The sequence below is a fragment of the Ruditapes philippinarum genome, unplaced genomic scaffold (genome assembly GCF_026571515.1).
Source record: "Ruditapes philippinarum isolate M1 unplaced genomic scaffold, ASM2657151v2 ctg9636_1_1_1_1, whole genome shotgun sequence".
In the NCBI taxonomy this organism is placed as follows: domain Eukaryota; kingdom Metazoa; phylum Mollusca; class Bivalvia; order Venerida; family Veneridae; genus Ruditapes; species Ruditapes philippinarum.
The window spans coordinates 1-72,089 of record NW_026853839.1 but is presented as its reverse complement, the minus strand read 5'-3'; the positions used below and the strand labels follow the sequence as shown (position 1 = coordinate 72,089).

The 72,089-nt window shown below is 32.0% G+C and overlaps 5 protein-coding genes and 1 non-coding gene across 6 annotated transcripts in view; 4 read left to right on the top strand and 2 right to left on the bottom strand.

Moving 5' to 3' along the window:
• LOC132738145 (uncharacterized) overlaps nucleotides 1-8,185 on the bottom strand; it is a 12,800-nt gene extending 4,615 nt beyond the window's left edge. The window contains exons 1-2 of the mRNA XM_060725601.1: nucleotides 7,995-8,185; nucleotides 1,138-1,227 (exon numbers count right to left, since the gene is read on the bottom strand). Of these exons, the coding sequence (XP_060581584.1) occupies nucleotides 1,138-1,227; nucleotides 7,995-8,027 (123 nt within the window). The 5' untranslated portion in view covers nucleotides 8,028-8,185. The remainder of the gene's footprint in view (nucleotides 1-1,137; nucleotides 1,228-7,994) is intronic.
• A 6,126-nt stretch (nucleotides 8,186-14,311) lies between these two features.
• LOC132738147 (polypeptide N-acetylgalactosaminyltransferase 8-like) lies at nucleotides 14,312-15,142 on the top strand. The gene has a single exon (XM_060725604.1). The coding sequence runs from the start codon at nucleotides 14,312-14,314 to the stop codon at nucleotides 15,140-15,142; it is 831 nt and encodes a 276-aa protein (XP_060581587.1).
• A 16,559-nt stretch (nucleotides 15,143-31,701) lies between these two features.
• On the top strand, nucleotides 31,702-33,363 carry LOC132738146 (polypeptide N-acetylgalactosaminyltransferase 5-like). Its single transcript, XM_060725602.1, has one exon. It carries the CDS (start codon nucleotides 31,702-31,704, stop codon nucleotides 33,361-33,363), a length of 1,662 nt encoding a protein of 553 aa, XP_060581585.1.
• An 11,017-nt stretch (nucleotides 33,364-44,380) lies between these two features.
• Nucleotides 44,381-59,155, bottom strand: LOC132738149 (collagen alpha-6(VI) chain-like). The gene is made up of 8 exons (XM_060725606.1): nucleotides 58,186-59,155; nucleotides 55,118-55,558; nucleotides 53,836-54,578; nucleotides 53,600-53,623; nucleotides 51,655-52,015; nucleotides 46,537-46,848; nucleotides 45,631-46,071; nucleotides 44,381-45,215 (listed from the first exon to the last, which is right to left on the bottom strand). The coding sequence occupies exons 1-8, from the start codon at nucleotides 58,526-58,528 to the stop codon at nucleotides 44,455-44,457; spliced, it is 3,426 nt and encodes a 1,141-aa protein (XP_060581589.1). The 5' UTR covers nucleotides 58,529-59,155; the 3' UTR covers nucleotides 44,381-44,454.
• Trnac-gca (transfer RNA cysteine (anticodon GCA)) lies at nucleotides 59,058-59,129 on the top strand. The gene has a single exon. It is a non-coding gene; the product is annotated as a tRNA-Cys (tRNA).
• Nucleotides 59,156-60,680: 1,525 nt separating the features above from the next.
• Nucleotides 60,681-70,990, top strand: LOC132738148 (uncharacterized). The gene is made up of 7 exons (XM_060725605.1): nucleotides 60,681-60,723; nucleotides 64,821-65,291; nucleotides 65,948-66,030; nucleotides 66,742-66,895; nucleotides 67,772-67,918; nucleotides 68,396-69,630; nucleotides 70,685-70,990. Exons 1-7 carry the CDS (start codon nucleotides 60,717-60,719, stop codon nucleotides 70,973-70,975), a joined length of 2,388 nt encoding a protein of 795 aa, XP_060581588.1. The 5' UTR covers nucleotides 60,681-60,716; the 3' UTR covers nucleotides 70,976-70,990.
• The last annotated feature ends 1,099 nt before the right edge of the window (nucleotides 70,991-72,089 follow it).

Sequence of the window (72,089 nt, the reverse complement as noted above, 5' to 3'; positions counted from 1 at the left end):
CGGATGGACAGATGGACTTAAACCTTAGCCACGATACATCGCCTTGATGTGATTCACATTTGTGCATAGTTGTTTTAAAATTCTACATTGCATGACAGTGTAACAGTCTTGACAAGAATGTGTATCTTCAAACTCTTCTCCAGAGAATGAGTACCTTCAAACTAGATGTGTTACCTTGACTTTGAATGTAGGAACAGAGGTATTGTACATGAGGTATTTTTCTTTGGGGTCCTCCTGGGCTCCTTACCGATGGCGCTTGTTGCTGGGTCGGGTGGGGGCTGCGTTCATTGAGCGCCGCCTTTCCTTGTCGATCTTGTTCATCATATTTTTTAAACTCGACATGTCGTCTTGATGTGGTTGACATTTATGCCTAGTTATTCTAAAATCATTCAATGCATGACAGAGTAACAGTCCGGACACGAATGTGTGTACCTATAAACTCTTAATGTGATAAAGTAAAACTTCAAAATGTAAATGGGACCTTGACATTTGAGATAGGGACGTGATTCTTGGACGCGACACATTGTCTTGATGTGGTGGCGCTTGTTGCTGGGTCATATGGGGGTTGCGTTCATTGAACGCCGCCTTTCCTTGTTGATCTTGTTTTTCATATTTCATAATTTATGCCAAGTTATCCTAAAATCCTTTGATACATGACAAAGTTATAGCCGGACACAATTGTGTACCTATAATCTCTAATTGTGATAATGTGAAATTCAAAATGGTAGTGTGCCCTTGTTAATGAAGGGACGCAACGTTTGGACGCGACACGTCGTCCTGATGTTGTAGACATTTATGCCTAGTTATTTAAAAACCCTTCGATGCATGACAAATGTGTGTACCTATTACTATTACCTAATTGTGATAATGTGAAACTTCAAAATGTAAACATGACCTTCCTTCAATGTATGACAAAGTTACAGCCCGGAAACGAATGAAGTGAAAACGCACGGACGGATAGAAAGACAGACGGACGGACTGTGCGATTTTAATATGCCGCCCTCGGGGCTTAAAAAGCAAACAACAAATTACCCAAAAAGCTCCGTATTCATTTTAATTTTCGTTTGCCTCGAGTTTGGAGAATGAGCAAACCAAGAAACATTACATTTTAGCCAAAATACGTTACAAAATACGAACTGTTTGATATCCGATTCTTTCTAATCCCAGTTTACATCTTTGTTTACAGCTTGAATACACTTGTACGATTGAAAAACACAAAATCAAACTCTGAAAACAAATACATCAAAGTATAAAAAGGCATTCAATTTAAATTTAACATAGCTAGATTCTTTGACAAGAAACTATCTGGAAATGTATTTTTTTTTCGCAAAAATAAAATAATGTGTTAGTGTGATAGACCAGTATTTATTTTTTTGAATAAATAAAGATTGTTAGCGAACTATTGCTCAGGTATTACTATGCATATAAGTAGCACCAAATTTGTTGATGTAAAAGCTGTAAATTTTGTTTACAAAATACATTTGATATGAAAGGATAACACATTCATATTTTAAACCAATAGTGTATTGCAGTTGTTTGGTCACGCAACGATAAAGACAACGAAAGATGTTTAGTTAAGACTTAATATTTTTCCTGTATGAAATCAGATTTTAATTTCGAATTCAATATGTCACAATATTATTAATCGAGCCAGGCCAGTTGCAGGTGGTTATTCTCTGCTATATAACGATTTGTATCATCAGAACATTTATCTCTCTAACTAACAACATGCATTTTGTATTATTTCTAATAGTTGTTTGTATCATACATGATATTTGATACTTGAAATTGTAGATGGAAATTCAATTGCAAGCTAGTTTTGAACTTTCGTAAAGCTTTAATACTGTTTTTTTTTTATAAAAAATAAAATCAATTTCAGCTTGCTTTTAATTTCCAGCCATCCCTGAGGAAGACCTATAACTGTTTGAAGGACAAATATCGTTCTTCCGTCAAACTCAGTGCCGGGTCTGACATCGATATTACAAACGAAAATAGTACAAGCATAGCAGTCAAAGATTACTCTGTAAGCGATGATCAAATGTTGTTTTTGAAAGCGATTATTGAGCTAGACGTGTTAAACCAAGAGCAAGCTTTGAAATCAATATTTAATGCAAATATCTTGCCGACTTGAAATACAGAGTGAAATCAAGCATTGAGATCAGAGCTGGCTCTGAGATTGGTCAATATTTGATTGTTTTAACTGACACATTCAGAGTTAGCATCGAATCTGAGAGCCAACTCTTGAATCTATATTAAAATCATTAGAAGAAAGACAACATCCGACTAGCAATAAACTCCGAACTGGCCCTGAGATCGACTTTATTTTTTTTCTAATATTGCAAATATCATTCAAGCAGAGCCATCTCTGAGATCGGTATTAACAACTTATTTATCATACAAATATTTAGCTGGACTCAAAGGCAAAGCAAGTCCTGAGATCATAATTCCATTGAAAAATAAATATCGAGCTTGCATTCAACTCAAGAAGAGCTATTATCGAATTCAGAGCAAGTTCTTAGGAATATATATAAAAGTTAGGCTTGCTTTAAGAATGATTCGAAACTCTAAACACATTGAATATTGTACTATCACCGACTTTAGCACCGACTTCAGACTCAAATGTGATATCGCGTTAAATGTTGAAAACTATTGTCAGAGGTTGATGAATTCAATGTTAGCGCTATGCAATGATTGGTCTTTACAGAATCATAAATGACAACATCACAGCTGAATCTGAATTCAATGCTCGAACGATATTCGCCATTCTATTTTGAATTCAGAGCTGGTCTGAATTTTGGATCAACTCTATATGTCAGATCAGAATCTTAATAACATGCTAACACAATATTCATTTTTTAAACTACCTCAGAATATTTCAGATATTGCTCTGAATTCGATGACTAGTGATATTCTCGTATTCTATTAAGTACCGATCTCATGGCTGGTTCTGAATCCTGGTGCAAGGACGATATTTGTCTGTTTTAAAAGTTTAATTTCTTATTCTAAGTCAGAGCTGGCTCTAAATATCTGCGGAGCCGCAATTTTGATGGTTCATGATATAATTTAAGTTAAACAGGCCGTTAACACGTGTGAAATAAGCTTAATTTGGAACACATATTTTCTATTTTATGTGAAATAATTTGATGATTTTTATTACATATTTCATATAGTCAGTGTTTTGTAAAGGTAACAAAAATATAAACATGTAGGTTCATACACATTCAAATACTTTAAAACACCATTTATTTGCGTATCTTAGGTCTAGAACAATTTAATAGTCAATGAAAACGCATACGCAAACTTTAAATCGGAAAATCGCTTTTTCTTTAGTACTTGGTGCATTAGCTTCGTAATCACAAGTAAAATTAAATAATGTTTACCTAAGTGACATTAATCAGATCTTGGCAATGTGATTTATTATTATGTTAGACCTTCATTTCTTGAGGTATTAGAAAAATATCATTGAGTTGGGTCAATGATATTGAAATCAAACTTATTGCCATATAGATCGAGTATTACTGAAACCGGTGTTAGGGTGGCGTGGAGAAAGCTGAATGTCTTCATTTCCGTTTTGTACAAACCGAGTCTGCAATTTTCATGTAATTAAGTTGTGATAAATGCTTCCGAGGAATCACCTATCTCAAGATTTTACATCTTGGTCGTTAATATTCCTTTAATTTAATAGAAATAAATAGTCATTGCAGATACGTTTGGGTTTATTTTTTAACCTTTCCGCTCTATGTATTTTAAAATTATTGCAGACAATAATCAGCCGAATAATCCATGTCTGTACTGACCGCTTTGGAAGACTCAATTTCTACTGGAAGGTTTAACGGGCAGGTTCGTCTGCAATCTTTAAGTTTTTGGAGGAGTGGTGCATTTCTTTTAACATAATTATTTCATTTTATTAGATGTAATTTTATGAAAGTGAAATGTTATTTGAGTTGATAAAAGTCGACTGTGCAATGCCATACTTTAAATAATAAACTTTTATGAACCGAGGAAAATGGTATGTTCGTTGGTGCGTTAGGGAGGATAAAAGATGCATTAGTTGAATGATTGTAATAAAAATAGTTTACATTTTAAATTTGATAATATTACTTTTTTACATACTGCTAAATCGTGGCAACATTTTGATATTACCACGCCTTAAGAGCTCCATTAAATTGTAAAATATAACTTTAATCGAGGTCGTGAAATATCATTATCATCGGGTCGTTAAATGTCATTTTAATCGGGTCTTCGTTTAAATTCAATGACTTGCAAAACTCCGATTACATAAAATAATGCTTTGCATCATAATGGCGAAACCAAACTTAAGTCATTCGATATATTCGCAACATTGTTTGTTTGTATATTATCGATAATTCGATGTCTTACGACGATGCTTTATTTCGTGATGATACATTTATGTTTAGTGGACTTTCCAACCTGAACTGAATTTATTTTGCAGGCCTAATTAGTCCTTGTATTGCAAGAAGAACATTTTGTAAAAGCTGAATATCTCTCTCGCGTCAATTCTCTAACTGAAATACTCATTTATATAACTACTAGATATTAGAGTTTATATACAAATATTAAAAATGTTTTACACAACATGCTAGTTGATATTATTTTTTTTCTTAAGAGCAAATATTTTATACTGATAAATAGTTCTTTCATATAAGCAAACAATATACATGTTTAATGTTAGGCAAAATATCAGTACTGGAACAAAAAATACATTTATTCAACACGATACTCTATTGAAACAAATCTGTAGCACAGCATATCGTCCCTTTGTCATTTATTTCATAAATTTAATTTAAACATCATCTTACTTGTTCACTCATATTCACCGTGTCATTTCAATAAGAACACTGTATTGCGTAAAGTTTATGGTCCGTTGAAAAGATTAACATTTTTTCTAATACCCTTATACACTGTCGGGTACGTGAAACTGTGCAGATTTTCCTTGATAAGGTGCTTTCATCAAATATGGAGGAAGGTAAACAACAAGAAGGTACGTGTCATTTTATTTTCTATGTACATGTATTAGACAAATCCGTTTTAAATATTAAAAGAAGAATATTTGCATGTAATGTAAAATAAATTCACTATAAGATCAGTTAGTTCACAATGTATATTAAATATGATATATAATTATGAATTTTTACTAAAAACTTTTGTAAATAAAAGTACATGACATTTGAACCGAGAGAAGTGGTAAATTTTTTAGTCAATCTCCGAAAAAGAGGCACTTATATTGAAGTGAATACTCTTGTTTATTACAGTAAATGTATAAAATCATCTGTGCAATTTCAACATTTGTTCCGTCATTTTGTTTTGTCGAAATTTGTCTACTTTCTGTTTCGTCTGGACAACGGTGTAGACGCTAAGCAACGGCACGGACTTTCCGTAACCGTTGCTAGGTTTTATTTACAAAAGTTTTTTGTAAAACAATCATATATATCAAATGTTACATACATTGTGAACTTATTAATCTTATATATAGTGAGTTTATTATGTTACAATTCCTGTTTTACAATATAAGACGGATTTGTCTGAATACATAGAAATAAAATGACACGTACCTTTTGTTGTTTACCTTCCTCCATATTGGATGGAAGCATCGTATCACGGAAAATCTGCACCGCTTCACGCTCCCGACAGTGTATAAGGGTATTAGAAAAAAAAATGTTAATCTTTTCAACGGACCCATAAACTTTACGCAATACAGTGTTCTTATTGAAATGGCACGGTGAATATGAGTGAATACGAGTGTTATACGAGTACATACATAATGCATACATTTAATTATATATTTGTGGTACCCTCAAACTTATCTGGACAGAGTTTATGTTAAAATCTACCAAAATGTCAAACGTTTTCCTTTGCTTAAATATTATCGCACGTTTGGTCTGGTTAAATATAGTTTTCCAAATATTTGTTTTAGATTTCCTACTTGTAATGCAAAAACAGACCGGACTGTTAAATGCATTTTTGTACGTTGCATTCTAGGAAAACGTATGTTTGCACGTCTTATGGCGTGAGCTGTGACGTCAATAAACCAAATGACATAGGAAAATTACGTGTACACTTAATGAAGCTCAACATACTTCATCAATTTGCCTTTTAAGTTGTATGTTAGAATCGAAATAGATATTGATTGATATCTTGACATTTCTTGCATATCAGACATGATTATCTACCGTTTACACCGGTGCTAGAAAACCCTGTCTTACACCCCCATGTAAGACAAGTCGCCTGCTTTAAATGACGTCATTGCCGCGCGCCTTTTATAAATGATTTGCGCTCTTAGGATGACGTCATTTTACGGTAACCGTTATGAATGAAGTTCGATACGCACGATAAGAAAAAAGCGTAATGAGAATATCAATTTTTTATAATTCCTGTTTTGAAATTGATTGACATTTAATATGCAAGAAAAAAAATCAAACACCAGCTGTCAGTTCATACGAAAATATATAGCTCTCGGGTAACTGTTTTGCGGAAACTCGGAAGAGCCTCGTTACCGCCGTAAACAGTTACCCTCGAGCTAGATATTCCGGTCTGTACCGGCAGCCGGTGTAAGATTATTATATTACTTCCATTATAAAGTATCTAAGCAGCTGTAATTTGAGAGTCCTCTTAATTGCTATTGTTCTATAGAAAAACACAAACATGTAAACATATAAGATAGTCAAGCTTCTTTTCTCTCCTTTTTAAAAAAATAAAATGTGATTATTTTCATAAGGTATCTTAGCAGAGCAGCAATTAATTGACGACACATATTGAATACACATAGTTCAGAAATACTTGATGGGTTGGTTTAGAAAATACTTTGAAAGCAAATTCTGCCATGGAAATTACATTTTCTTTAATAAAGAACTACTTCGTAAAGGTAGATTGGTTTTTGTTAAAATTGCAAGTCACGGATTCATAGATTGGTTTTTGTTAAAATTGCAAGTCACGGATTCATCAAGAACTTCACTTTATTAGATATTGTTTGGGAGTGTTTTAGCATATAATTGTGCGTATCATATTAAATCGGTTGTTTGTTTTGTTGCATTGAGCAGATTGTAGTATAGGATTTAAAAAAAAGTCAGAAGTGCAATCAAGGCCGTATAAAAAGAAAGAAGCAATTGATTTACCGGAAAGAACCTACGAAAAAGACAATTTCAGCACGATATTACTATAATATAAAATTTGTTAAAAGTGCCTTGTGTACTTAAATAATTATTGAGATAAAGTTATTAAGAGTTCAATTTATCGTTAAATATGTTTGCATTTCATTTCCATATCACCAATCGGAACGTCCGAAAAGTTGCGTTTGCTCTTTCACAAAATCCGAATGCATTCCATAAAGGGCGTAGCCTTTCGGCGCGGACGCAATGAAAGTGTATGAGCGCAACAGTACGCTCGAACTTGCCTGTACAATTTTCAATTCACGTTATAATTCGTTTATCCCTAAGCGGTTTAAGGGACCGTTTAGGGAATATTGGAGCATCCTTTTATTGTTTTTAAACATCTTAATGGACCATAATGCCTCAAATTCCATATATATTAATGAAAATCTTTAGTAATGTTAAACATTTGTTAATTATGGATTTGGAGCATGTTAGATTTTTACGGCTGAAGAAAGAAGCGTTGAATGTACAGTCATGTGTCGTAACTGTTTCAAAATGTACCGAAGTACTATTTTGACATCCATACAAAATGCTTACTCACTCTGATTATACAAATTGCCAATAAAGCATATAAGCAAAGATAGATCATCTTTATTGCAAATAATAACAACAACAACAATAATAATAATAATAATTATAGTTTTTTTAAAAAAAACTGTAACAAGATACTAAAAAATTAAAGTTTTTGTAAAATAAAAATGATTGCATTTCTTAGGCATTATTTTAAACGAGTCTGAAATATGTCCATCATACTATACATTATTATTATTATTATTATTATTATTATATATTTCTTCAACGGCTTGAAAAGCTAAATCATTTTACCTGTATAAATAGACATCTGTAAGATATTGACATCGTGCAATCCAAAAGTTTTGTTCCAAAACAATACAAAGTATACAATTATTAACCAAGATTAGCCTGGTGTGTTTATTTTGAAATCAGTCTGAAATATATCCAAAACAGTGTTTATAGTTAGTATTTCAATGGTGCAATGAAAAGCGAAAAATATTAAAATTTTTGAATCTACGAAAACTTTGACATATATTTATACATTTCAGTGATCATATAAATTATAAAGTTAGTTTTAAAACGTTTCACTTGGGTGATTTTAAACATGCTCCATTTATATAGCTATACTACCTATCATAATACTGCAAGTTTGTAACGCTTGCATCGAATAATTTTGACAATTATATATATATATAACTATATCCACGACTGCCTTCAATTTATGAAGTATTTTAATGTTGTTTTGCTGTATCATAAATGCGATATAGATTATTGACAGGTTACGTGGCCGTATATAAACGGTTGTTAGGAATGTAACCCTCGCCCAGCGGCGGCTCAGGTCATATAATTATGCAAATGACAGTTTATATAGAACCGTATATATGTATAAAATCTTCATAACTAATATTTTGAACAAATGTAACGATATATGATCCTGGCCTTTCGGCAAGGGTTTCAAACTACCGTTGACAACGGTCAGAGATCCTGCAAAATGTCTTTATAACGGAATTACAAATAAGTGTACCAATAGCGATCGTTGATGAGAATGAAGTACAAATAATGATTAAAAGATAAAAAAATTCTAGGATAAATCAACAATCACAAAGTGTAAACTAAATTACAATTTATAATAACTTATTATAACGCTCATACTAATGGCATGACATTGTGTTACAACCGTGATAAATAGTCAAAGTTTCCAAAACTTGCCCACTATGTAGAATGAGAATTATAATCTAATTTTTAAATATCACAAATTTCGAACACGTGACAGCATATCTCACAAATTTAAATAATCTCTCTGACACGAACAATCATATATGATTCAATGTCATAACCAAAAGTCGAGCACAAAATACATATTTAGCACAGAAACGAATTAAATGAAAAATTAAGGCCGATGAAGTGTTATTATCTGAAATAATTTATTATGATTTACGGGATTCCATGGAGGCATTAGAAATGCTGTGCAAATAAAATAATATTCTTCAATGCTATATCTTACGAAGCATTTTTATTAAGTAATCAACAGTAACATTATATTGTTTCTATAGTCTTATGGTAGAATCTCGAAAAAGTTGTAACATGGAATGTTTGTTATTTAACACAGTCAATGTATAATATTTTCAAGCACAGCAAAAGTAAATGTTTTTAAATTTAAATTATTCTCTTATAGAAAGACAGTGCATCTTTTAAAGTCATTTAAGAAATTTTATTAAAGCATTTTAAAGGGCAGCGTTGCAGATGACCATAAACGCATTAACCAAAACACAACAAATATCCTTGCTCCAGAAAATAGATTTGTGTCAGTCACAACATGGCGCTCTGAAATAGTTCCGTCATCACCTTATTAGTTTTTTTTATATCAAAAACAATGTTATAACTCTTTATGATAAAGTACCACCATTCTTTGTCATTGCATTTCAAGACTGCCTCTTTTTTATCTAGACAAACACCAAACTATTAATCTTATACTATAAATAATAAGTTCTGCAAGAACGCATGCATCTTAAAATATGTGGTTTACCGAGGCTTAATACAAATGATATTAAATTTGCAGTTACCATATACGTTTCCGTAACCATAAGTCAACACTCCCACGTCTTGTTTAAGATATCTATGACGAATATTGTAAACAAATTATCTTTTATATAAAATTACTCAAGGAAACAGACTATGATGTTACTTTCAATAAAGGATGGGCAATACATTCAATCAGAAATGTCTGTGAGTTATGTGTTACTTTGAATATGATGTTTGTATCATATGATTACTAAATATTAAAACCATAACAACAATTACATGTCTCAAGATGTCAAGATGCCTTTTATACTTTTAAGTATGTGGGTTTCTGATATAATAAAAGATTATATTTTTGTAATTGAACAGTAAAATCTACCAAGATATAATAAGACAATTTTTGGAAAATACCTCCTGTTGGAATCTCATAATTATGTGCAATTATAGATAATTATAAAAGTCATATTATTTAAAATATATTGCCACATGAAAATAATGATAATTATTACTTAAGAAAATTGCAATTGATAAAACAACTATACACTTATTCTTTGATAACAATATGGACTCGTTATTGAATTTAAAAGAAGATCAAGAAATTCAGTAAGAAGTCCATATTGTTGAACATTTGGGAACACAAAACATTATGAGTAACGGTTTTGCCATAGGTAAAGCACTGCAAGGTTTTACCCGTGGCGAAAAGGTGAGAGAAAAACTAAAAGAGTAACGAACAGGCAGAGACAACTGACGCTATCAGCCATTAACTATCAAATATTTATATTTATTACAAAATATGTTTCGTCCTATTTATTGACAAACGCTGTTTTATTATATTTTTTTACGTCTTTACTGCATATTTATAACGCTTAACGAATAAAGCTGGAGTAAAAAAGTTTAACCTAAGATTGAGATGAAAACTTAATAATTTATTAAGCAACAAAAATTATTAATGATTTCTGCTTCAAAAATATGTCTGAATTTGTTTTCACTACTGTATTCACTTCCATATTTCTGGTAGAGATCTTTTAAAAATATGTTTACATAATTTTATTTAAGACGAATTTAGTAAAATAAGTATACACCTTGAGCAAAGCAATTTTATTCTTTTTTACATGCTTTAAGGTATTAGTGAAATGAAGAATTATGTACATAATATTTTCGACATCTCGCCTTAAACACTACACTTTCTAGGGTCAAAAATATTGCTTTTTTTCTTTAACGTTAAGAATTTAAGAAGAGTTTATCAATTTCTATGTACAGCTTAACAATGTTGTTGACATGGACTTCGAATTTAACCATACGTCTTAATTGTTTGTGCTTTTAAACAGACAGTGTTAGGATGATAAAGATATGTTTTACAGACAAACGGGATTATAAAGTTTCACACATTACAAATGATGCATCATTTTAGTTAGTTGATTAAGAAAAATATCAAGATTAAAGAAAATTTCGACAAATTCAAGACTATTCAGATAGGCACCCTGAAATTAATAAGAAGAAAAGAAAGAATTAATACTCGTAGCTCGTGAAACAAATTGTTAACTGTTAGATTCGATATTTGATGTTGACTTGTATATCTTAATGACTTTATTTGGCGGCCACAAGATAATATCTCGTTTCGATGAAAATAAAAAGTGCAACGTCACCTCTGCGCTACCATAGTGTCTTTGCAAGTAGTATAAAGCCAGCAAACGTGCACAATCTTCGGCTTTGACAAGACTCTTCACTGTTGACTGTCCTCAAATTTATAAAAGACAGTCTTATAACCGCCATATAAACACATCTGCGGATGTTTCAAAATTCAAAATTGTACCAGTTCATGTCAAATGTTGAATTCTGCTTAAGCCGGTGTTATGGGGCGTGGACGGTAGTTTGCACTTGACAGTACCGTCCATGAACAGGCTTAATCAAACCGAACCTGCAACATTTTCAATTCTGCAGTGTTTGCCTTCTTTAGGGATTTTCATTTTCTCTATTTTATGATAAAGACGTTGTGCAGGTCCATTTAACAAATTCAGTGTAAACTATGATATTAAACAAGATCAACAAGGAAAGGCGGCGTTCAATGAACGCAACCCTCATATGACCCAGCAACAAGAACCAGTGGCAAGGAGCCCAGGCGGACCCCAAACAAAAACAGGACAGGGCAAAGACAGAGCACGGACAGGTTAATCACTTAATGTAAAACAGATGTGTAAAACTGTTTGGACGCAGACATTTTGTCTCGGATAATACAACAAACGAATCTGGTGCCATTTATCTAGATTACTTTTAAACGAAATGTCCGATTTCTAGGATAGTATTGGATTCCTCTAGATATATATCACTGTGATTTATCTATAATACAAATTTAATAATTTTAGAATTGACATAAAAACGGCTTTCATAATAAACCCAAACACATAAGCTAATTAACAAACAATAGAACTTGGAGGAACCACATTTATTTAAAACGTTTTTCATGAAATTTCATTCTTTCGTAAATAAAAAGGTATTAGTGATTATAAACTAAAATAACAAATCTTAAAATTCAAGCTTAATCCAATTGGCAAAATTGATATTTTTGTACCTGATTAAGGCTGACTGAGCTTTGCCACCAGTATAGATTGCCCAGTTTACACATCTTTGCAGTTTACACAAGAATTGGTAATGTTCTACATTATTTCGATGACCTTAAATATATAGGTAGTTACTTATTATGGAATATATGATAAACGTAAAAATGATGAACATAAAATAATTCTTAACATAGGGAGTAACACGTTTTAGCACTGCTTTCGTGTTTTCACTCTTTAATACATTTACTTGTAAATTCAATCACAAATACAATGGTTACAAACAGAACTTCAAGCTACATAAAAATTATGAGATTAAACATCTAGATAACATAGACAAAAAAGGTTACAGAGTTAACGTAGATTTAAATATATATTCTGGTAATTCATTTAATCTGTTATCACTCAAGTTGGTTTGTTTGATAACCAATCTGCAAAACGCAAAGTCGTGTATTTTATAGAAATAAACAATAAACTTGGATAAGTTGAAACGACAAATTTATCTCGGTAAGAGTATATAGACGACAAGTGTCTTATTTTGTTTGCAATTATTCCAGATCATGGTTATGTAGAGACAACATAGTTAACTGCGGTAGGAGGTGAAAAACAAGTGTCTTATTTTGACTGCAATAGTTCCACTTTGTGTTTTACATGGACAACCAGTCCACTATTTTCATTCCGTATTAGTTTTTGGATCAATCTATTTTTGTTCCGTGTAAGTTTTGATTAAGCTGTTATATTCCGTTTTAGTTTTGATTAAGCTATTTAAGTTCGTATCAATCGGCAGAAAATACTTGTTTCGAAGTCATTTTTTTTCTTTTACTAGCTCTGGTTGAAATATTTACCATACAGACATTTTAAGGGAAGATTAGCATTGTTAACAATTCTCTATGATTTTGTAAAATATTTGCCCGATAGTGCAACCGCGTGACAACTCGGCAACTATTGTGTGATAAAGAATAAGGAAAGCTAATCTCGGAAAAAGACTTTTATGTATTCTATTCCATTTATTTTTGTCATTCGAAAGATATTATGTTATATGAATCGTTTATGTATGCAATATGAATTTCAAAGGCCTTCCTCTGTTTGAAACTATGTTGAATTAAGATCATAAGTTTTAAAAATGGAAAATGATTTTGTTTATCAAATTAATATAGTTGAGACTCCATGTACATTTACTGGATATCAACCTTTTCAAAGTGGATAAAGACAGAAAATAGCACGGAAACGGACCCGGGGGATTTGAAACACTAACTTAAATACATTTTTGTTCATTTTTCTTTATAATGTGTTAATATTATTATATTAAATTAAGTGATTCCTAAATAAGTCAAAACTTATCACGACAGCAAACTACTGTAACAATACCATATAACAATAGATATTTCATTTGATTGATTTTTTTGCCTTGTATTCAACATTAACTACTATAGAGTGCTTAAAGTGTTGCACTTGAAACTTGAGATACAAGAACGAGAAGAGAAACGACACTTTCTTATATTATGAATAAATGCCACAAATATGACGGCTTAAAACATTTTATGACAAACATGCATTATGAAATATCATTTGCTAGGTAAAATAGCAAGACAAAAACAACAGTTTTATTGAATTATGTATGCTTCAAAACTTGAGATTAAACACAACATGTGCACATTCCTTCTGTTATTATTAGAAAGGAGTGTTAAGTACTGTGATTGAAACGTCAATATTATACAAAAGGAATCACAATACGTTTAGACACAATGAAATTATATTTTCATTGTAAATTCATTTTTAAAGTTGCTTTAGTGTTAACTTTTGTCGTTCATATAGGACTAACATGTAGATTATATTACGTGTATAAAAACTTCAAGAACACTAAATCTATTAGATATCCCAAGATATTTACTTCGGGAGCAGCACGTAATTTTACTTTAAAGAAAGAAACTGTACAATTTCCAAATTATACGGGACCTGGTGCTAAAAGTGAAATAATTTTTTTTCCTGATGGAAAAAAAAAATTCCAAATCAGAAAAAATGCGTTCAAAAGTGGTGTAAACGTTTTTATGAGTGATGTTATTGGAATTAAGACGGCCTGATGCATGCAAGAAAATAAAATATCCCGAACACCTGCCTTCAGTAAGCATTGTGATCACATTTAGGGACGAACCTATATCATGCTTGCTAAGAACAATTTATAGCGTGCTCGAAACGTCTCCTGATAAACTCATACACGATATCATCCTAGTTGACGATGGATCTGTGGATGAAAAATTGAAACTTGCTGTTAATATACACGTTTCAAATGTGCAAAAACTTAAACTTATTGTAGTTGAACGTCCATTAGGTTTGATGATAGCTAGAACAAAAGGAATCGAGCAAACTGTGTCTGATTTCTTCATTGTTCTTGATGGACATATAGAAGTAACACCGGGATGGTTAGAACCCATAATTTATAGACTTGTTCAGCAACCCAATGTTTTACTGACTTCTCATGTTGGGGAGATTGGTCGGGATATCTTTGAATTTATATTAGATGATCAGTATAAACTGTTTTGTGCGTTTGACCCTATCACAATAATTGAGGAATGGTTGACATATTCTCGGGCATTTCGGGACATAAGAAATGGGTGTGTGGAACCAATTGAGTATGGTACTATTCCTGGTATGATGACTGCCATGAGAAAAGAGTACTTCTACAAACTTGGAGGATTTGATACCGGTATGGAAGTCTGGGGTTTTGAACACATAGAGCTATCTGTAAAATTATGGCTTTATGGCGGACGTGTTGAAATGATACCTTGCTCTAAAATAGGTCACTTGTACAGAGATATTCCCTGGCAAAACATGTACCCCGATTTTGATTATAAAAAGAAAAATAAGCTCAGATTTATTCTTATTTGAGTGGGTGGGGAAAGCAAAAAAATTAGCTTTTGAAGCATTGCATAGAGGAAACTATTCTAAACAAATTGATCCTGGTGACCTTACAGATAGATTTAAAATAAAGATATTAAATAATTGCAAGCCATACAAACATTATATTGACCAACTTCGCAAAGTTTCTAATCCGTTTATCCCGAAAATTGTTCGTAAAAGCGGGAACATTTTCAATAAAGCTACAGACCAGTGTCTAGAAATTACTAGTATTGATGGTATTTTCGAGCTTATAACATCCCATTGTGGCGATCAGGTGAGCCAGTTTTGTTTACTCACCGACAATATGAATATACGCATTAGCAGCCATTGGATTAAACTTGATGGACGGAAAAAGAAACTTTCATTTCCCACACAAGCTCAATACCTACTCGTTCCAGAATTAAAATGGAAATTTGATGAAAGCAATGGTTTTATTATTAGTAATACAAGTATTGGTTGTTTGACAGTGAACAATTATTAACAAGTATCTATCAAGGCGTGTAATGATTCTCCTTTACAAAAATGGAGTTGGCTTCCTTGAAATTCTAAGTGTGCCATTTATGACATTTACAATTATTTACATTGTAAGTTATGAGCTTCAAAAACATAAGGATCTTTTATTCTGTGAGAAAAAATTTGCAATGATTACATTTAGCTATAAGGATTTGAATACCTTTATATTTTCTAGAGTGTTCTTTGATTAGATTTATTTCTTTAAAAGAGCAATTATAGCCTCCGTGTTGACTGTAATCTTTATAACAGTGAAATTGGAATATAACGTTTGCTCAGTCAGCAGTAAAAGGCTTAAACATATATTCATACATTGATAAGTTTATATTAAATTGCTTGAGAAAAAAAATAAACATGAATATCTATATAAGCAAATATTAGCCAAAAAAATTAATAAAAGTCCTTCCAAATAGTATGAGTACGATAGAATATATTAACCTCGTATCATTTTAAATCTATTGAATTGGCGCCAATGAATTTTGTGAAGTGATATGCAAGAAATAAAATGATAATTTAAATGATAACATAGCACTTGCTTCTAGAAAAAAAAACAATAGAACATTGACATCTGCTTTAATCCAACAAATGAAAATAAGATTCTTAAATTATATCTCTTCAGCATAAAATATATCCAGCTGGCTTACAGATACTCCTGCCAACCGGTCTAATGTTCCACTACCGTTCACTGACTTAAGTGTATTTGTATAACAGCTAATGGAACGTAGTTAACGGAACATCAGTGTGTCTATTCAGATGCCCACTCGTACCTTAAAATATACTGAAGAGTTTTTTTTAAATATTCCGCCACAAGTCAAGCTGGAAAGTTGCCATACAGTGTCAGCATGACTTATAACCCACTTAAACCCAGCCACTCTATCAATTGACAGTAATAGAAAATCTAAAATGGTATTTTATATATACTGTATGTAATATTGTTGAAAGATACTTTATTCAATTGTATCAGACATGTGTCATTGAAACGCACTTTTTATGTGTTGTTTAATTTAAATCACGCTACATGTATTTGTAAGGATATTTGCATGTGAATAAAGCAAAAAATAGGAATTAATTAAATTCTTTTAATATTGACCCATCAAAGTGTAAATGATGACAGTACACGTAAAAGTCAAAATAAGTTTTTATCTTGCAACATTAGCTTCCGATTTCATATTATTATTTTATCATTTATCATATTATTTATGAATACTCGTATCTTATCCTAAACATTACTAATTATCAATTATTGTTCAGTCAGCATAAAAGTTACTCTAGTCAAGCTTCTGAATTTTATATCTTATTTAAGCCAACTTGACAACGAAAACATTATCACAATGTCACTAAAAAGACTTAGTGTGAACTTTGTACAAAGGAAGCATACACTTTACAAATCATCACAGTTAAGCAATTACGTAACTTATTATTTGTAAAAGCGTTAAATAATGTATGAAATGCAAGGTAAAGGAGTACAATTAATACCACATAATCGGTGATTCAGTGGTTCCTCATGGACACTATGAGATTATAAACATTAATTTACTTCGAGACCATAAATTGCAAATATTTGAACAATCAATATGTCTTGTTGACGACACCTTGTTTCATATACCATTGCATTCAGTTGTAAGTTTTTTCAAAACTCATGCATTCTTATAGCAACATTGTCATTTTAATAAAAAAACGCTAATATTTGTTCGATAAAAAGGTTTGGTCCGGCACTTTTTATTGTTGAAAATTGAGTGCCGCTCAAGTCGGTGCTAGGGGTGTGAGGGATGTTGCACATTTTTATTACCCCTCATGTACAGACACAAGCAAATTTCATATATTTTTGCTGTTTTTAAAGCTTCCGAGGTATCACATTTTCCAGATATTTAGATGAAGAAGCAAAATCAATGATTGCAATTCTTTTCAATTTTTGTTTGTTTGTTTGTTTGTTTGTTTCATTTTACGCCTTTTCCCAACAGTATTTCAGTCATATAGGCGGGTAGTTTCCTAACCATCGTTCCTGGAGAGTTACACCAGTACTAGACTACCTTCCTCCGCGCTAAACTACCAAAGCATCTCCCGGGGATCGAACCAACGTCAGAGAGGTAACTGGATTAGAAGTCATCTACTCTAACCCCTCGACCACGGAGGCGGGTAATTTTTTTTTTTTTTTTTTTTTTTTTGTGAGAAATGGTAGCAATAATATCATATTTGTGCAACCGCACAGTATGATTAAATGAAAGCAAGACTTCGTTTATAAATTAGTGGCATGACAGTTGATATAACCCGGTAAACTATTCCTTATTAAGTCCTGTACATAAGGTTGTTACACAACAGATATTTTTTAAGTATTCGATAACAGATAAACTAAAATAATTATGCTAAATGTTTTTCTAACGTTAACTGGTGACATAACAGAAAAACTAAAATATCTTTTATGTTCTAAAAGTTGCTAGTTCTTGCAATGCATGTATGGTGTGTATTTAGGATTAGTTGTGGCATAACAAATCAATCTTTACGGGTATTCTTGAGTGACGGCATTGCCCAATGGTGAACGCGACGGACTAGAGGTAATATTAGGAATTCTGACCGAGTGGCTCGAACCTTGTCAGGGGCAAGGTAATACAATAATTATATATCAAAGGAAAAACGTCGACGAAAAGAATAAAAAAGTGTACATATACAGGCGACCTGCAATTTCGTTAGTCACCACCTTTTAATAACAAGCAATCTTTAAAACGTGTTTAGTAATCATAATCAGCTCTTTACATTTCTTACATAATCCACTTTTAGATATATCTTTGTCATAGATAAGGTAAAATTTTCTACATTTATGATTGTACTTTATTGTTCATCAGTTTTTTCACAAATACAATAATTATCCTGAACAAAATAATCTGACACTCTGCACAATTGACAAACATAAAATGGAAAACTATTTTGGAAAAAACTATTTCCAGTCAAGTCATGTCAGAAAACAAAGCACAGCTGAGTCCCTTAAAGAACTAGTTTTACATTTCTTTTTCCATTTTGAATAGGAATGCTTTAGACAGCAACATTTATGTCATTTGAAAAACAAAACAGAAAATATAGACGGAACCAAAACAAATATAGCATACACATTATCAAGTTACCGCAGAAAATAAAAATCTCGCCTACGTAGTGTTAATAAACACTATATAAAAACAATCAAATCTAACACATATGCAAAACCAAACTACTTTCTGTTTTTTTTTTATTTTACCGAGATTTCAAAATATATGAATATATTGAAAAACGTAGGACTCAGCTTCCATTAATACAATGTAAATACTCATATTCATATCAAACCTGAAAGTAATTGCTGTTTATATTAACATATGTCTATTTTTCTTTGTTGTTAAACTGTTGCGTATCTGTTTCTGCAATCATTATAATGTAACTCAAACAACTATTCAGAACATCACATTAATGGCTACATCAAATAAATCTGATATTATCAAACTAATGGACATTGCTTCCTCAAAACAGTTCAGACAGTTAAGATAAGGTAGGTTGGCACAAAATGACAAGTGAGATAAAAGTCATCAAAATCCAATGAGAGAGAACAGTTTGCATACAATCTGGTCGCAAATTTCGTTTAATACTTGGTGTTAATACTTTCAATATAGCACATCAAAACTTAGGAATCTTTTTTCAGTTTTCAGATGTGACATATACAAACCATGTATCGTCACATCACCTTAATTCATATCCTAAGTATTGAATGAATGAGTCTATTAAATGTCTTTTTTACTAATGCAAGCTTCAAATTTTCAAAATTATTATTCTTTCAAAAAGGAAAGAAAAAAATCATTGCTTCGACGTGTAACGATTTAAAGTACCTCTGAAATCGTTCGAAAAAGCCTGTTTAGCTATAACAAACAACTTTTTTGTTGTGATTTCAATAGCACATTATTAATAGTGATCTTGAAAAGACCAGATATATTCTGTTCATAAAGTTTTGTTTATTTTAAATTTCTATTAAAGAAACTAAATTAGATATCAATGATCGCTTCGAGAAAATCATGTGTCAAGTCAAACTAATCAATTTTAGTCCATGACGAACTAAAAAGAGATCATGTATAGTGTAGACATTGGTTTGCTTTCCTAGCACATATTTTTTATTTTTAGACTTTATGAAAAGAAAGAACCAGTAAGGATTTTACAACGTCACATATGTGAGAGGTTATGCTGTAATGTACGAGCATAAAAGGGACACCTAACATATTTTGTTCCTTTAAAACTATATTAACTTGTATTTTATGACAAGATTTAAGGTGTCAAAATGATTATTTTACTGTACAGTAGCCTTGTTTAGCGTTTGTTTCATTATATTCTTAGTATGTTTACCAGTATCTTACCGACTTAATGTTTTAACCTATAATTAGATACAGTTTATTGCTATTTAAACCGCAACGTTTCTAAGAAATTATTTTCCGATTGTGTGGAATAAATATGTGTTCATTTAGGCATTTAGAACTTATGGAATGTTTATGCGTCGTTTAATGCACTTTGTAATTGCTGCAATTATGTCACCAATGATTGAGGTGACATTTATTTTATAGAAAAGACATAAATACCTGTTCTCATTTATTCATTGTTGATATATGACTTATCTTCGGAAATTGTACGTCTCTTTATCGAAAGTTACGTGAGTGTTTTGTAAAGAAAGATAATTTCATGGAAAATTAGTTTTTTTAGATTTCAAGAACATTTAAAGCACATGTGTGCTATAATGGTATGTTAATGCTTAAAAGGAAAATAGTTGATACATTTTACTATTTTTTTTAAATAATTCAACAATGTTAACTTTGATGAGTGATTACAAATCATGCTTCATTATGAAATTGTTTCTTTCAGTTTTAACATGACCTTAATCTTAATTGTCTCGTATCGTATAGCATATGTGCAAAGTCTTTTATGAATTAACTTTGACTGACAGTATGTTATGAATGCGAAAAATTATACTAATTACAATTATTATGGTATAGTTACAAATAGACGGAAATCCATTTACATTTTATGATAAATGATTCATTACTGAATTACATGACTGATATTTTTTCAACAACAACAACATCAATACCTCGTTCTGTTTGCTATATTAAATGATACTGTATTCAAAGCACTACATGTATTTAATGTTTAAGGTAAGATATGAACTGCCGTTGTTATCATGTAAGTATTATCTTAACTTGTTAGCAGATATTAATTAAATATTCAGTTATGATAATGGAAACATAATTGGGCAACAGTATCGCGGCTGCTGCCTAATCTCATGAATTGATTGCTCAAAAGAGATTATGATAATTATAATATAATATTATACAAAGAAGTCATCATATGTATGTGTTTATTTTGTTCTGTAGCTTATTGTAATAATCATGCAATGAAAAAAAATAAATGCTATTAAAGTGTATCTGTTTGATATACATAATATAATCAAAATTAAAGATATATTAATTGAATCTATAATGCATTTTTTAAAACGATGTTATTTTGATGTAAAACGTCAATAAATTGCTTTTTTTATATACAATAGTTACGTAGGATCAAAATTATTCATGAAACAAACTATTACTTGTTTAAAAAGTATGCAGGACTAATGTTATTGAAAAGTGTCACCAAGATTTTATGACATGGTCCTCATTTTTTTATAATTTCATTTTCTTTACTTCTGTCCCGAGATATCAATTTGTAATGTAGTTTTAAAGGACGATGACTTTTGACATTTTGTGTTACCACAACCATACCTTTTATACACTTTTAATACTTTTCATCCTTTTTAAGAAATATTTTTGATTAACATAACAATACATTAGTGATTACTGACAGTATCTGTTTGAACAGCATGATAAACAGTTTAAAACGTTGTTGTAAATTCTAACCCAAACCGCTACATTGAAGAAAAACTTCTTATTTGGAAAACCCTGATCTTTATCATGCTGTAAATAACAATAGGCAAAAACTTTTTCAAAATCTTTTAATTCCTTTATAGATTAAGTGACACAATTTTATTTATTTTTAATTTTTTGTGAACAGAAAAGCTATGAAATCAAATATGAGTACTTTCAAGTTATTTTAAAAAGCATATGTTACACTTTTACTTAGATAGGAAGTTGCATAATTAAATCAAAGTTTTTTGTAATAAATCATTTTGTAAAAAAAAAAACTAAAAGACACATATGGTAGAACATATGATCAAGAAAATGTCAAATTTTGATTATTGCAAAAAAAGAAAATGCCTAAAAATTACATTTAAAATTAAAATAATTTTAAATGTTTGTTTCCTTTCCGTATCCAAACCAATTATTCGAACTACAATTAAGGCAACCCATGGCCAAAATATCAAAATCATGTGACGTCGAACCTTAAAACTACTTAGAGATTATTGTTCAAACGCCAGACGCTAATCATGTCTAAACCAATCAATTTTAAAAGGAAGATAATTATTTTCTCCATATCGTTATACGGTATAATAGTTATTTTTATTTCTATTAACGTTTTACTCGTGTGCGCTAAATGCATTTTTCCATCATTATTTTTAACAGGTTTTAAATATTCACGCTATGAGGATATCTTAAGTGGACTTGTCTATATGTCAATCCGAACAAAACATGTTCTTGTTATCAGTTCTATGAAAGTTGTTTTTTCGCTAAATAGCGAGTTGTGTAGATCTTGGATGTACTGGCTTAGAAAATATTGTCATTTACGTCTCAGAGAATATAAATTAGCCATACTGTCTGGTGTTAATACTGTCTATATATTCCGAAATGTCTTGTTTGTTTAAATATTGCTTTTACTGACTGGTGACTGGTGATTCCAGATTTTATAACATATAAAAACCTTTTTTAAAAGATTTAAGATTCACGAAGCCAATATTAACACATTTTTGAATTGAATTAAATATAAGCTATTATGTAAAAAACATACAATATTTTCTCTCAGGATTATCACTTATTAATTTCTATGAAAATAGATCGACTGAATTGGGAAATGAAACTATTTAAAAAATATACAAAAAGTAATCAAATAAATAACTTTTTATTGCGAACATTTCTTTAAATTTCTTGAGACAATCTGTACAATCTATGATACACGACAGACTGCATAATTATGTAAAAATAAAATTGAAGTACTGGATTTTTTGCCCATTTCTGTACAATAATAAAGTTTGGCATATCTTGCTAAAGGTTCGTTACAGGTCGAGAATTAATTTGTTGCACATTTGTGGCAACTTATAATTCCTTTAAATCAATTTTAACAACGAAACGCAGTTATTTCGAGTAAACTGCATTTCAGTCGGGTAATTATCACAAAAGCCCCTGTGGCTGAGGGGCTGCCTTTAAGTGTTGAGGCATCTGAATTGCAGTTACTATTTATTCCTGCATATTTGTAAGAGGCGATAAAATTGGTTTGAATCAGTACATTCTATGTATTTCTTAGCCCCATCGTTAGATGGTTTGAAACCATGGTGTTGCTTTAAGTGTCTTACACCCGGGGTTAGTCAAAATCATCTCTCCTATTTCTGCGCCGTATGTCCTAAATTGTGTTGGTGTTCCGTACAACCAAATAAAAACAGATACAAAACCCCACCAATCAACTTTCAAAGTTACATTGAAATAACACAAATGTAATTTAGCAAGTGTGGTATTGATATAACGAAGACAAGGCATGAAAATGGTTGTTTATTCACCTATCATAATATTTGAAAACCTAACGTTTTACTTCATTTTATTCTAAAATTTGAATTTTCCGTCTGAATAATAAATGTTAAAATATATATCGAAATGAAAGTTGTGTATATATTTCACTTTAAAAATCCACATCTTCCTTTAGAAATTAGAGATCCTTTGAAATTTGTATCATGTTTTCATACATGTCACATATGATTTTCACTGTCTATGAAATTTTTGAAACGTTAAGAAGACATGAACAACTTTATGCCAAAGTGTTATATTTAAGACATCTGAAATCAAAAATGAAACTTCAAAATTGAACGCTTTGAAAATTTACATCTTATCATCTCAAAACCCTTCATTCTAAATAAACATTACAAAGAATAAAAATTCCTCAGTAGAAATGTTTGTTTTAAAGTGAAAATCCCATGCCGGATTGTTTTGAAGTCATATGTGAGAGAAGAAAATAGCAATTGTTGATTGCATTATGCAACGATTCACTACAATTTCGTCTGTAAATAGGTTTCTGGTTTGACTCAAAGATATCATATTAACGATCATAAAATAATTATATGTTTTAGTAAGTAATCAAATATCAAAGCTAAATACATGACAGACAAATCAAACCTGATTGCCAAGCGGATAATGGGTCTGTTTTTACAAATTTAAGTACGAATCTACTAATACCAGATATATTTTATATTAGGTGGTAATATTACACGCACTGATATTATCAAATAACTTTTGGCGTAAACCAATATAATTTTTTGTTTTCTCGAATGTAATATTTTTTTAACCAAACAGATTTTGTTTAATATTTTCATGTTTGTGTCAAATCTATTTCTTTTACTTGACAGAAGACCTCAGCATCGTTTCAAGCGTTCATTCATTCCTGTCGTCAAATTAAGATAAAAGATTTAAACGTTATTATTTTCAGTATAATTATCGTAGAGTTATTAATACAAAAACAAATAAAAGACCAATAAAAGTCAAATAAAAAAATAAAAAATAATATATTTTATGGTTTCAGAAATATGTGTAGAAATATGTTATTTAAGTACATTTCACTACAGTACTAAGAGTTCCGATGAAGTAGAACATATATTTTAAACGAGAAACATTTGAAACAAAACATTAATCAGTCATATGTTTTTGATTTCCTTAATGGAAATAGAATAACTTGGAAATGTATCATCCATTATCAGTTTTACATTTACTTAGTATGAAACATATAAAACTGCATGGTGTCTCATTTAAGTGTTATTGTAATGTTAAAGCAATGCTTGATTCGCAATGAAATCCATTTAATTCATTATGGACATATCATGCTTGTTTATATATTTTAAAATTAGAAAGCTGCGTTGTTAATCTTTGACTAATCACTATTTAGGATATTTATAACAACAATTTGCTTTACCTTCATCCTATATAAAGCTATCCATCTATCCATATTCAGGAAAACCGACGGTTCTGCTCAGGAGCCCGCCGAATGAGCAGCTGAGGTAATTCTTTCATTAACAGTAGGGATTGAAAATCGCAATATGATATTGATATTAAAAGGGTGATTTAAAACCCGGTAAAATGATCAAATTATATCCTCAGGTTAATGTATTTGTTCTTGTCTGTTTCGTTATTTTAGTCTTGCAATTTACAAATATCACTTATAATTTACTGCGAACACATGAATCTGATTAGACGCGCGTCACGTGACTATTCAGACCAAAACGTAAAGTAAAAGTTATTTCTTTAAGTATGTAACGTTCACGATACATTGTGGATGACAAATCGTCTGAACTGAAGAGCTCTTAAGTGCGCGATTTTGTCACCATGATTCTATTGTCCAGTAAATTAAATATATGATGTAATTGGTATGTTTTATAATGTGCCTCTACGCTCATATTGCTTAAACAGTTCTGTTGATCAAATATATATTTCTAGAAATAATGTATCGTAGCTAACTGCTATTCAATAACATTTCAGTTGAAAAAGTGCATCCGAAGTTTTAACATAACAAGTTAGTTCTTTAATTTGGGCTGAATTTTTACACTATTTGTCCTACATTATGTGAGCAATCCGAGGCTATGTTATTTCAAAATATAATAATGCTGTAAAGTTAACAAAGGTTTGAATCTAATTACAATATATGTCTACATCTCGGCAAAGTCAACTCTTCTTTAATTATCTTTAAGGTATATTATGCCTCAGAAACGAATAAAATTGTCATCGCAAAGAATAGACAAACATGAATTGTGTAAGTGTAAAGTATTTGTTTAAAGTGTATTTGATGCTTAACACCTGAAAAGTTTTCGCGGAATGTAAACATTTTGTCATTTATGATAAAAGTAGTAAAATGTGAACAAAAAAGTATTTTAACTTCAATACAAAATACTTTTTCACTTAAATTGTACTGATTGTCAATAACAACATAATCAATATGAATTAGATAATTGATCAATGAGTAACCTTTTGGAAATTATAATCAGGCACCAGAAATAAAAAGCCTTTGAGAAATAAAAACATATAAATGGGCCCTTAACATAAGTCATACTTTATTTTTAAAATAATATTATTGTTTTACATAATTATTATTAAACAACCACACAGAAAATGTACATATTTAAAAAAAAATGCAATAATACAGCATAAATTTAATAAAATTGTAAGCGTAGAATATAATACAGCCGAAACAGATTTGCAATGTAGTATCAATCAAATAAGTTACATTTGGCGCATTTATTTCCGATTCAATACAAGAAATCAGCTGTCTAGCACAGTCTAAGTTACTGCCTGAATTCCATATTCCTTTAATTTTCTGTTTACATCAATATTGACAAAAGGGGTGTCAATAGTTTTTATATAACATCATACTACGTATCGCCTAAATCTTTAACCACCTAAAGAATCACTCATACTCATTTTATGCGTGTTCGCTCTGTGAGTTTGGAGATCCTGGTAAAGGTATTTTTTCTTTTCTTTAGTGTTAAGTTTTTTTTACAAAGAACTGGATGTTAGTTCCACGTGAAGTTAATTCACACAATGCTATTTGAGAACATTCAGTTATACACACATTTGCATATAAGATAACACAGTCGTGATTAGGATGATCAAGACCAAATGGAAGAAAAAAAAGAATATATACAAATAAGCCAAAATTGTTAAAAATGTGGTGAATAGAATTTAGATTTTCAAACAGAAAAAATTGTCAATACTGTTCAATAAGTTCAATGACAGTTAAAAATCAAATGCATTAAATTTTGCTAAACCGTCATAAGTAGATTTAAATTGTGCCAAAAATATTATAAAAGAGAAAATAAAGGTTACTTGACACACTTAAAAAAATGTATCCTGAAAGTAAAACACATACTCAAGAAATGTGCACAATTGCTGATTTGAACTCTAAAAAAATGTCCATAACCTGAGATCTTTATAATCTGAAATATTTAAGCACTACGCTTTTCGGATTCACGTGTCTTTCACCACTTTTATTCTTCAATATTGTAATAAAAATGCAAATGTAAAAATTGAAAAAAATTAAACAACCCATTATGTCATAATGGTACGACATATTAACTTAAACGTTAACGTGTTCGACTTATACAATAACAACAATTTGTGTCGCATTGCTACAGAAAGTTTCAAAGATTATTTGTATCACAAGTGGCAGGTGTTGGCACCTTCTGCGATGCATCAATATTTCTAATGTTAATGATATCATTTCTTCATGTTTTAAATACTAGAACAAAGACTGTTTTATATTTTCTTTTATCTAAAATGTTCATGGATTTATCGGTAAAGTAACAATTCAGCTTTAAATTTGATATGTTAACATAATGGTTATTGCAGTAACTAAAAAACTTTACAACTGACCTGGTTCAATGTGTTTTAAACAATTTGTTTTTGTATTATTTTTGTAAGGTCATAGTGGCGACTTTCCAGTTTGACTGGAGAAGAAAGATCTCAGTTGTCACATTGTGCATTATTTTAGGCATGAGCGAATTATTTCATAACAACGAAAAAACAACTACGAACTACTGTGTTGAGATTTTTATCACACCTGCATAATCATTTTATCAAAAAATAAGTCAGGGGAAAAAGTTTCTTACAGACAAATCATAATATTGGTTTTGTCTCCAGGGCCTAAAAATGTATCAATTTCTTCTACATTGTAACTGTTATCCTGAATCCCTCCTATTGTACACAAATACAATTTCCTTATAGAGAATTTTGCCATTTCTAGACTTTTTCTGTCAATTTGGAGCGATATTGTGTTTTAAATGTCAATGTTGCAACAGTAAACCTGCATTATTTTCTCTTATAGTCATGTTACACGGTATATATGTTGCCAAGTGGATTATAAACAAACCTTTATATGATAATGAAATATTTATATATCATTGCAAAGAAAGTGTGTTTTTTTTTTATTTTTATTTTTCTTACATATTTCTAAATTTTATGTAAAAGGATTTTTATACTTGACCTTCATTCACATTTTGTCTTCAAAGCAACATTATCTTAACTTCTGTCTCAACTGATTTCCAAACTTAATAATAGGTAATTGATAATAATTTTGTAATATTTCTTTTTGAGTTTTCTTTCAATATTTGGCTAACAAAATTCCATGCTTTAGATAAATATGTGTCGATTCCAATAGTACATAGTTTCCTAATATACCCCTTGTACATTTCTCGATATATGACACAAAATGTCATCACCATATTGACGTTTTTAGTTACAATAATGATATACTTTCAAGTATTAAATGGCGTTAGGATACACTTGGAAAACCTAGTGATCTTTGTGCACGTCATTTTGATACGTCAACAGACAGAAATAGGTTACGATACATTTACCTAATGTAGTTACCAGCATATATGAGGTTAAAGGTAACTTAATTCTTCTGAACGATACAAATTGAAATAAAGAATTTGAAGCCATATTTGGAAGGAATTAACAATGGATGTAGATATATTTAAACTTGATAAGAGAAAATGAAATACATCAAACAGTATTGTAGTATTACGAGTGTATGTATATAAATACTTTCATCATATTGCTGCATTCCTTTCATTAGTAAGTTAATGAATGTGGGAAAGGTCCTGTTAGAACGTTCATTCAAGACAATAAAATTGTTGCAACCTAGTTGCAGCTGTAGCTTACTTCCTTACACCATTACTTAATTTAGATGGTTCTCAAATTCCGACTAGGTACATTTTGACTGTCACACGACATGAAGCTGACTCTTTTTAAAGTCTTATATATTATACAACACCAAGAAATTGATGTCACACTCTGTCGGATAAACTGTGGCTGAGTCCCTCTTTGGAAAATCTGACAAAAGTAACATTAGATAATGCCTTAACTATAAGTGTTCAAAACCATAATCAAAGAGATTCGCTTGATCTTACCACAGTTACCTGTAACTAACTCTCAGTTTTACGAAGTATTAAGATAATTTTATAATATTGTTGACCCATTTGAAAACATCCTTAGAAATAAGCCAATACCAAAGACATAAGTGAATCAGCAACAAATTATGTTATGAATTTTAGCTAAATTTTGAATTTAAGATCTTTGCCATTTCCAGTCATCACTGGTTCACGAGCTAATGCCACAAATTACTGCACACTTATCAATTGGAAATAATAAGTGTTACATTTAAGTGTTTGTATACTGTATTGTAGCCAAATTTATCTTTTGTTATATGCATGTATATTTATAATAATATGTGAGCTAAAATACATGTATTCTTAGTATTTTCTTTAGCATATTTTGTAATCATTTGTCAGTTTTAGTATAAAAGAAACGAACACAAATGTTAGGGTTATCGTCTGCGACCTTAAAAGTAATCTCTACTGCTCCTACATGTAATGCAAAGCTTTTATCTACCGTACCGAGAGATTTTATATCCTAGAAAAATGGACATTGATTTATAATATACAGTAAACTCCGCTTATAACGAACGCATTCGGACATTCAAAATCTGTTCCTTATATCCGGAGTTCCTTGTAAGCATATAACAAATTAGTTCCTTGTATCAGAAGTTTTTATAGCGAACAGTTTTACATATAACGAACTAATTTTTTACCGTCGTCCTCCATTTAGAAGAGCATTTGATTAAGAGAAATAACTCTTGGGTTCGCTATTGTTGTCTCCCTTATATTGATTCAATAAAGAAAAAAAGGAATAATTGCAATGTTGTTTCTTTTAATATAATTTTTATGTATAAATATATCTATAAGATAATTATATGATATGTACCATATATGCAATATTGTTATTTATTAACGATACAGTATCATACACAAAAATAATCACTTTGCTTTGAAGAAGTCGGTAATTTTAGTTTGGGAATGTTTACAACACTTCAGGTTAAATTCAATATCCAATAAACTTTTAAAAAACTGTTTCTTCAACATGTGCATTAGACTCGAAGTATGACCTAATCTTGTGCAAACAATCAATAGTTTCATTTTTTTGACACAACCGGCAGATCATCTAAATAGATTTCGTCTTCGGAAGATTGACTGTCATCGTCATTATTTGTTTCTAATATATCCGCTACATTCGGCCAAGTTTTAATCTGTGCCTATGAAAACGAAAGTAGAAAATGCGTGATCTGTTTACGGATAGCCGATATTTTGGAGTTCGTTATAAAAGTGTAATTTTCTGTTCTTTTTATGGCATTGGGACTAAAAAATTAGTTCTTTATAAGCGATAATTCCTTATAACCGTGTTCGCTGTAACCGTAATTTTTTACATTAAATAAAGAAGGGATAAATTCGGGCCAAAATATTTTGTTCCTTATAACCGGAAGTTCGCTATAACCGTGTTCGCTATATGTGAAGTTTAATGTAATTATGTTGCTGTCTCATGAGCAAAATACATCTTTAAGACAGCACTTGCACTATACTTTATTCGAATTGATTGTTTACACTAGTATACGCTCTATTTGTTTATTTGAAAATAGAAAGTAACCAGAAACACCAAAAAGCCAAATACCAAAACATTGTATGACAGAACAAAGATACTAAATTTTAGCTAATATTTTGAGGTTGAATTCTCCCTTTCAGCATTGTGGCACGATAAGCGAATTTACTCCACATTTACTAAATTGAGGAAAATTAAAGTTTACCAACAGTTTTTTTAAAGCCAAAATTTTCTTATGTTAGTAAGAATGATTATCTATTATAAAAACTGTATTCTTATATTTCTTTATGACTTAATCACCAATTAAAAATTGAAAATTCTAGTAGGAAAACATTCAAAAGTTAAGTTAATGGGAAAAAAGATAGTTGGTTATTACCACTAAAATCATATTACACTATACGAGAACTGACTGTTTTTTTAAATTTAATACTTTATAAGTCTAATTTTTTTGAGAAATTTTTTGAATTGTTATGAAAATGCAATATTAAAACATTTAAAAAAGGTTATACAAGATCACAAGAACATTTAGACCTCCTTAAAAATCCTACCACATGATGAAGCTTACTACCGAACCAAGTATTTTAAAAAATTGACATGCTTTAAGTATAAATTGTTCCCTGTTCATCCGAAAATACATTTAAACAATAATTTCTTATTGCATAATTTTTTTGTTGTTTATTTGAAATAGAAGAAAACACGAAACACAAAAACGACAACATAGTATTGACGACAAACACCTGAATAATGTTAACATATTTTGATGTTTTATTTGTCATTATGTGCATTTGTTGGCCGATAAGCGGAATAATATGTACTAGAATGAGAAGAACATTAAAGACAACTACAGTTCATGAAGTGAAAAATGGGCAAAATTTATTATGCCATAAGTAAGATTATCTATTAGAAAAAGGGTATCCCCATATTTTGCCGAAATTTATTGCTTAACCTACAACTAAACAAGAAAAGTTCTATCAGGAAAAATTCAAACAGTGAAGTCTATGTGGGATTATTTGTCGTAAAGTTATAAGATTATATAACAGTGGCGAGAAGTGGCTCTTTTTTCAAATATAATACTTTTACATTGGTTTGACTCTTGGCAATTGAGAAATGTTTATAACCATTTAATAAAAGTTGTATACATATAACCAACATTTATGTTAAAATCTACACATGATACAGGTAACAAATCAATCTCAAGTAATGTGTATGCTTGACGTATGATTGGCCGCCTTTTATCCGAAATACTATAACAATGATTAAGATCAAAACGACAGCTGTGCAATGTAATGTAATAAGATGAACCGACTTTACATTTACAATAAATAGCTATGTAAAAGCCAGCTTCGTTAGGCGGCGGAAAAAGATATGAAGATAAAATGTCGTGCCTTAGCTTTGAAAATAATTGTTCTATTCTTGGTTTGCTTTTATATGGGAGGTGTTTTATTATTTAATCACTGGGTAAATAGGTTAAATAAAAGCACAACTACACTATTTCAACACAAAGCAGCTTATTTCGATGAAAGAAATTTAAGGAGCAATGAAAGTGCAGCAAAGAAGGAAGAAATGGTTATTTTCCCCAAGTACTTAGGACCAGGTGCGGGGAATAAATTAATACATATTGATGAAAATGACAAAAGATACATGGAACTTCGTGACAATATTTCACAAGCAGATGTTAACATTTATTTAAGTGACATCATTGGAATTAAAAGACTTCTTTCAGATTTGCGACCTGATGAATGCAAGAAAATAAGGTATCCAGGCAACTTACCTGGAATAAGCATTGTGATAACATTCCGCGACGAACCAATTTCGTGTTTATTAAGAACGATTTATAGTATACTTGAAACATCTCCAATTAATCTCATAAACGAAATCATTCTAGTTGATGATGGCTCAGTCAATTTGGAATTAAAACTAGCTGTAAATGTACACGTTGCAAATACTCAAAAACTCAAACATATTCGTAATGAACAACCACTTGGTTTGACGATGGCTAGAACAAGAGGAATCATGATGGTGGCCTCTGAGTATTTCATTGTTCTTGATGGCCATATTGAAGTGAACCCAGGATGGCTAGAGCCAATTATTTATCGACTTGTCCAAGAACCAAATGCATTGTTGACATCAAACGTTGGACACATTTCAAGTGAAAACTTTGAATATATTTTGGATGAAAATTATCAGCGATTATGCGCCTTTGACCAAATCACTCTTGGCGAGAATTGGTTGACATACTCAAATTCTTATAGAAAAGCTAGAAATAGTAGCGTGGCTCCAATTGAATATGGCATCATCCCGGGCATGATGACTGCCATGAGAAAGGAATACTTCATGAAACTTGGAGGATTTGATACCGGTATGGAAGTTTGGGGCTACGAGCACATGGAATTATCTGTGAAAGTATGGCTTTGTGGCGGACGAGTTGAAATGATCCCTTGCTCAATAATAGGACACCTATATAGAAATGCCCCGTGGCAAAAATTACATCCTGAATTGAATTATATTAAGAAAAATAAACTAAGGTTTATTCTTGTTTGGATGGAAGGTGAAATCCAAAAATTAGCCCTAGAGGCCCTGCAAAGAGGAAATAATACAAAAGAAATTTATCCAGGCGATCTACTTGAAAGATATAGAATAAAGGAGGATAATCATTGCAGACCGTATCAGCATTATATTGACCAAATTCGTAGAATTTCAAATATTTTTATTCCAGAAAATATTCTGAGGAAAGGAAATATACTAAACACAGACATTAATCTTTGTTTAGATATGGCAAATATAGATGATGATTATGAATTAATAACATATCCATGTAGCAGCGAGGTAAATCAATTCTTTCTTTTAACAGACAATATGAATATTCGAATAGATCGCCAGTGGCTCAAAGGTAATATTTACAATAACCGTTTATCTTTCTCTACACAAGAACAAATCCTCTCAAATCAAGAGTTGAAATGGAGTTTTGACGACAAAAGTGGTCTAATAAAGCAAGGTGTACGGTGTTTGACAGCAAATAAGTCTGGAAAGGTATCTCTTGAATTCTGTAACAAGTCCCCTTTCCAGAAATGGGAATGGCCTTCCAGATAATTTTGATGAATTAATAGTACGTTATGCCTTAAGTTACATATTCATTAACATTCAATCATATAAAGTGTTTTTTTTTATTTCTATTCTGAATGAAGTTGGGAAGTTAAAGATAACCCAACCACTCTTTTTGCCTGCCCGTAACACTAATTATCGTGATCATGATTAATTGAAATGAAACTGTACTGCCACATAATTTTCAATCATATTTAATACATCTAACTATAAAGTAAGAATAGGTGATGATATTATGTATAATATCTATATATTAAAAAAAAACAACATAGTCGCATGTGGATAATTCATATCCCTTCTGCTGATAACTTTTATTACTGTAAAATTTGTTTGTATTGTTACCAGAACTTATTAGAACGCTTCTTTTCTCTTCACTTGTGGATGGGAGTTTCTATTCAATTTTATTATCATTATTATCATCAGTAAAACATAACCAATAATGTGTCTTTATGAAAGACGTTAAACAAATGAATTACTACTTATTTCACGTTTTTGCATGAGTATATTTTTTCTAAATACAATCTGTTACTAAAGGAATGTTGTGTTCTCATGTTTATCGTAATCTTACAGTGAAGGAAGAAACCAGTCGCTAATGCTCTTAACTTTCATTTTTACTGTATCTATGACAAATATCAAGTAACAGTTGGAAATAATAAGACATTCATATGATCCGTTATAATTATAACACAGTATAGGTCATTTGGCGACGTTCCAGTTTTATTGGTGGAGGAAGACCACAGGTGCCCTTCCGTGCATTATTTCAGGCACGGACGGACACCAGAGTAGAATCACCGACGTTCCGTAAGCTAGCTGGATAGCTTCCTCACATGTTCCTGTCGGGGATTCAAACCCACAGCGGTGAGGGGCAGGTGGTTTGACGTCAACGACCTGAATCAATGAGTACTGAATATAACGTTATAAGGAATAAATACTAGTTTTTATGTAATTCATAGTAAAATACTGACATAATTTTAACTCAGTAACTTCTATATCTCATTTTGTATCAAGACCGCAGTAAATAGTTTATCTACGTCGTAATTTATAAATCATAAGTCACAAATAATGATTAAAACAGTAATTATAATAACATTTTGCATGTTTTTTTTATAAAAAAGGTTAAATGAATAATGTATTATGTATTTTAAGACAGTTGATATACACATTTTTCTTGAATTGAATTATTCACCTTTTTAGAATAGATACTACCATATTTTTTTGAATAAATTTTTTAAAAAAAATGTGTATATAGTCATTAGCAACTTCACCTGAAAAACTCACCTCAAAATGAATGAAAGGATAATGAAAAGAAACTTTAGACAGGCTTTCGTAGAAAAAGGGAGCGACATATGGATATCGTTAGAATTGTTTTTTTTTTGTTGTTGTTGTTTTTTTATATATAATTAATATTAATTGTGTTTAATGTACTATACTATATTAGTTGTAAAACTAATAAAAGGAAAGTGCTTATTTTATAGCATTGAAATCATATTATTTACATGTTTAAAAAAACCTGCATCTTAAGTATTTCAGGACAATTATTTTTTATGTGTAAATGATATTAAACTTGTGTTAAAATTATATTCGTCATCTTAAAACGAAAAAAAACGAAAACGTTTTTAGAAGTTTTGTAAAGATAAAAAATTGGACAGTCTTTGTGGCTTTTCACCAGAAAGATTTGTTACTGTTTTAATATCTATTTGTTAACGTCAGGATAATCTGTGCATATGTTATATATCATTTGTGGTATTCAACTACAAAAGGAACATTAAATTATAAAACGTGGCATTGTGTTAGTAATTCAATCCACCTCAAGCAGGGCTCTAAATAATCGCATAATATATATATACATATCTTTTACACCAATTAGTTCTCTTAGAGAGGCATTGTGGAAAATCAGGAGCTTAGCATCATTTGAAAAATAACTCTTAAGAAACAAAATCTATAATTTATCAGCTACAACACCATCTACTGCTGTATTTGTGGTAAGGTTAGTGAAAATGACAATAACAATATTGCTTTGATAATCATTATTTTGATGTATTGTCAGTGTCAGATGCCTGCAATTAAGTAGCGTTATTTCCTGGCAGCAATATCTTTAAATATCTTAAAGTTGATAGGTCTAAAATGGGCACATTTTCCAAAAAAACATTTCAAATATTGATAAAAAATGTATCATTTATATATTATTATGAAAAATTGTATCAATAAAATACTTGATTATGTTCTAAGTGACTTAAAATTAAAATTTATATGATGATATACAATTATTGACTAGTGAGCCATTGAATATGATGTTATATTCACCGGCAGATGACATATTGACCAAGGCGATAGACCGAGGCGATAGCCGAGGTCAATATGACTTTCTTCCGGTGAATATCAAATCATATTTAATGGCACATTAGTCAATAATTGTTTTATTATATGAATAGGCTATAATTTGTTTTAAAAAATCACAGAAAGTACAACCTTATACACGTACAACTTTTGTCTGTTTCGTTGAAGCGAGGGAAAAAAGACGCACGTGGAAGGCTAGCAACAACTACGCTAACGTTGCGCATACAAAAGTAATTCAAATTTATACTCATCTGTGCGATGTAACGTTTTACTATAATAGTAAAGTAATGATAATTTAATTGAGAAATATACCATAAAGAACAAAACGCAACAATTATTTTTTCGATAATCACGCGTAATTAACAGTCTACGATATGTGGCCATTGAATATGAGTCTCAATCTATTTTTATGCTGGGAAAATCCAATTTAGCCAGTGAATATGATACTACAACCCAGGGGGTCGAACGTATAGCGGTGCGATACTCCTTTAAGCGAGGTGAATTCATGCGATACGCCTTTATGGCGGATGGGAGCGAAAACGAAAGTGGGTTTGAGCATGTTTTTTTTCCAAATATTTGTTGTCTTTTGTAATTTTTTGAAGAATAGCATTGTGCATGCTGATCAGAACTTAATTATAATTGTGCATGATTGTCAAGATAAAATACTAAATTTTATAGAATTGAGGAAGTTATTGAGGTATTTGTTGCTACAAATTCAACCGTCAACCTGATATGCACATGCAAACGAATAATGTATCAGTTGTTTTAAAACGATATATTCGATTAGTTTAAGTCCCAACATGTTTATTTTTGAAAACAAAACAATATACAAGAGTAGTTTTCCATATCTATCCGAAAATATATAAAATATTTCCAGTTTTCTTACTGTACGCCTAATATTTGGTCCGACAAAACCAACTGTACGCACAAATGTTGGTATGTTTTTTATGTAGCAACTTCCTCATTACAGTACATCATATTCAATTTTGATGAAATATCCAGTTTTGAGTTTGTATGTTAATAATATGACAACCACAGTGTCAATTAAAACAACAGTGTCAATTAATGTATTATATTATGATATAGTTAATTTAAATATTCTTTTCTCACAAAGGTTAATCATTAAAATGAGATAAGTTATGCACAGAAATTTGAAATTCTATCAAGTAATCAATAGTCACGATATTATTCGTTTTGTTTCTTCCATTTTTTTTGCAATGGAACTTGAAATTTATAAAAAAAAAAGATACTGGTTTGATTTCCTCTATGGATTGGATGTTATATATTATATACAGAGCACATCATTGTATTTCAGATATTCTGATGTTTGTCATTAGCTCTGTCGCTTTGAATATATAACTATACTACTCCATAACCAGTGTAAACCAAACAGCTTTGTGTATTTGCTTATGAAAGCATTCATACTTTTAGTGATTTAACATATCTGCCAGTAGTTTTACTTTTAAAACTAGGCTTTCTCTGCAACATTTAATGTATAGCATTACCCCTCACTTTTTTGTAAATATTCATTTCCACAGGGAGTTACTCTTATTGTTAAAGCAAGTGTACCAAGAGATTTATACTGTTACAGGCCAACAGCACTTTTTAACAGTATAAAATCATGACAAGTGTTTTATTATGTAAATAAAAGTATTATAGATTACAGTATCTGTTCGGGAAATAAAATAAATAACACACAAGCGTTTGTGAGTAACAGTAAAAATATCAACCCTCCTAAAGATACTGTATCCCTCGGCTAACACCTTGGCTAACAGTATTTTCCTTGGGATGATATTTTAACTGTAACCCACAAACCCATGTATTATTTATATACTACTCCATAAGCAGTGTGACTCAATCTAATATTATATACTCAAAAGCTTTTTCTTTATTTGCACATGTGTCAGCATTTGTACTTGTGGTACTTTACCTATCTGACAGTAGTTTTGTTTGTTAATCAATTTGTTTTAATTGCTCTGCGACATTTACAACTGTGTACTTGCACATGTGAGCATCAGCTGTTCCTAAGAAAGACACTGAGCTGTTTGGTGTCCAATGACTGACTGAATTTTGAAATTGTAGTTTTGTGTTTTTTCCTGACAGGCCACAATTATGTGCACTACAAAAATAGTCTGTTCCAAACAACATTTTAGAAAAGAATTTCACCACCTAAAGATTTTTACAACCTGGTTCTCAGTCTCTATCTCAAGAACAGCAGTGAAATGTACTTTCACTGTATTTTATAGGTTGTTTATAATATGAAAAAAAATCAGTTTGACAGCAGCATGTACAAAAGATCTTAGAACCTCATGAAGTAAAACAGCCCTTATATCACATATTAACTGCTATTTTTCTGAAATGTTCTGCTTTGAAAGTGAGTTAATTTATACAAGATTTCTTAATTGGTTTCTTTAATTCATTCTTACATATTTTGGTCAAATTCCTACGTTTTATCTTAAATCTTAGAGTAAAGGTTACTTTTTTCCAACTCCTAATTATCACAGGATAATTATTATTAATTATTCAAATTAAGTTCAAAAACTTATATAGATGGTTATACAAAACTTTTATTTCAAGTAAATCTTTAAGGAAAGAAGAAGATTTCAGAATTCCGGAAACGGGCAAATATATGATAGATATCTTAGTACAATCATAGGAAAACATGTACAGCAGATGTGATAATGAAAAATATCGAACCTTTAACAGCGTACAGTTATTTTATCGCACCAAAATTCAGCGTACGCTTAAATATTTTGACCAGTAAGCGTCTATGTATATCGGAGCACAGAGGTACTTGCTATGCAACTCAATTATGATTACTCTTATAGAATAAAGAAGAAAAAGAAATTAACTATATTAATATAAGCTTGCATTAAGCGATTTTATTCACCGACCTTAAATTAGTTGCCGTCAGTTTACCTTCAATAACTTTTTTAGTTATGAATTAAGGCCTCTGTAATTTTGATGAAATGTGTGTCGCTCCTATCTCCACATCCTCAATACAAAATATGCAATTGTAATCGAAGATTTATGAAATACTTAATAAAAAACACTTACTCTGACGTGTGTTTACACGGGTAAATCCGCCATTAGGGCGTATCGCATGAAATCACCTCGCTTAAAGGAGTATCGCACCGCTATACGTTCGACGCCCTGACAACCAGTGTATATAATTGAATAAAAGTTCTGTTGACTACTGTTTGGACCAATGATATTGCGGCTATATTAAGATCATATAATAAATAATAATATTTTGTTTCAGAACATTTTATTATCTGCTTTATAAATGTATGTAATATTGGATCGAATATATTTGAATAATGTTGTCTCCCAAAAGCACTTTACATCATATTACCCAGCACTAAATGCCATTTAAATCTTACGCATTATTTGTATGAACTATTCAATATTTATTTTGCAAACAGCCCACGTATGACATAACAGACCATTTACCGTATTCATTATAAAAAAAAATGTGATGCCATTTCATTCATAGCATTTTAATCAATGCACTTTTTCCTTTATCGCCTTTACTTGAGGAAATACCACCTGGTGGTACACGTAAAAAGAGTTGTCGGAAATAAACAAAACAAGCAAATAAGTATGTTTATCGGCAACATTTTCAATTATATCTATTCTTAGAAAATAAGCGCTCTGCCTTTTTGTGAAGAATGCTTTCCAATAACATGTTTGTCTTGAAAATGGAACACATTTCTTTCAATAGATTGTAAATACCAGAAACATATTCAAATATGTAATGAAATTAATTGCGATGTTGAATTATATATTGAAGCTATGTTCTGCATTTATTTAGTAGTAAGACAAAAATTATTGTTTATTTATCGTCAATTATCAAAAGGAGATATAATTTGGCTCGTATATAAGTTTGTGACAAGCAGTACAGACAAATGATAGTTATAACGTATTAAACAGTTCAATTTCAACACTGATTATATAATAAATACATGAACGTTTGTTCTCGAATCCGCCCGTAATTATATAAGCATACTTAATTCAAACTGATTACAAGCATCTGCGCATTTGGGATATAAATACTCCTTGACAATTCTATTTCAATTAAATTTCTTACTAAATGATATATCACAGGAATAATTATACTGCACGTTAGTAACGCCAATTTTCATGTTGATGTTATTCATATACAAAGGCGGCAGCTACAATACGTTTTTTTTATTTGAAATAGTCCAAGTATGCAATTTCGGTATATCTACGGAATATTATGTTGTAGTAGTTTTCTGGTGCCTTGTATTTTGCTACGAGCAGCGGTGGAAATTCGGTCTCGCGAGATATCAATTTTCCAACGTTGCGAGTAGAGAAATACATAGCCTCAGCTACTACAACTTAATTTTCCTTTCATTATATACCTTTTCTTTTTATTCAGAAAATGAAATGTAGTTGTCAAGAAATAAATTTATGACTGACGGATGAATACGTAATACTTGCAAAACCGGCCACGCCTTTAATTATTTTAGTTCCCGTTTCTAAGTGGAACGTTATACAAAGCTAAGATCGGAACCAACGTCAAAAATAGTCCGACACTTCCATATATGGTACCGTATTTTTCACTACGTAATACGGAAATTTCTATCCGTTGAAGCGTATTTGCGCTTCTAGATTTGCGTGTATTTAAGGGAGAAAATTTATAGGTATATAATAAATCACCTTACATCAGTTAAAAGATTAATGAAATGTGTTAACTATCTGGAAAAGGGAAACTCTCTGAAAAGCAAAGGGAACAACAAAATCACATGGAAATTGCAGACTTGGCTTGTTTGAGTTTGTTCAGAGATACTGGAAGAGAGCCATACACTTACACCCCTTAGCACACTTAATGTATAAGAATCAATGATCCCGAAAAACTAGAAAATATAACACTGAAGTTAAAAGTACGGGGCAACTTTTCAAAGCTGCCACACGGAATTTGACACTGATGTTGTGAAGCACAGTGTGCCTTTAACAAACAGCAATGGTTTATATTTTAGCAACATGTTTCTTATTCTAGCGTGTTAAAATAGGCTATTTAGTATGTGTCCTGTCTTTCGACGTCATTTCATAATTAGATATACGAAGACAAATGTCAGGGAAAATCTTGTTTATTCTTGTTCAATGCAAATATTTGATAAGAAATGTAGGAGGGATGTCGATAGTCATTTAAATTGTAAGGTGATATAATGTTTATTTACCAAAAATTAAGGAAAATAACATTTGTTTTTGGAACAAAAACATTTTATTGCATGAATATCTAAAACTCATTCCTTATAATATACGTATATCAAATATCCGTGCTACTTTTCTCAAAATAAAACAGTATTGCATGTCCTATATATATTTTGACGTGACGTCATACAAACATAGCAAAAGGATGCGCTAAATGTTAGCGCGTCAATGAAGAAAAATATCCCTTTTGCCGTTAACAAATCATATTTAAGATATGTGATATTAAATAGAATATTAAATTCGTATAGCTGCATAACTTAAAATTTTGAACTCATCAACTAAAGTAATATCCTGCTCGCCACAGACTTTGATAATATAATGTTATTCAACTCGTTCAACTCGTTCAATAAATTCAGTATTGAATCTACACTTATTCAATATCCTCTATATATTGTTTTGCTTAATTCCAAGACAACAGAAGCTTTGAACTGTATTCATAATTCAATCAAGATTAAGGTCAGAGAATCAATCCTTTCCTTAATGTTTAGTCTGGTAAGAAGGAATTTTCAATTTATAACCTTAATCTTCTTTGAAAGGTAAATCAGATAGAAACATCACGTAAGTATTGTAACAACATAATATAATAACATATCTGCTCAATCTACAAAAAAAAAATTAAATACCCATTTCTGAGGCTTATTAAGTCTTCAAACAGTTTTTACTTTTTGAAATAAAAAACAGAAAATAAGAAAGAAAGACTTGTATACTTTTGAATAATAAAAAAAAAACAATGAAATTTAAAAAAAGGTTATATAAAAAGATTTCATTACAATACAGAGCAAGTAAATAGTGTCTGAAATATATGAAATGATTAAACATTCAAACATAAAGGGAGGCAAATGTTTCCATATTCATTTCCTTAAGATATTCTGTAGTTACCTTCGTAGGTTTATGTTGCAACACTATTGTTTCCATCTATGATCATTTTAAAGACGTCTTAAAAAGACATTGTGAATTACTTAAACCCCAAAAAATTATCTCTATAATATAGATATAAACAGTCATTTGTGTGTACTTTGAGCCCATATATCGTACATTATAATCTTAAAAGAAAAATCTAAGGCATGAATATGCGATTTTGTATTAAATCGAGGTTTTTGTTTAAAAGTATCAGTAAAGCAGGAAACTTTTTAAGATTTTCTTAATTGTGAAATTTTTATAAACTACAATAATTGCTTACATCAGACATTAATTTATTAGAAACCCATGATCCTTATGACAATTTCTACAATAATGAATAAATGACATTTTAGATGAAAGGCAAAGCTATTATCTGTTAGTCTGCGAAAGTCTGTGACATTTAGAATAACAATAAGTTTATTTTATTATTAAAGATGTAAACCGGTAGTGTGTTATCAGATGCATGGCAAGTATTAGGTATGGCAAAATCGATAGTAATCTCCTTTAGTGGCAAATGTTTAGATTAAAACATTTGATAGTAATGTGAGATATATCAATTATTGATTTTGAGAAAAAAGGTCATGATACGCTTTTAGCAGACAATGATATTATGTAATGGCATGGTCATAAACGTATATTTAATCACAGTTTTGGCAAATGGTTGGTACTAAAATGGGTCGAGATTGTTTTCAAAAAGTTGAAAAACATATTTCTTTGAATAATTAAAAGGACTTGCAAAGCATTTGCATTTTAAATAAAGCATATTCCGTATTTCTCATGCCTTACCAGGTTGTTCAATGAGAAAGGTAAGTAACTTTACTATGACTATATATCATTCCTTAAAACATATATATTTTGCTCTAAAATTTCTTGAATGTTTAGAAGAATTACTTCTAAATATAATAGTCCCGCTACTTTTATTACTGTGACATTTAATTACAGAATGACTTTTATGGTATACAGGGACACATAACACAATTTACTTTTGATATTGCAATAAGGACAGGTAATGGCTTGTCCTGTGTATATAATTGTCAGTTGGTATCATTCGGGAAAGAACAGTTTTCTTAGTAAGTATAACTTGAAAACGTCATGTATTCCTAAAAAACGAAAGAAAATTTTTTAATGTTCTTTCTCTTTACATTTTAAAGGTCCATTATCCGTCTGGATAACTAACATTTATATTTGATATCTAAACCTTTTTATTTTTGAATCTTGTTACAGCTTCTAAAAGTATTAATTTGTTATACATATGAACTGTATTTTGCTTCATTTGCTATTTTGGCAATTATATCAATATAAGTGAATAAATATGTTATATCGAAGTCAAAATGCTTTTTTGTTTATATTTTGCTACTTTTATGACACATATCTGCACGTTTATTGCTACTTTCTTCAGTTGTGAAACACCTCTCATGCTCTAAATACTGCTGAAAACATATTTGATATTTCTAGAAAAACGATAAAAAAGTTTGGATTTCTGACGCATAATGTGCTTTAAAGAAAGTGAAATAGACATAAAATACCTATTTTTAATGACATAGGTACAACTATAAATGTAACTTGAAAGATGGTACTCTATTTGTGTGATAGTATCATTGTCATATCATCAAGAAATCCTAATACATGTACGTAAACAAACTAACACGTGTAGAACCAAATAAATGTATGTAAACAACCTTATTCGTGTTTATAAAATTCATGATTTATTTCTTTATTATCTTTTACAAGTATTTCGGTTCTTGTGTCCCGGCTGAGCTATGTAAGAAATACAAATATTATGTTTCTGGCTTTTGGACCTCAGTGGGGTTCCTTTCAAACACAACTTCTTAGTGCTTGCAAATACACAAGAGAACAATGTATTTGTATCAAGTGGACAATCATTTATGAAGGTAACGATGTACTTTTAATAGTTTTAATTTGTTTATTCGACCCTCGTAACTAAAAAAAGAATAGCAAAGTCTTTTTCGACTTTATTTAAAACGTAGTACGTACAATAAGTAATGTTATTATCAAGGAATATTAAAACAACGCGGCCTGCATAAAATAATTGAAATGTCAGAAGGAAAGCAGGAAAATACATGAAAACAAAACATATTAAAGGAGAATGTTATAAAATACCTCTAATATAAAATATGATAAAATTATGCCAAGCAATTGCATTAATCAAATCAAACTAAAAAGATGATACAAAGCCGCAAAACTTGATACAACTTAACAAATAAAAAGACAACAATGGGATACCGCCTAACCTTGATAAAATTAAACGAATCAAAATAAAAAGAGAAAGGAATACCTATTAAACTTGATCAAATCAAACCAATTCTGATGATAAAAACATGGAATACCGCTTATCTGATATAAAATAAACCGATCAAGATTAGAGTTGGGTTAAATACAAACATCCGTGTACTCATAAGAACGACAGAACTTTAACAATTAAAAGGATGCAATACAATACCAGTGTCAGGTAATATAGCTAATTAATAAATATCGGGTTAGAGGACAATCAGTTTATCGTAAATAAAGTCAAACTACAAAGCAAACTAAACAATATACAGAAACAAAAGACACTCAAATGTGAAACGAAATTAACCAGTATTCTCAATGCTTTAAACAAATGTTGTACTTAAATTCTGATTGCATTACAACTAAATTTGAGTGATCACTATAGTCCTGAGTTACAAACACATGACTTGCTTCTTTAGCCAGGGCTAACAGTCCATCCATATGGATATCAGATCCTATTCCAACCACAAAAACTTTAACATCAGCTAATTCCTTGATATTTGCTATTTCATTTTTTATCATACTTGGCTTTTCAAAGTGACCATTAGACAGAACAATGAGGAAGTTTCTAGCATTATCTCTCTCGGAGGTGTTGAACGAGTTTTTAACAATTTCACCTATAGCATTCGTCATGTTCATTTCATGGCATTGCTTATCTTTACTACAAGCATCATTTCTTGTCCGGCGTAAGACTCTAAGATTCAGAGTCAGTCCACCTTGTGACTGGTGATTCGACAGTTTTATCACATTCTTTAATGTCTCGCAAAATTGAAACAATCCAAAGACCGGACCATCATGTTCACCTATATGATCAGTATTTGTCACAATTGATGTCAGTATATCTACTGATGTTTCAAACTCATTTTCAGTCATGTCATTACTTTCATCCAAAAGAAACACGATATTTGAAAAATGGCTAACGGCACTGCAGTCATCACAGGTAATATCGACGAGTTGTTTCAGTAAGGTATTCAGTGCATTAAAGTCGCCGACAGAAAAAACGTAGGACGGGCTATGTTGGTTTCCAGGTGATGCAATATCTATCAGTTCTTGGTGTGACACCTCCTTTCCTATCCCTTTGAAAATGAAGATATATTGGTTCTTTCAGCATACAACTTTACAACTAAATGATAATTTATTTCTGATTTCAATATAAAATTATATATGCACTTATATTAGTAATACTTGAACTTCTGTAATATAACAGATTCTTCGAAAGCATTGAATTAAGAATAGATAGGTAAATAAAAATCTTCTTTCTATTTTAATCTGTAAAACGTTGGTTGAAAGTGCTTTTAAACATGAAAGTGATCATTATTAAGAGCTACATAGAAAAAAATGAAGAAGAATATGAAGAAAGTAGATCCATCTGACTTACGTTGATTGAGTTTAACTTTTAAATTCTTAGCATACATACAATATTAATAAAAGTTAACCGATGACAGACATTTCCATTAAGACAAAAAATCAAAACCTGTACTTTTAACGTACCTATTGCAACAACGTGAACATTATGGTCCCTCAATGCCTTTGCTGCCAATCGTGTATCTTGTCGTTTAGTTGACATTCCATCGGTCAGAACAAATGCATACGTAAGTGTCACCATCCCTTTCCGTCTTTCACTTTGTCTTGCAACGTTTAATGCTGCATTTAACCCTTTGTTTGTAAAGGTAGCACCCGGTCTAAATGAAATTTTATTTATTGCATCTCGAAGATTGTCTTTATTTGTAGATTGATTAAAATTTATTTCTATTTTCGCCTCGAATGAAAATGTTACTATCGCGATTTGAAATTCTTCTTTGCTAATGTTAACTTGATCAATGAATTTTAATACAAAATCGAGCTGCTGACGAAACTCGTCTTTCGTTTGACTTGTTGACGAATCTAACACAAATATAACGTCAGTTGGAAAGGGTGTGCAACCTGATAATACTGAAAAATAATATTTCAAATTATAAAAAGATCCCTTTCCTAATGCTATATAAAATTCATCATGATAGGGAGATCCCTACAAAGTCATGAAAAAATGGATAAAATGATTTAAATTGCTTTTTGGTTTAACTGAATATGTCTATGATACAGACAAAGAAAATAAAAATACACCTTTCTACATTTAGTTTCTTTGTCTCTATCCTTCCTGCCCTTGTAGCATTAGTGTTACATGTTTTATGTTTGAACACGTTATGTACTGTAATCAATGATCCTGCAGATCAGCATACCACGACTAAAATAAAGTTAGGACAACTTCAATAATTCACATAACACCCGCAACAATCATCAATTGTTTTACATTAAAAACACTTATATAAATACTGAGTAAAAATGTTATAATACTATTTTCATATGTTGCACAAATATATTCTACCCGTTAAAAAAATAATGTAAGAAAACACGTACGTTCTTCACAGCAATGTCCAAAAGTTCTGTCCAAACATTGACAACCGTAATCGCCTTTCTTCATCGTTCCACCATATAAACAACTATCTCCACAGATTCGATCCTCAACCTGGTCCTTAATGTCTTTGTCACATCTTTCTGCACAGTTTTGAAAGTTGCCGTATTCCTCAAAACAACATAAATGCCTTTGACGTTGTTGATGTCCACCACCACCACAAGACACTGTGCACGTGCTCCATTCTTCCCATGAAGACCAAGTGCATACTTCATCGCAGCTTCTTATGCCACTGGGTTGTTCAATGCGAGGTTTCTCTATCAAATGTTTGTTTTATAATGTAGATACACATAAAAGTTCAGTTATCTAAAATAGTTTCGATGAGATTATAATATACTATTCAATATGCTTCACCAATTCTATCGATCTAAGAATGTGAAAATTCAATACGGAAAGAAATACAATGTTAGTTAAGAAAATTGTTCACAAAAAACCGGTTAGTTATTGTAATATCCTTTAACACAAAATATCTTTTCAAGTTGCATATCATATAGATAGGTTTGTTTCATAGGTTTTGAAAGGGATACTTTATCGGGAGCAATGAAACGTGTGAAAATTCTTAAAACGTAATTAACAGTACAAGTTACGAGTGGATTTGATATCTGATTTGATGTATGTACTTAACATAATTATTCATCGATAAAATCACCTTATTGGGTTAATTTCAATGTTATATGAAAATTTGTAAATTTTATGTAATATTGATTTTTGAAAATATTATAGGGAGAATTTTGGCTTGGTTAATACATACCAAAATAAATAAAAAAAGAATAAAAACAAACAACAATTAAAGAATAATCAAGACAAGCAAACATTATAAAATATAAACACACCTCTTGTTTCATTTTGTACGTCAATTATAACCAATACCTTCACATAAACGTAACATAAATTTGGTATTACAGTCTCTCAATATGCAATTTGAGACAGGTATTTGCAGCAAATTTCAGTTATGTTGTGCAGCTTCCCTTAAATTATTAAGTTCTGATCTGTGCAAAAGTGTACATTGAGCAGCAAAACTTTTTATTGAAAGTGAATGTATTTTACAAATGCACTTGAAACTAATTTGGTTGCTTTCATTCTATCAGTTGTAAATGTTATAAATTTCTGTGTTTAAGATATTGTTTTTGCTTTGTGTATGTACATATTCCGACGGTTTATAACTATATAACTGTAACATGTATACGTTATTTTATAAGCAATTGTTATAACCCTGATTTAGCTAACGTTTGAACATATTTATTTTTACTCGACCGCGACATATGTATATCAAATCCGAATGAAATTATACACATACTACCACCTTAGCGCAATAACAGGTTAGCCCGTATAATAGGGGTTAACCTGTTACTGCTTTAAGGTGAGATGCAAGCAATATAACACTCGAGGTGACAAAAAATGTCGGTCCTAGAGCTGAAAAAGACTTCATATGTAACCCATCATCCTAAAAAAATATATTTTTAAGAGTAAATGCTATTCTTTGATAAAATAAGAATGTTTTAACGTGGTAGTACACTGTTTTTAAAAAGGTTATTGTCAACTTACCCAGGCTTGTACTTTTTCTATATGAAGTGATTTTGAAAATTGGACAAAAAAATAAAACGTCACTTTTATAGATGCTTGTTAAATGTTTTCATTCGATCAGAGCATGCCATAATTATTTTGTAAAATTTGTATTAGTGGTATTGTATTTCACCAATCAGTATTTTGTAAAACAGTGCATGTCAGTTGTATATGGAGGCATTGGGCTGTGAAATCTTATGCTTCAGTCACACTACACCGTTAGCCTTAACGGACGTCCAACGCATAAGGCCGTTATTCCATTAGTACATGATCCGTGACCGGCGTCAGTGATCCGTGTCCGGGCATGTCCGTGGGTTTTATTCCATAGGTACGTTATTTTCTCTATATTTTTAATTGAAGTATAGCGAACAGAGGATAATTATTTGTAGAATATGATATAATTTCATTCTAATACCAAAAACAGTTGTAACATCAAAGAATTAGGTAACAAACATTGAATATCAGTTAGGTTTTCAAATAACATCTTTTTAGCAACCGAAGACCAGATGTTGTTTTTTTTAATCTGTCATTGCTGCATCATAAACTTATAGGTTCTCCCAGACTACTTTGGTGACTTCTTTAGTATTTTCTTTCGAAATCGATAAAGTATTTAATTTCGTTCGAGGCATTTTGTAGGGATGAAACATGTCAGTGACTGTCCGCGTCCGTTAAAAATCGCTCATCCTGCGAAACGTCGCGGATGCCGTCGCGGAAGCGGATGGTAAACGGACAAAAGGAATAGATTCAACGTATTCTTTGATTAGCGAATCGGTAACGGATGCGGATGACGGACGCGGACCACTGATCACGTATAAATGGAATAGCGGTCTAACAAAATTTTCAATCCGTCCATGTCCGTTCTCACGCGTTTCTCCTCCGTTTATCATGCGGCGTTTGCGCTTCTTGTCCGGCGGTGTCCGGCGGTGTTCGTCCCGTTCGGTGGATAGTTTTGAACATGTTCAAAATTCGGAACGTACACCACCGGATAAATTTGTCCGTCAGATGTACGGTAACCATGCGCTGTTGTGCGTTTTTTCGTTACTTGAACGTTCCTTATTCTGTACTTGTCCGGTTCGAGTCCATTCTTGTCAGGTGGACCTGATTCACGGCCGGACTACTAACGGACATGCAGCGGATGTAACGTATGTTAAACGGACGATAACGAACAAGGGACGTATAAAAACTGATAAATAACAGGCATGAACCGATGGTCCATCGCACAAATTTGATGATGAATAAAACGAAGTTTCCCTGGTTATAACTGTCATATATTTTCCTACATTTCAAGTGTAAGGACCTTCTGAAACTTTGATAGTTTGAGTTAATGATCCACATATCATGGAGTGTCGCGTTAGAGTCCGCCTGCTTTTTCAAGCGGCCGTGATCCAGGCACGTATTGACCTGTTGGATGCGTATGTAGATATTGTCGCTTATGAAAATAGGAGCAGAAGGAGGCGACTGCGGAGGTGGTGGTCAAAGGCTTGGCTGGGTCCTGAGAGACGTCGAATGTTTGGTCACTATGATCAACTCATGATGGAGCTGCGGAGAGAAGTCCAGCGGTCATTTACGAACTTCATGAGGATGCCTCCAGAGATGTTTGATGAGATTCTGGAACGAGTGGGTCCCAGAGTAACAAAACAATATACCACATACAGAACCCCTCTTGACCCTGGAATGAAGTTAGCCTCAGACATCTTGCGTCAGGGTCAAAGTATTCCAACATGCGGTTTGCCTGGAAGATACCTCACAACACCACCTTTGTCATCGTGCGAGAAGTAAATATTTTTATTTTCCCATGATTCTGAATGATAACTCTAACAATTACATGTATATAATTTCTGGTCTTTTAAAATATCAATAATTTGCTTACATAATTATTTCTACTTTTAAAATCGCATTTTTATTTACATTTTCAGATGTGCAGAGCAATTTTAGACGAGTATGTGGACAAGGTCATGCCTTTGCCAACAACAGCTGCTGACTGGAAACGCATTTCAGATGGCTTCTTGGAAAAATGGAACTTTCCTCACACTTTGGGTGCGTTGGATGGCAAGCATATTGCCTGTAAGTGTAGTTCCGGTTCAACATATTTCAACTATACGAAGTACTACTCCATTGTCTTGCTGGCCCTCGTTGACTAAGACTACAAGTTCATTTGGGCCGACATCGGAGGCCGCGGTGCTGCATCTGATGCTTAGTTGTGGAACGAGTCTGACCTTAAAGCTTCAACTGAGGACGGGGAACTTGACCTGCCGGACCCCGAGCCCCCGCCACACGACACGCAGGATGTGCCATTGTTCTATATTGGTAAGAAAAAAATGCGAGGAAATAAAATAAATGAACATGCTGTAATAGACTGATTTCTTTTAAATGTGTATTGTACTTGTAAATGCATATAATATATTACTTGTCTATTTTCAGGCGTCGATGCCTTTGGCCTGAAGACTTATATGCAAAAGCAATACAGTCACAGAGCCTTGTCCAATGATGAAAGGATTTTAACTACAGGCTTTCAAGGGCTCGAAGAGTGGTTGAAAATGCTTTCGGCATGTATCACTTTGTAGATCTGAGTCTTTTGGAATTTTTACAGACGGAGTTTCTTCCTAAGTAACTTCAATGGTTTCTTGTTCTTGAACAGCATCATTATCAGAGGGAGTAGAGGGTGACCTTAGAGTTTTCCTCCGTCCCCTAACCTTACCTTTTCCAGCATTGGTAGCCTTGGCTTTTGGCATTTTGGAGCACGTGTGTGATCTTTGAGAGCGTGGAAACTATGATGACGAAACGAAAAAAAATCGGACTATTTATACCAGTTTTGTCCGTCACGTGACCGGTAGAAATACGCTCGTCGAACGTTCAAAGAACATTTTGTCAGTTCTTCATGCGCTGCGTGTACGTTTTGTGGTGAAGTCCGTTAACTGTACGTTATTCATCCGGTATATATGCGTTGATCGTTCGGTCATTGTGCGTTTTGTACGTTTAATGCGCCCCGTACAACGATCATGAGAGCACCGAGCAGCAGCGGGAAATGCTTTTCATCACCGGATAACTATCAGCCGCATTTGTCTTTGCGTTCGGCGTCCGTTAACGCTTTGCGGTGTTGTGACTGAAGCTTAAGGGATAGGAAAAGTGGAAAAGTGAATACATTCCTTCCAATATCATTTTTGTTTTGTTGTTGTTGTTGCCTTTTTGTTACTGATTTTACACTAGTTATATTAGCTATACTAGAACATATGATAGTGCTAGGGTTTGATTTTAATGTTGTATCAAGTTTCCTTTGGCTGTTATAAAATCATATAAACATATATACCAATAAAATGTCGAAAACTAAAAGAAAAGACACTGGCTGGGGCGACATCTCGGGATGTTTCTGCAAAAAAAAATTGTCTCGCCCTAACTGCCTCGCCATTTTTTAGCAGAAAGACCCCTTTATGTCGCCCAAGACAGTGTTATACCCTCGTAACTAACTCGTTTCATGTACTATAACTATTATTAAAGTTTACCTCTTTCACAACAGTAACCTTCGTGTAAAATATCGCATTTACAATTTCCCTGTCCGCTGCTTGATTTCTCAAATATTCCACCATTATAACATATGTCCATACAACTTTCCCTTATATAATATCCACTGTTATAGAAGGATATATCCTTTCCACAATTTGCTAAACAAGCACGAATGTCGGGTGCTAAATCGGACCTGCAGCAAAAAAGTCTGTATCTACTCCTGGATCCTCCACCGCAGGTTCGGCTACACTCGGACCATCCTTTCCAAGGTATCCACTCGCATATCTTATCGCACGGTTCAGCTGTTGTTTTAGCTATAAATGCCAATATCAAACATACAAGTATCTCCATTCCTGTTTGCTACCCTTTGGTTTAAACAAAATTAAAACAATAGCAATTGTCAATAAACTGACAAAATAAAAATCCTTATATCCTCAATATGTTATACTATTTCACTCATTTTTTTCATGTCTGTATGTGATATTATGCTCATATCTTTAAAGTCAAGTTGAGCTGAATTGACTTTATATTTCAAAAGATTGACTATTTGACCAACTGTTGATATTGAAAAATGTTTAGGATAAAATTTAAATCTGCGTAAAATACAAAAATAACTGCCTCACTCTTTTTATAAACTGAACGTTACAGGTAAATACTAACATCATTTGGATCCGTGCGTTGATCATTGTTTATGCGAAGTCAATTATCAAATTGAAAGAGATTAATGCAAAATGTAAACTTATTTTGACTTTCACCTGTTCACTCACTATATATCCTTGGATGGGCATAATTTCACTTTTATATCCAGCGCATGTTTCAATACTGAAATGATAAGTTCACGCAAAGACTCGTGTATATGTCAAACTTCCGGGCGATATTTACATATTAACCTCAAGTTTAAATACACCTCTTAAAAGAAACCAATAAAATACTATAGAAGCTACTCTAAAGAATTATTGTGTGAATGACTAAGAGGTAGCTCTGTTGTAAAAGGCGTGAAAAAAGAGTCACCCAATACTGATTTGATTATTTGAAAGGCTTTTACTTTAAAGACATTATTCCTCATAACGAGTTTTTCCCTTTCTTTACATGTTGCACGCATTGGTTTTACAGCGTTAAATAATGTTTTAAATCATGTCTAAAGGCAGTAGCGCTTAATGTGAATCGATCGTCATAAAAAAAGCAAAATGTAAACAAAGCAGTATTTTGAAATCCATGTTTTGTATCAAATTACTATATATATATATATACAGGTTGTAAAACAAACAACGCAAACGAAGAAAATGGGTCAGGTAAATAGGTTATTAGTATCTTTGGTTTGGATACTATAACAGGACACCAAAAGTAAATTACTTTGTTATAATAACTACAAAATTACTATGGTTGCGTTTCTATCCCCGCCATATTTTGTTCCAACCATTAAAAGTTACCTGTATGTTATATCAGTACACAATAACATTAAACATTCATAACAGAAATTTAATTTTAAAAATGGCAAAAAAATCGCTTTTTTGCAACAAAACGGAAAGTTTTTTTCAGTCAAAACCCATGTTAAACACTAATAACTTATGCCGTATGTTTATTGTGGACAATGTATTGCCACAGACAGCGTTGGAGAACACCTTCTTCTGGGATCTCTGTGAAAAGTTTGACCTGCGCTTCATTCCAATTAGAAAAAAACATTGTCAACTAAACATCAGAATAAAATCAGTCAGCGTGCAAAAACCAACTCCAAATTCTTATTAACTGTCTAGAGTTTAAAATGTATGCCTCGCCTTGGATATATGAATTGCATTGCTTATTCTATTTTTATCATTACTTTTGTTATCATTATATAATATCATTTTATAATATAATTATATTATAGTATATATATATAACAACATAATATGATAGTTTAGTATATGGTGTGGTCATCGACTTATAAGTCGTCCCAGTACTTACGAGAACTAGAGTACTACTCGAGTCCTGCAATGAATTCAACACTTAAAACTCATAAGTATGCTTGCATACATGTATGTGAATCCTGACTGCATAAATATAAATGCGCCCATCTTTTCAAACAGTTTCCATATAACCAATGTTTAATTACAAATATTGTACGCGAATTCTGTCTATATGACTATAAACACGCTGATCGTTTCAAACATTTTCAAAATAACCCACGTTCATTTGCATACATTGTACGTAAATTCTGACTGCATGACTGTAAATTTTGAGTTCTCAACACCGTCTTTTGTCACAAATACTTGACTAGCTTCTTTAGCCAAAGACAGTAGACCATCCATATTAATATCAGGTCCTACACCAACTACAAAAACTTTTACATCAACTTCGTCATAAAGTCTAGCCATGTCATCTTTTATAGAACTCGGATCTTCATATTGTCCATTTGAAAGCACGACAAGAAATTTTCTAGCCCCTTGACGTCCAGTATTATTGTAAAGATTGTGAAATGTTTCATTGATAGCTGTTGTGATATTTACTTCCTCGCATTGACCATCTTTGCTGCAAACATCATTTCTCATCCGACTTAAGATTTGAAGCTGAAGAATAATATCGTTTTTTGAATGGCCGCTTGACTGCCTGATCACATACTTAAGCGAGTTTCTGAGTTGGAGTAAAGCAAATGTGGCACCTTCATACTCGCCGATATTATCAGTATTCTCCACGATAGACTTCATCACATCAACCGATATTTCAAACTCATTTTCCGTCATGCCATTACCCTCATCAAGAAGAAACACGATATCCGAAAAGTGACTTAAAGCGGTACAGTCGTCACAAGTTATGTCAACAAGCTGTTTTAGTAAAGCATACAGGGCATTAAAATCTCCGACAGAGAAAACGTAGGACGGACTGTACTGGTCTCCCGGTGATGCAATATCTACCAATTCTTGGTGAGACACTTCCCTTCCAATGCCTAAAATGCAAAGGAAAGATACATGTCACACTGCTTCTTGTTTAAACGCAAATTATGTTTCACAAACAAATAAATTTTTACATCTTTAGAAAGGGCAAACGTTTAAATAATGGTTTTAGAGAATGTTAGATTTTCTTTGTTACCAGAAGAAATTAGAGATAAATGTGAAATAATGTGTGATAAAAGTAGTAAAATGTACACAAAGAAATAGTTTGGCTTCCTTACAAAATACTAATTTATTCTAAGTTTACTTATTGCCAAAAAGCAACAGATGAAAAAGATGTTTCCTTAATTGGCCATCCAGTAACTCTCTGGATACTATAACAGTACACCAAAATTAAAAACATTTCTGAAATAAAAAAAAAATCCTTTCTGAGGCATAATGGGTCTTTAACTCTATTTACTCACTTCTCTTTATGTCTTTTTTCCAATGAGAATGTAAAACATTTCACCTCTTTATCCTACATGAAGTGATTGTTGATAACTTATGATGTTATCAAGTATAAACTAAGGATTTTAATGTTAACTGATATAATTACCTATTGCAATAACGCGAACGTTGGCATCCCTTAATGCCTTTGCAGCGATGCGTGTGTCATCTCGTTTAGTTGACATACCATCGGTTAGAACAAACGCATACGTTAGTGTGACCATTCCTTCACGTCTTTCACTCTGTCTTGCAACTTCTAATGCTAAACTTAATCCTTTATCAGTAAATGTAGCCCCAGGTCGAAATTGGATTTTATTTATTAAATTTCTGAGACTGTCTTTATCTGAAGATTGATTAAAAGTTATTTCCACTTTTGCGTCAAACGAAAACGTAATTATTGCGATCTGAAATTCCTCTGTACTAATGTTAACGTGGTCAATAAATTGCAATACAAAGTCCAGTTGATGGCCAAACTGTTCAACAGACTGACTAATTGATGAGTCTAATACAAATATAACGTCTGTCGGAAATGGTGTGCATCCCGATAACACTGAAAATATAGATAATAGAGGATGCATCAAAAATTCTTTGTTTACTGTTTCAATATGATGATTTCTAAACGTTATTTTGAAAACATATTACAGAAGTCATAGGATCAGTTTAGCTTTGGTTCCTGATAATGCAATATACCTTACAGTAGTTATTGTTAGCTGTTATGAAAGAAGAATAGATTATTCTGAAATCGAACTATAAATAAAATTGTAGTTTCGTATGAACTCTGTATTGTATACTTTATACAAACGATTCGACCACACGCTTTTTTTCTAGACATAAGTAATAAAAATATGACATTAAAGCTGCATGCCCCTGCCAAAATATTTCAAGAAAATTAAACTTCAGAAAAAACTATATAAAATCTTAAGAAAAGTAAAAACTAGAAATGTGTCATCATGCCACGGATGCCCCCGCATGCAGCCAAAATTTCATATGTTATATTTAGTTCCAAATTTGTTTGCACAAATTATTTTTTTCATTTTAAGTTCAAAGCCCTTAAAACTTTTCAATGTTAACACAAACCATTTTCATACAATGATCAAGGCACTGAAATTATTCAGTCTTAACCTTTTGAAAATAGCATACTTCATATTTGTAGCCAAAATAATGGCTTCATACATTCCCACAAAAGTATGAGTGCTGAAACTGAAAGTTCAAACTTTTTCAAACATTCAGGAAAGATTAGTTTGTCCAAAATCATTTAACCACGACCAAATTCAAACTTAAACTGCTTATTCCTAAGATGTATCTATATTATTTTCAAAGTGAAAGGGACATAACTCTGCCAAAAAAATCATCGAACCATGACCAAATTCCAACTTGGCCTGCCCATTCCTTTGACATATCCATATGTCAAATTTGAGTTGAATATGCAACACTGTTGGGTAGATATGAACAGAAACTGTAAATTTCATATTATTTTCAAAGTGAAAGGGGCATTACTCTGCCAAAAATCATTGAACCATGACCAAATTCGAACTTGGCCTGGGCATTCAAAAAACATAGCCATATGTCAAATTTGAGTTGAATGTGTTGTACCGTTGGGGAGATAATAAACAGAAACTGAACATTTCATATTATTTCAAAGTGAAAGGGGCATAACTCTGATTAAAATCATTGAACCATGACCAAATTTGAACTTGACCTGCGCATTCCTTAATTTCCTTTGACGTATCCATATGTCAAGTTTGAGTTGAATGTGTTGTACCGTTGGGGAGATAATGAACGGAAACTGAAAATTTCATATTATTTTCAAAGTAAAAGGGGCATAACTCTGCCAAAAATCATCGAACCATGACCAAATTCGAACTTGAACTGTATTTTCTCATGACATATCCATATGTCAAGTTTGAGTTGAATGTGTTGTACCGTTACTAAGATAATGAACGGAAACTGATGATGACGGAATGACAGAAAGACGGAAGGACGGAACAGGGTAACACTATATGCCCCGGCCATTACATGGCGGGGGCAAAAAAAACAAGTAATAATTTACATGTTTTGTGTGATTAATGACTTATTTTTCAGTAGTTATCAAAATATTTCTACTGCGTGACTAATGCAGTAAGGGCCCGGGTATTTTTTACATATTTTTGTCTTTTTTTAGTAATTAACGTGGAATGTAAGTCCCGTTTTGCAAATTCCTTTGAGTGTTCAATTCACAATGTACATATTCAAAAAAATTATGAAAAATAGCATGAATCAGGAGACATGCTGCATTGAAGTCGTCTGTTTGAACAAAAACATAACATGAGCAATGAATAACATGAAAAGCTTAATAAGTGACGTTAATTTGATAATTATTGCATATTTGACTCTTGCAATCGGTTTCTACTATAATTAAGATAGTCCTTGAAGATATAAAATTGTTTGTTAATCATTTTTGCAAAATAAAACCACATTTTTGGTCTATTCGGTCCAGTGCTATTTATCATATAAAGTTATTTCAAAAGTAATTGTCACAGTAATATTTCAATGGAACATAATTATCTGAAAATATTTAAGATGGTAAATGTTAAATTGTTTTGAGCCGATAAAGCCCTTGTCGGTTTTAAAATCTGCAGATTAGTCAATAAATTCAAACATTCAAATCAAAACGTATGAAAAAAGGGAAGATAATGACTAATTCTCGTAATCAAAGAATTTGCAAGTTTACATAAAACATATGAAAGATACTTTTATTGCCGTTGAATTTCAACCCTGTATAACAAATGAAATAGGAGCTTTATTTTACTCAAGTCAATACATAAATAGTTAATTAATTGACTTTTAACAGAAAAAAAATGTGTGAACAGAATATATGTCTTAATTTAATCATTTGGTATCATTTTTACTACTTATAAAAGTTATGGCATTGTTTAATTAAGAATGCACTGTATATTATAAACAGACATAAGTGATACGGGCGAGATTAAAAAGTCTAAAGTCGTAAGTTAACAAGAGTTGTCGGTAGAACAGCCAGATCGACTATTCTCAGTACTTGATAGTAAAACAAGAGCCTGGATAATGAGGAATTTTCTATGTTCAAAAGGGCAATAATTATGTTAAATTCCACGCGAGAGTCATGGGCCTTGAGCAGTGACAGTCGGGCTAAAAAATTACCAAGATTCATAAAATACATACGTTGTTCACAGCAGTGACCAAATGATCTGTTTTTGCACTGACAACCGTACCCATCGATCTTCATCGTCCCATCATATAAACACACATCACCACACGACCGATTCTCGGATTGCTCATTAACGTCTATGTTGCAAAAGTTTGCACAGACGTTGATATCGTCGTAACCAGTTGGACAACATAAAGGCCTTAATCTGTTCTGTTGTCCCCCGCCGCCACACGTTACGCTGCATTCTGACCATTCATACCATGACATCCACTCACACGTAGTCTGACACGGCTGTCCTTTTGTAGAATGATTACAAAAGACTGTCAGTAAAATGTATAAAAATGTCAATGTCTCCATAACAGTTATAATTCCAAGATTGTTTTTCTCAAAATTATACTCACTGAATCCAGTGTCCTCTAACGTGGAAAAAAGTACAAAATCATCGCTCCATATAGAAACCGTTCTTATTCGATAGAGCTATATCACTACAGATATATATGCTGCTTTTGCGTCCGAAAACAAGTGGCGGCATGTCCAAAAATCCAGCATAAAATTACAGTCAGAACACTTCGAAATATTAGACATTCATTTTGTACTTTTTAGGTTTACTTAATATTTATATAATCCTAACCAATATTTGAAAGTAAGCTATTGTCATAACCTGTGAAATGGAAAAAGCATTATTCAGTTATTCAGTATAAATATTCATATGTTGACGAACACAAGTAATTGGTACAAATGCACTGACGAACAAAATGTTCGCGTGACTCTGTATGTTAATTGCTTTTCAAATATGTAGATAAGTTTGAATAAGCATATTATACAGTGTTAGTTTTAAGTGGTTTGACTTTTTCAATGTCACTAGATAAGATGATTATTTCTATACGGGGATATAGCTCAGTGGTAGAGCATTCGACTGCAGATCGAGAGGTCCCTGGTTCGAACCCGGGTGTCCCCTACAATTTTTTGTTCATTCCACAGGATAACTGAATCTCTCTTTTTATGATTCAGCTAGCTTGGTTGTAAAAATGTAATCTAAGCACTTTGAGTTCACCAGAGCACAGTTCAGCCACCGCATACCTTGCAATCGTGTAAAGCTTTTATTGATAATGCAGGCAGGGCATCACCCCCCCCCCCCCACACACACACACACACACACAACCACCACCACCACCACCACCACCGCCACCATCCCGACGCCCGTAGATATGCCAGCATCGTTGCTGAAAATGTAGAATCGCGTATTTAATTCTGAACATGCATCAGAAACTAAAGAAATAGAATGAGAATTTTTTTTAATCTGAGGTTGAAATGGTGTTATTTCCTTGACTTTCTAGTGCTGTTTGTGGTACCTGTCGGATGGTTTAATATCACATTGTATTTTGTATAATTATGTTAGTATTTACAAGGTCTTTCAAATAGAATTCCGTAAGCATTTACAAAATAACAGCACACTTAACCGGTTGATTAAAATAATTTCAAACACTCGATCAATTTACTCGTCTGAATAATAGTTTTCCAAAGTAAAGTGTTATAAAAAATACTGCCTTTCTGTTGTTCAAAAATAATTCAAACACTAATATTCAATAAAAAAAATCTATCAATGAATCCATTTAGATATAAAAGATGTAAGAACAATTTAATTAAATTTTATTTGAAAAATTTAACTGCCATAAAAATTAATAAAAGCAAATGACCAATCAATCATTTCATCTTCATAAAAATCTTAGTAAATCTTGTTATTAAAACGCGATTCCTTTAATATTATCGTTATAAAACTCGCCACCTTTTTAATTCACACATCACAATTTTCAATTTCAATTTCTTAATTATATGGCTTTTATTGATTGATTGATTGATTTAATGATTGATTTATTGATTGATTTGTTTATATATATAATATACTTCAACACATTCAAAATACGTGTCCAAATCAAAAATATATTACTGATACTATAAACTATGTACATAGTTTAAAGTCTCAGAAATATTTTTATAGAATTCATTGATTTTGTATTGACACGTATTTTGGGTAGTATAGCTGGTCCTGGGGGTGGTACCCTGGGGGTAGGGCTTGATCCGACGCCGATAACCTGTAATACTATGAAGTTAGCTTTTAAGGGGAGGTCACTGCGTATGAGATTAAATTATCTGAAACCACATTAGCCTCCCTTACCAAGCGCACTGTTCTTCTAAGGGAGGTAACTATAAAAGGGTGTGTTTTATATTATAATAAGAGTGACCTATCGTTGTCTGGTACCCGTCTAATGTTGAAGTTAGGTACCTGCCAATGAATGTCAACAAAAACGGAAAAACTACCTGTTCTAGTTTCCACAGAAATTAGAACAAAATTTCATGTTAATTCCTATGCAAGTTACGTTTATAGGATAGGTTGTTACTCATATTTTCTAAATTTATGAATGACAACTTCTCTCAGGGGAGAAAATTCCCTAACTGTCAATGAAATATTTTTGCAAAATTCTAGGCGAGTGACGGCCATGATGATATAAATCAAAGTAGATAAATAATTTTCAAAGAAAATTTTATGCCAGGTGAGTATTTATGGATTATTTAACTTTTATATTATTTATTGATTTCCTTTCAGTACAGTGTGGAAAAGTGTGTCAAAAACATGGAAAATATGTTACTGTATTATTCTAGCCCAACAAATTGTGCTCTTTAGGGCTTTTTATCGCAAACAGGACGTTTCGGCCCCAAACCAAATCGGCCCCTTTGCAAAAATCGGCCCCTAGACGTTTCGGCCCTTTTCCGCGCGACGTTTCGGCCCTTTTTTATTACAGTTTTATTAAAGTATTAAAGGAATTTTTATACATAAAAATTGTTAAAAATTGTAGTATATTGATTGATTGATGGCACACAAACAATTAATTAAGACACTAAAATCCTTAATTAATGATCCTTTATAGATTTATCGATCTCTTAATTTAACTATTGAGATAAATGCTTTTCAATGTGTAACAATAAAAGACACTTAATCCTAAATTTATAAGACAGTTGACAAACTGCAAAAACGTTTTGATTAACAAAGTTAATTACAATTATACCTCAAAAATCATTATCTTTTGATCTCTATTTATCATTTAACAGCTATTTAACTATTTATATATATGTTTTTTCAAGGTGCAACAAATTAATCATTTGTAGCTTAATGCTCATAAGCGGTTAGCATTATCAAAGATTTTTTCTAAATTATGATTTGTTATAATTTCTTGAAAATATTCTGAGTTATTATTGTAACGTTCTGATTGAAAATCTGTCACTTTAAATGTATAAAAATGTTATTTATAAAAAAATGTCTGTTTTATTTCATGATAGTACAAGTATAATTTTTCGTCTGTTATGTGTTGTATTAATGAAACTCGTCACTTACTATTAATTTAATAAATGTTTGTCTCATGTATTGTTCCGTGTCTTGCTTTTTAATCGTTCAAATTAAAAAAAATGATACTTGTTGATGAAAAACAGATAAAATTCTGTTTCATTGTTCGTGTTATAAATATGGGGCCGATTTGGCAAAGGGCCGAAACGTCCGGGGCCGAAACGTCTTGGGTAATTTGGGGCCGATACGTCTTGGGGCCGAAATGTCTCGAAATCTTTTTATCACAGACACTTGGAGTATGGACCCCGCCCTTCTCCGCCCCTGAATATTAAAAACTAAAAGTATTGTTTATTACAAGAATAAGTTTTAAATTTGTGCTTATATTAGTATGAGACGGTTAAGTGTCTAACACATGAACAAGTTTGAATAGAATTTCATAACGTTTTAAAAAAGTCAATTTTTTTCCAACGCTTCAATTTCCTGAAGATACCAAGCTTCGAAATGTAAACACAACTGACCTACATATATTTCAGGTATTCATGTTATCGCATGCCATTTATTTCTGGTGTAAATCAGTCCATGCATATATTCCTTTAATAAATAACTGCATGTTATTATCAGATCGTACCTTTCTTCCAAGCTTTGCACATTTAATTATATTTTCATAACTGAGTCACATGCTTGAAGACTTTACGAATTCATGACCACTGGAATGTTTCCCGTAAATTACAGCGGGAAAATCGCTGGGAAAAAGAAATTCAATCGCAACTACTCGGCCCTTTCCGTCAGTCTTATTGATTTGGTTTCTGTACTGATTAGGGGAAGTAACCGCTGCGGGGTTTTGGTTCTCGGCATGAAAATGAAAGCGCAAAACAGTGCCAAAACTCATTCCAGTCATCTCACATCAAAGGAAAGCGTACGTTGTTATCTTCATGAAATTATGATATTCTAGGGACTTTTTTAAACGTGGTTAAAATAGCGGAAAACATGTTTTATGTTCAAGACATGTGACCGGGTCGTAATAATATGCAAAAATATTTTGACGTACGGTTTGCACGATAAAAATAGGCATGGTGTATACAAGTGCGGATCAAGAAGGGGAGCCACGCACATAACCCCAAGCGACTCTGTGCTTTTTATTATATAGACGATGGTCGACCTTAAAGACAGACATCTATGAAATATCAGATTATAAAATCGGTCTGTCTTGCAGTCGAAATATTGAGACTAGTATTATTCCACTGTGCACAAACTGAACAAAATTGCGGAAAAAAGATCATGTTTAGCTATGAATTTTTTATCAGGGATCGAATTTTTCTTAGAGCCGCTAGTCCGACAGGACGAGTCACGCTTCAAATTTCTACTTGTCCTGCATGATATGCTAACTATCCTGCATTTTGAACTAAAACCAGATACAAAGCTTTTGTTTTAGGTTATGTATTAAATCGCACACTTTTGAGAGCATTGTCGGGCACAGTTACACCCATATCCAATTTACAATGCATAAAATTCAGTGCAATCTATACATACTGGTTGGAGACCACCAAAATCAGACAACTACCAAACCTGGACGGCCCCGAAAATGCTTAATTTAGTATTTTCTTTGTTCATTGGTTGTCAGTCACTTTTTTATCGACAAGAAATGCATGTTTCTTCTATAATTAAGTTAATAAATTCATTTCAACCTCAGTAAATGGTAATATTTTAATGTCTATTTCAAACATGTTGACGTTGAAATGTGGGCGCCAAGAAAGCCATGCCTGACCTTATATCATTTGCAGAGTAAACAATAGAATATCCAAAATTTCAGCATTTGTTGCTAAAATATTGTATATCATGTTAAAAATCAAAAATTCTTAACACCCAAGCTTTTATCTGATTAAATCATGTCATGTACATATCTGTCCGGTCATATGGTACTGTAGTGTAGACAATTTAGGTAATTTTGATACCCTCCTTAACGAGCCTCAGATATAAGTGTTAATACAATCAGAAATAAACAAACTAGTGTGTAACCTAGCTGTACTGTTTCAAATTTTTAGGTCTCTAGGTTTGAAATTATGAAATCTGTATGGAAAAATGTTCAAAAAGTGTGCTGTTGCCGACCTGAGTAACCTAAAACACAAGTTTGTTTCTGGTTGTCCATCGTTAAAAGTAAACAAACTGATTATGGGAATATAGATTCCTATTACATCGGCAAATAATTTTCGCTTGTCCTGCAGGAGGAGCATTCTACCATTTTCTATTCGTCCTGCATCTATCTGTACTAGTAAATACGTGTGGATGAGTGAAATTTTCAATCCCTGTTTATACTGTTTTATGTAAAGCTGAATAGGTTTTTAAAATAATGTAACCATAAATAACTTTGATTAATTCTAGTTCTATACAACTAAAACTTAAAAATGAATCAAAATTCTTCTGGTGAAAAAATTACACAGGTCTTAAAGTAAGTGAAGCAATATACTGGAATAGATAGACCCCTACATTGAATATTTATCAATGTCCATAATACATTGTATATTATACAGTAATTTACTACAAATACAGAATGAGCCTCCTATATATATATGCCTGGTTTAAACCCTGGAGTAAAGCTTTAAAGGATAGTGGAAGTAAATAAGGAAACAAATAGAAACAATTAATAAAAGGAATCATCCTGCATGTGAACCATGCCCTTCAACAGGGCTTCCATTCAGTTCCAAAATTTGAAAGTCAGACATGGTAGTCTAGAATAAAGATGTAGCATGCTTGTTTTAGTTTAGATGTTTGGTATATAAGCACCAAACTTGAATAGATCTCTTAAAGTGACCAAACTGTTGCATTTACATATAAATACCCTTAAAATCTAATGTTATACCTTGAAATTTTTAAAAGAATTTGTAATTATCCAGGCATGAGTCATAACTCTGTCATAGGCTTTGAGAAAATTATGTCCCTTAATCGACAATGAAATTTGGTTTTAGTTTTTTGTGCCACCACCAGTTTACTACCATTTTACTATACTCATTTAAGGTAATAACATTTGATATATAAAAAGCCCCTTATACTTTGCCTGACTTTGCCAATTGGTCTATCCTTTTTCCACTGTCAAGTAATGTTTTAAAACTATTTTTTACAACTCGTTTACGAGATCTTTAAAGGACAGTCACATGTTATTATTCAGAAATCAGGTTGTTATAATAGTAGAGCTTGCTGACTTATGCACAGCTTTTTTTTCACTTACAATGTACTGCTAATATTTGGGAAAGACCTCATTTTGTGACCATTCATGCCACTTGTTTTTATTAATAAAATGAATTTGTTTTCCAGATGAAGCAATTATTCAAACCTTAATCATGACATCAACAGTTATCAAGAAACAAACGTCTGGTGAGGAAGATCCTAAAATACCGGCCTATAAAAAGTTACCTCCTATACCAAACCAGCAAAAAATGATGAACAGGAAAGTGATATCTCCAGCTTCTGTATCAGTAGACTTCAATGCACCAAATGTCCAATCAAAACAGGTTTTAGGTGGTAAAGTTTCTGTGAGGAAGGGATCTGCTGATTCGACAAAATCTGAGACAGTGAAATCACCAGCCAATCAAAAGGCAGCTAATAAAAGGTCTAGTCCATTAGGAAGTGGGGTGAAATCAGGTGTAAGATTAAATGGGGAAGTTGCCTCTGACCTGTCCAGTAGTGGAATAGAGTTGATTGGTTATAAAATGACCAATGGGCAGCTGACATCAAGTACAGGGAAAATGCCAGTCCCGCAACAAGCCAGTGACTGGACCCCATTGAGTAAGTAACTAATAACACAGAAACAAATAAAAAAAATCTTTAGAAAGAAAGCAACCACATGAGTTTTATAATGTTTAAATAATCACTTTAGAGCATATTGAATGCTAAATACCTGAAGAAAGAATTGCTAAATGTGGAATTGTTTGTCAATAATGTAAAAAATGTAAACAAAATAGTATTTGTACAATTGGATATTGATGACCATAAACAGAAAACATTCCTCAATCTGCAAAATAGTCTATAAAAATATATATCATAATCTACTGCGAACATTATTGTTCAAAATTTAAAAAAAAGAATACTTCCAAAATGCTTGAATGAAATAAATATGGTAGTACTAAGTAAATGGACTTGAATAGAATTGTGTATGCACAAAATCATTGCTAAATAGGTAAAAGCTGTAATTTAGCCTACTGTAAAAAGCAAAATAATATTTTGTTCTGGAACTTTTTATTCTGTTTAAAATGTAAAGAAGCCAAAAAAAAAGGTTCAGATGATTAGTCATTGAGTAACTTTTTAAAAACTATCATTGGGAACAGAAAGCAAATTTCAAATCTTTTTGAGAAATAAAAGGTAAAAACATTATTAGATGAACATAATCTAGGTTAATGGATGATTATGATTGCTTTAAAGTACTATTTATGTTTTAATGATAGGTTCAGAGTTACCTCCCTGTAGAATTTGTGGTGACAAAGCCTCTGGATTACATTATGGTGTTAACACATGTGAGGCTTGTAAGGTAAGAATGTTTTTGTTTGATTAAAATTAAAAATTTTCCCCATTGCAAGCTTTCAGCCTGTCTTAACTTAAAGCACAAATGATGAAGGTTCGATAGAAGAAAATAAATAACCTAAACCAGCTCTGGTGTTGATGTGTTGTACTTCTCCAATTTATTCTTATTTTGATTAAAACATAAATAAGCAACAAACTAAATATATATGGTATTTCTATTAAGCTACAGTTACTTAAAATAAATATGTAAACAAGAAATAAGTTATTGCTTGAAATTTTATTTTATCATAAATTATGGTAAACTCTAGTTATATGATGTACATCCAAAGGCTTTTGGACTTCAATCTTTTAAAACCAAACAAAACAAACATTGTACAAGCTTTCACTAATTTAGAGACCTGTGCTATGATGATTATAATATCATCATTTATCCCTTCACATGGCTGAAAGTAGATAATTATGCTTTCTTAGATTGACTTTTCAACAAGTAAGCTAAACTATTGTAATGGCTCAGCTTTGGCATTTTTGGTTAAGTTTTTTCTCATGGACATATTATCTTCAATATCCTTATTACTAGTTTACTATCTAGTATTGAGAGAAGTGGAGCATGCTGTTCCTCAGGCAGCTGTTGTTCTTTAATGTATTTTCATTTTACTTTACTTTGTCTTATATAATATAATTTAGTCATGTATGTAATACTTTATAATGTTATTTCTAGGCTTTCTTTAGACGTACCTTGAAGAAGTCGACAATCAATTTCCAATGTACATGTACACCTGAAGAAAAAGCCCTAGGCACTGACGAGCCGAGGAAAACGACATGTCCTAAATGTCGTTATGAGAGATGTATCAAGACAGGAATGTCAAAAGATGGTACATTGTTAGAAACTTAGTAACGAAATTTGGAATATACATGTACAGAATTTAATCCAGTATGATTGTGTAGGAAACTTTAATCTTAAAGACACACTTTCAAATCTGTTCCTGGAACCAACAAGTACTGAGCAATGAATGTAAAGTTTAAGAAAACAAATTGCCCCTGACAGGGTTTGAACCCAGCCATGCTGCCACAAAACATAATTTGTTATCTTAACTAACAATGGTTTATATAGTAGGGAAGTTTAACTGAAACCTGATGAATTTCTTAAATGGACTGGTCCAGCATCTATATTGGGAAATGTCAGTTATCAGTTTAAGGGATCTGTAGATGAAATGTAGATATAGTCAGCTTTGTAAAGAGCCTGATCTAAATGCATAGATGTAGAGCCTGGCCAGGAACCAGACTGAGGGTAAAGGATAATCAAATTGGTCGGAACATGATACAGATAAGTGTTTAATCATTCTATATATAGAGGAATTTAAATGACTGTAAGCTTAATACTGAATTTATTGAATGAGTTGAATAATTTTATTCAACGACTTCAATAAATTCAGTAATGAAATTACATGAAATTAATATTCTATTTATCACATACCAAACCTAAAGACTGTTGGAAGTGAAAAAGAACCATTTTTCAATGATAATGTTTAGCATGTCATGACGCTATGCTATAAGACAAATGCTGTCATGTCAACATATATGCACGGCTGTGCAATACCATTTTTATGGAGTTGTAAAAGTGGCACGGGTATGTGATAAATTGATTTACTATTACAGTGGTTTTAATTCATTGACCAGTATTTGATTCAAAATACAAACATATAAGGGAAAAGCTTTAATAAACATAAGTTAAATGTATTCACTTTTAGCTATCAAGATTGGTCGATACACGATTTCACGTAAACGTCAAAATGACCGTGAAGTGAAGACATTGAAGAGCGGGGAGAAAACCGAGGGTGTACGAAGGGCCAGTGAGAGTTCTAAAAGTACTTCATCCAGCTCCCCGTACAGTACAAGTAAGGTTCTTCGTTTGAAAATAAAAACTTCCTACTTGACCTTTGAGGCTTTGGGATTTAGGTTGCTGTCTACAGAGATCAAATCATTTGTCCCTCATTGCTGTGGGTTGGTGTCCCATTTGGCATAGTACTTTTGTTAAAGTTTGCTGTCTAGCTAGCATATGAAAATTATGGTTCTGCTTAGGTGCCTGTCTAAAATGAATAACAGAGGGGAACCTAAGTATTTACTCCACCAGAATAAAGTTTTACATTTTACATTTTCAGTTTAATAAGTTATATTGAAAGTAGCCTTCGCAATGTGTAAATTACTTTGTATGTACACTGAACAACATCTTAATTTTTGAAAAAAATAAAAATATTCAAATTCTCATGAAATTTAACATGATTCTGGAGGCAAGCTGCTTTTGATACTGTAGGTTTTAGTCATTATCTTTGCCGATGATAATTGTTGTAGCAAGGTTGATTGTCTTTCCGCAGGTCAGAGTGTTAGTTCACCTGAAGAGTTATCTTCAGATATTACCTCCCTTAGTTTACAAGAGAAAAAGATGATAAGCAGTGCTAAGAAGCGCCGGCATGACGAGGAGGATGGTTTACTATACCAGTCACTTACAAATAGTATCTTTAAATCTCTGATGGAGAATAACAAACTGAAGCCCCCTGCAGTGTCCCTCAATCAAACTTTATCACCTGTCGAACAGCTATTGACATCTGACAACGATTCAGACACCAAAATTTCACCAATGGAACAACTTTTTACTTCACACAGAATCACAACTACAGACTTATCTAGTTCAGATGGTGAAGTAAATATGCCAAATATCGATCATTTAGTGAGTGTGAACGAAGAGGAAGAGGCCTTTTCTCCATTAGCGCAGATTTTTGAAACATATGGTCCATTTTCCGATGAGTTTTCCCCAGTTGAAAATCTTTTCACCCAACCCATTGTCTCAAACACAGTGTCTTCAACAGGTAGTGTACATGTCGATAGTGATATTCAGATTGTCCCGGGTCATAATGGAATAAGTGAACATAATGGTGAAATTCCGTATGATTCCGTTCGTGACGAAGCCTTGACAACGGCACTTTTGGGAATATACGATGGCAGTGAGATTAACTCGAAAAATCAAGGTTCGGAGCAATTACATGACAGTAAACTAATGGAAGAATCTCCAATTGAAAATTTGCTGAAGGCACCAGTGACATTAATGACTGAATCACCTGCCTTCACAGAAATGGAAAATAACTATTCTAGTGAGGTATATAATGCCAACACAGGACACCCAGTGAATGGCACATTGCTGGAAAACAATACAATTAATGGTGACATTTCTCAAAACATTCAAATTCTAGAGAATGGCTACCATCAGGTTAATGGTGAAAATGTTCCAGGCCAACTGGAAGGAAATACATTCATTGCATCTAAAGCAAATATGATTGAAGAACCAGTTTCCTCGGACCGAGAGTGCAATGAAGGTTACTTTACAGGGAAAGAAGTTAATAATGAGAACCAAACGGATAATCTGGAAGATTTGTTAATACAAGAGCAACAGTTAGCAAGGCTTGAGAATCCAGCTGTACACGTGGGTGATAATATGAGCGTAAAAGAAGCAACGCAGTTAATTCTTACGTTAGGGCAGGCAGCTGGCGTGTTGTTTGAAAGTGCGAAGAAAATGTCGTGCGAAGAGATCAAGAAAAGACACGCTGCATATTTGGTAGGTTAAGTGAATGTAGATCATTGGAATTGTTTAGTCGTATTGAATTAATGTTAATTCCATGATTAAGCCATATGTAAAAAAATTGTTGGTTTGCACTTGCGCAACTGACTCATTGAAATTGAACAGACCTAAAAATATTTTTTGACTCACCCAGCATGCAAATTTTTTTTGGATAAAAAAAATGAGCATTTGCTTGCTTGAATCATCACTAAAATATAAGAAAAATTAAGAAATCCGGCCTACCAATTCAATGTTAAAAATGTGGGTTGCGCAACTGCAAACGGAAATTTTTCAGTGATGGCCTTATAACAAAGTACAATTCTTTATTGAAAATTATGGATTACAAGTTCACAAAGTACTATAAAAAGTCATAATGTTGTTAGCAAATTAACTAAAGATAGCTCAGTGCTAACCTCTAGGGTGCATTTGTCTCTAACTCCAGAATCAGCAAAAGTTGCATTAAATTCCCACTACGAACAAAAAAATATCAAAATTCTGTGTTCTACAGGATCAGTTGTTTTCTCAAAACAGAGAAAGACCAAAGTCTCTTAGCTAAACAAAATGAAAGAAAAATACATGTAAACATAAAAGCATGAAGCTGAACTGTAGTATGAAAAATGTAAATGAGATAAATCATTACAATAACATTTATCAAAATAGAATTATCATATTCAAAAAATAGAAGCAGTCCCATTTAAGAATAAGTAAATCTATGAAGGCTTTTTTCCATAATAACATGTAGTTGAACTAAAGCCTTCCATTAAAAGCTGCTACATATGTACACAGTTAAGTTAACCGGCCTTGACATTAACTTTTTCATTTGCTACTCCTGTCATGCAAGTGCTTCTGAAAATTACTTGCCCTGACCCAAAAGCTTGCTTGCCCTGACCTCAACTGGCAAGGTGATAAAAACAACCATAGGCCACATTAGTTTCGAGAAATAAGTTGTACAATCAAAATAATGGGGGTTAATTTATTCGCAAATCATGCAAAGGTTTCAAGTAAGTTGCATGGGGTGACTTAAATTTCCATCATATTTTGTTCGTTACAGGAACAATATGTTACCAAGATGCAAGTATTTGGCAACATGTCGAATATCTCGAAGGAAGAATATCTTGAATTTTACAAGCAGACGGGCATCGACATAGACAACAGACAGGAAATTCTCATTGAAGCGTTGAAATACATGGAAGAATCGATCGGTAAACTCGTTAAATTCGCCAAAGCCATCCCAGGTTTTTCTGAGCTCGACATTGATGACCAGGTCAATCTTGTGAAAGGTAACAAGAGAGTTTATGGGGAAAAGTATAGACTGTATCTTATCAAAATGATTGGATATTGAAAGATTTATTTTAAAGAACATGAATTATACATACAAGTAAGGTTCATTAGCTGTAAGTGCAGTTTTATAAAGAAATATTTGTTTTATTCAGTATACATTTATATACTTAAAAGTGTGACAAAGACATTTTTATACATAATATGTTAAGAAAAACTGATCACTTTTGAAGTACCTTTCTATCTGACGTCTGTTTCGAAGAGAAAGTTCAGCTATAATGATAGCATTGCATTGTCATGAAAAAACCCTTAATGAAACTTGGAATAATTGCTTATCTTAACAAGATGCAGTTATGTCAAAAGTGGTTATTTTAACAGACACTGGCGTTAACACCACAGCCAGTGCTCTTGTTTGTACATCATAGCAATATTGATTATCTTTACAGTGCAACACTTGGAATACTATTTAATTTTCTGAAATGATGTAGACATATGTTATTATATTATAATATAAGGGTTTCATTGTTTTTTGTTTTTTAATTATTTTGGACTTATTTCAGGGAAGGTTTTGTTAACATTCTTTCTTTACATACCCAACTCCTTATTTCTGTCCATTATCTTTCTAATTAACTCCTTACATAATAGTTTTAAGTCTTATTAATATATCATTTATATATTGTACAATGTATATAGTTATTTATAAAAAATTATTGTTCAAGTATAGGTAATAGATATATTATCTTACTCTGGTGAGTTTGAAAATTAAGATTCAATTCTTATATTGGCATAGATTCAGCTACACAGCTAGCTTAAGGATTGTCAGTGGTTTTACTTATGTCGGTGTTGGTAGTTTTCACTCCGGATCAGGACGGTAAGCCGCATTGAATTTACCATAGCCAATCAAGCTCGCCGCATCGTTCCTGGGCAGTCTGTCAAACAGTTTACCAGTACTAGTTGCCTTCACATTCGCAAGGAACTGAAACTTTTGTGCATGTTAGAGCAGAGGTACAGTGCAAATGACGGTAGAAAGATTTCATGATCAATCACAATAAAAGTTACCTGCACTGTCCGGGAATCAACCCTAGGTCACTGACAAAAACCAACACTCTACCCATTGAGCTAACCGGACGGCATCTTATTTACTTTGCTTAGTGCCAACTCATATCTGAAAATTTTTC

Excerpts from the sequence above, each read along its gene's own strand:
- LOC132738147 (XM_060725604.1), top strand. The coding sequence starts at position 14,312 with ATGTTATTGGAATTAAGACGGCCTGATGCATGCAAGAAAATAAAATAT.
- LOC132738146 (XM_060725602.1), top strand. The coding sequence starts at position 31,702 with ATGGGAGGTGTTTTATTATTTAATCACTGGGTAAATAGGTTAAATAAA.
- LOC132738149 (XM_060725606.1), bottom strand. The coding sequence starts at position 58,528 with ATGGAGACATTGACATTTTTATACATTTTACTGACAGTCTTTTGTAAT. Across the intron at positions 54,579-55,117 it reads CGTTCGCGTTATTGCAATAG|GCATTGGAAGGGAAGTGTCT; the intron begins GTAATTATATCA and ends TTTGCATTTTAG. Across the intron at positions 53,624-53,835 it reads AGTCAGAATTTACGTACAAT|GACTCGAGTAGTACTCTAGT; the intron begins GTATGCAAATGA and ends AATTCATTGCAG.
- LOC132738148 (XM_060725605.1), top strand. Across the intron at positions 65,292-65,947 it reads CAGTGACTGGACCCCATTGA|GTTCAGAGTTACCTCCCTGT; the intron begins GTAAGTAACTAA and ends TTTTAATGATAG. Across the intron at positions 67,919-68,395 it reads CAGCTCCCCGTACAGTACAA|GTCAGAGTGTTAGTTCACCT; the intron begins GTAAGGTTCTTC and ends GTCTTTCCGCAG.